We start from the raw sequence: 72,089 nt of genomic DNA on the forward strand, positions 1-72,089 counted from the left end.
GCTGTCTTCTCTTGCTCAAAGGAATAGTACACCCAAAACATGATTAGCCTTCATTTTCTACTCACCCCCATGCTGAACAACACTCTGGAGTACTTTTTTTGATATCTCAAATGCATCTGGAGATCTGGGAGGCTTCTTGCTGTCTGCTGACATTCAAATAATGGAGGTGCCCAGCGCCCGAGGCAGAAAGGTCCATAAAAGTCCACAAAAAACGTGTCAATATTCCTCCATACTGCTCATCCAATGTATTCCAAGTGTCCTGAGTGGGTAGCGTCCATAATTTACTCGAAACGAAGTCATTTAGAATGTTTTTAGAGCATAAACAGTAGTGTATAGGATTTCCTAAAAGCGCGTTCACGAGTCTACGGAAACCGCGGCAGACCAAACCAGATGAAAGTGCGCATTCAGCTTGGCAAAGAACTCATGCTCTTCCTCAACACTGAAGTCCTCAGACATTTGTCTTTCGTTGTTTCTTTCTTTGCACAGGTAAACAGCACATTTCTGCTTCTACGCTTGCATTATCGGCAGAGCAGACGCTGAGAACCCAAAATAAGATTCAATCAAGGAAAAACTCACGTGGGAAGCCATAGAAGAGAGAAGAACAAAACAACAAACCAGCACTGAGTGACTGCAGAGGTGGTGTATATATTGGGTGACTGAACCAAGACAGGCTAATCAGCGAATTGGGAGCAGGTATGGCAAGACCAACTAGGGGGAAGCCAAGGGGAAAGGAAACAAGCACAAAGGGGCAACAGAGGGTAACTAAAGAGCTCAGCTGTGGTAGAAATAAACTACAAAGACACAGAACACAAAGAAAGTAAAAATAAACCCAAGCAGAGGGCAGAACCGTAACACTTTGTTTATAGATGTTGGAGCTTGGCCTGTTTTTCAGTGTAGGCCTGTTTCTCTGACTGTCACTAAAGTCAGGCATACATTGCACTTTTTTTTCTCTTTTGTGGCCAAGGACGACTTTCTGCCTGATTGTGCGTCCTGCATCGTGTAATGTACAGGAGGTAAGTAGCCTCTCATGGCGACCTCCCAATCAGGAATCGTAAGGTCGGGAGAAAATCAAACATGTTTGAAATTCATTCAGCCATCGTAAGGTGTTCCTGGAAAAATCCTTCTGTTGAAGCAGAGCTATGAGCCAATTTACCAGAACCTAAAGCTCTGCACATGTGCAAACATCAGAGTTCTTCTTCGTTCAGATTGACGAGTCCGACCTGGCATCTCTCGGGTCTAAGTCTGACGTGTGGTTTTTGGACGTGCAGTGTGAGCAGGTAGATCACATCAGAGTGTCGGGTCGCACAGTGTGAAAAAATACATTGTGTTTTAAACCCTGCGGTTTCATCGTACAGTTTGAGCGCAGCTGTATGTGCTCATACACACATTGGGCTTAACTGTATGTGCTGTATGTACTCTCTTCATCCTCTGATGTGGGGGCTGGCTCGGAGCTTGTCTACCTGGCTGTGTGTTTCCTGGATGGGTCCGCCTGTGGAGCTGGTTGACAGCTGCTTTTTGTACTTCTGCTTTTTTTTCTAGGTGCTTCTGTCTCCTTAAACCATAATCGCTCTCAGCAGCTGGCCGATCACACTGATCCTGTTTCTGCTGCAGGTTTCTTCCTTTTTAAAGAGTATTTTTCTCTCCACTGTTGCTACAAGCATGCTTGGTGTGAGGGATTCCTGTCATGATTGGTTACTGAGTAAACCCAATATGCAGAACACAAACGGAGGCTGATGAAAAGTTTAACAAGGTTTATTGAAACACAAGCACATGAATATTGCAACTGGAACTGGCTCAGGCCTGAGGGCAGGTTCACTTGAGTCTGCAGGGATGACAGTTCAGTTAGCTGAGGGACCGATGAATTATGAGACTTAGAGTTTGCTGAAGAATACCTTGGAGGAGTCCGGGTTTCTCTTTGAGAGAGGTAACTGTTGGATCCTGAGACTGTTTGTTCAGCAGAGTCCAATAACTGCTTCAGCGTGTTACTTCTCACTTTGAGGGCAGACCTTGATTTGGGTCTCCAGCTCTTAACCAAGAGCTGCAGGGGAATCCAGAGAAGAGTCTTCAGGTTTGGCTCACGAGGGCAGGCTCGCAGGCGAGGAGAGCCCGCCTGCCCCCGCCCATCCTCACAACCTTCTACAGAAGCACCATAGAGAGCATTCTGACCAGCTGTCTCTCTCTGTGGTGTGGAGGCTGCAGAGCTTCTGACTGGAAGAATGTGAGGAGGGTGGTGAGGACAGCGGAAGGAATCATTGGGGCTCCTCTTCCCTCCATTAAGGACATTTCATCACAGCGCTGTGTGTCCCGAGCCCGTAATATCATCAAAGACCCCTCACACCCCCACCATGGACTGTTCTCCCTGCTGCCCTCTGGAAAGAGGTTCCGCAGCATCCGCTGCAGATCCACCAGGTTGTGCAACAGCTTCTTCCCCACTGCCATCAGACTGTTGAACCTTTGATCCACAATCCGAACTCTGCACCTATTGCACATTATCGGGCATCAAATGCTGCTGAACTTTTAACTTTTAGCCCTTTAAATTGTTCATCTCATTGTATTTTTCAATAACGCATTTTTTGCACAAATGCCATTTTGCACTGAACCACTGCAACTTGCACACTGTCTCTTATCCTCTGCACTGTTCACACTTTGACCACTGCTGCACTTTTTGTATTTTTCTATAACTCGTGCCATTTGAAATATCAATGCAACGTTCATAAGCTGTATGTAACGCAATTTCGTTCTGTATGCACCCTGTGCATACAAAATGACAAATAAAGAAGTCTAAGTCTAAGTCTAAGTCTAAGTCATCCAGAGCTTCACGAAGAGACAGGATTCCTGTGAGGCAAAAAACAAGGAAGAGTTAGAATCTTATCTCAACTAGAGATAGCAAAGATTCTCAGGTTTACTAGGCTCGTGTGGTGTATGCAGGAGACTCGGAGGAAGGTGCAGGCGTACGGCAGAAGGGTTAATAACCTGGGCAATCTTGTATGGGCCAATGAATCTCGGAGACAACTTACGAGACATTCCCTTGAGGGGAATGTCCCGAGTGGAAAGCCATACCTCCTGACCAATGACGTACTCTGGGGCAGGGCGCCTGTTGGAGTCCGCAAAGCGCTTGGTGGTCACAGAAGATCAGTTGAGTGAGGCGATGGTGTCCCTCCAGACTCGTTGACAGCGACGGATGTGGTGATTGACAGATTGCACCGAAATCTCTCTCTCGTCTGCTGGAAAAAGAGGAGGTTGATATCCGAGACTGACCTGGAATGGTGATTGACCGGTGGAAGCAGACTTGAGGGAGTTGTGGGCATATTCGATCCATGTGAGGTATTGACTCCAGTCAGTGGGGTTGTTGGAGGTCAGACAGCGGAGAGTTGATTCGAGCTGTTGGTTCATTCTCTCTGTCTGACCATTGGACTGTGGATGATAACCAGAAGTGAGTAATGACTTACAATTGAGAGCTGCGCAGAAAGCCTTCCAAACTTGGGAGATGAATTGTGATCCGCGGTCAGAGAGAATTTCCTGGGGTATTCCATGGAGTCGGAAAACGTGCTTCACAAGGAGCTGGGCAGTTTGAAAGGCCGTGGGAAGTTTCCTGAGGGGGATCAGATGACATGACTTCGAAAATCGGTCGACGATGGTAAAAATAGTTGACATACCTCTGGAGACAGGGAGACCAGTGACAAAATCGATGGCGATGTGAGACCAGGGACGAGTTGGAACATGAAGAGGATGCAAAAGGCCAGAGGGTGGTTGATGTGAGGTCTTGTTTCTGGCGCATATGGAGCAGGCCAAAACATACTCCTTCACATCCTTGTGCAACGTTGGCCACCAGAAACGTCTAGAAACAAGGCGATTGTACGGCTCACCCCCGGGTGAGCGGAAAACTTGGCTGTGTGCATCCATTGAATCAGGCGGGATCTGACAGACGAAGGGACATAGGTTCTGTTAGGAGGACCGTTACCTGGGTCAGGTTCAGAAGCCAGGGCAAAGTTTATGAGATCGGAGATCTCCCAGGAAACCACTCCAACAGTACAGGAAGCAGGCAGAACGGGTTCAGGCGTCTCGGATTGATCAACAGAGTAAAGACGAGAGAGAGAATCGGGTTTGATGTTCTTGGATCCGGGTCTGTAAGATATAATGAGGTTGAACCGAGAGAAAAACAGAGACCACCTTGACTGACGAGGGTTAGCTTGTTTGGCGGACGGGATGTATGCTAGGTTTTTGTGATCCGTCCAAACTAAGACTGGGTGTTTAGCTCCCTCGAGCCAGTGTCTCCACTCCTCCAACGCGAGTTTGATTGCCAGGAGTTCTCGGTCCCCAACGTCGTAGTTTTGTTCTGCCGGGGAGAGTCTACGGGAGAAAAATGCACAGAGGTGAATCTTTTGATCAGAGTCGAGTTGTTGAGATAACACAGCACCAACACCAGAGTCAGAGGCGTCCACCTCGAGGATGAATTGCTTGGCAGGATCAGGCTGGATTAACACGGGAGCTCTGGAAAATAAAGTCTTTAGTTTGTCAAAAGCACTTTGTGCCTCTGGGGTCCACTGGAAGGTCTTTTTGACTGATGTTAGAGTTGTGAGAGGTAGAGCTGTCTGACTATAATTCCTGATAAATCGACGGTAGAAGTTGGCAAAACCCAGGAATCGCTGCAGCTCTTTACGGTTCTCAGGTATCGGCCAATCCAAAACAGCTTTTATTTTTTCTTCAGATGGCTTAACCTGCCCGCCCTCGAGCACAAACCCTAAAAAGGTGACTGAAGGTTGATGAAACTCGCATTTTTCAGCCTTTACAAAAAGTTTGTTCTCCAATAATCTTTGCAGGACCAGGCGGACATGCTTTTTATGCTCGGAAAGGTTCTTAGAATAAATCAGAATGTCGTCAATGTAAACAAACACAAAGCTATTCAAAAAGTCTCTGAGGACATCGTTGACGAGGGCTTGGAAACATGCAGGAGCGTTAGTGAGACCAAAAGGCATGACCAGATATTCAAACTGGCCCAAAGGGGTTTTAAAGGCTGTCTTCCACTCGTCACCCTCTCTAATCCTGAGAAGGTGATATGCGTTTCTTAAGTCAAGCTTGGTAAAGACAGTAGCCCCTTATACTGGTTCAAAGGCTGATGCTAGTAACGGAAGTGGGTACCGTAAATTCTCTAATATTGGCCTGTATTCCATTAGCGGCCGGGACTCTAACATTGGCCGGTCTCGCTGTCAGAGGAGGTAAATAATGGCCGGTCTCTCATACAGAGACTGGACAGGAGACAGGATCCAGAGACTGTTTGTTCAGCAGAGTCCAATAACTGCTTCAGCGTCTTACTTCTGACTTTGAGGGCAGACCTTGATTTGGGTCTCCAGCTCTTAACCAAGAGCTGCAGGGGAATCCAGAGAAGAGTCTTCAGGTTTGGCTCACGAGGGCAGGCTCGGCAGGTTAAGCTCATCCAGAGCTTCACGAAGAGACAGGATTCCTGTGAGGCAAAAAACAAGGAAGAGTTAGAATCTTATCTCAACTAGAGATAGCAAAGATTCTCAGGTTTACTAGGCTCAGGTTGCTAACCAAACTAGATCAACACTGCGGCATTGAAGCAAGGTCTGAAGGCAGGTTATATAGTGGTGGATCCTCTGATGATGAGATGGGCCACAGGTGTGTTGGAGGCTCAGCTCAGGAGGACCCACGGCGCACTCTGCTGGAGGAAGGTGGTACAGCTCCAGATCCCAACAATTCCTTTCCAGTCAAGGAGTCGATGCAATCAACTGGTTTTCCCTAGACAGAGAAATTTGAACTATTCTGACTGTGATATCTGGTTGAGTTGAGTCTCTGTAAAGTGTCTTAAGGTGACATATGTTGTGAATGCATATATAAGTAAACAGAATTTAATTGAACTGAACCAAATACAGAGTTGCAGCATTCAGCCACATGTCAGAATGCAAGCCGTTACATCTGCAATCCTCCCTTCCACACAACCCTACCTTCTATGAAAGACACTAAAGTTTTTTAGCAGAAATCAGCAAAAATGAAGCCCTAATTGTTTTGGCTGTAAAACTTGTCTATGCTTTGAATAAGGTATTATTCATTCAGGGTGTGTATGGAAGACAAACCTTTTTTTCCAGTATTTTCACTAAGTCTTTCTGTCATCCACTCTCCCCACCTTTACCTTACATTTTATCTTTTGCTCAGTGACACTGAAAGATTTGACCTATTGTTTGGCAACCCTGGGAAGGCATAACATTCTTTAAATCTCCTTCCCTAGGAAAGCTAAGCTCACATCTTTGTCAAACTAAAGCCTGTGTATAAACCCTCTGGGGGACAATTCTTGTTCCAGTGTGCATATAAAGTCTATATATGAGGAGGTTAATAGTAATATAAACTATATCACAGACTACAATAATGTCTCTGTGTAACGCTACCCTACCCCTTCATAAGGGAGCAGTGTTTCATGGAAAGCCCTGGTTCAACCTCAGAGTAAAGGCCCAACCAAATAAAATAGAAGAGCCTTTGGATTTAGGAATAAGGAGAAGCTGAGGCTTTAAATAAGGAGCTATAATGAAAGATTAGGGAAAGGAGAGAGGATAGCTTTTAACCAAATGGAAACAGTGTTGTTTGGAAGAGCATGAGAACAATGCTGCCCACCAACCAAACTCCAAGGCTGTAGTAGATCAACGTTGAAAAAAATAAAATGACCTGTAACAAATTTTGAACAGATTTGATAAGACACTCACCCTTCCCATTGCCTTGTCTCCCCTCTTCTACAATCACCCTTCGAAGATTTGCCTGCCTTTTTTCCTGAACTTTTCAGCTCGCAGCAGTCAACCATCCCCACCATTTTAGAGGACTGAGGTCATGCATGCATGTTTTTTTCTGTTAATTGCGCCCATTTGTTTTCCATGTATTTTTTTTCTTTATTGCATTTCAGTTCCTGCTTCTGTCCCTTTATTATTTGTTGGAAATTATAATTTCCCTGTTTCCCGTGTTTCCTTTGTGTTCTGTAATTTGTTATTTGTTGTGTTCAATTGGTGTTTTGCCCTCAACAACAGAACATCCCAACTCAATCCAACAGCCAAGGTTAAGACAAACAAGAAGGTCAAGACCCTCTTCTCTCCTTGGTAAGGTTGTCGTGTGATGCTGCCATTTGCCAACCAGTCTGGCCTCAGGGTGGATGTTGCCATCATCTACGTCCTGTATCAAGCTGTCACACTCTTGGATAAGCCTGTGTACATTGTAAGGTCATAAACATGTTCCTTGGTTTCCCCAGTGCTTTTAATACCAATAAGAAAATCTTTTTTAATGGAAAAAAGTAGCTTTCAGCAATTGGCCACCATATGTCCCAGTTAAGACTGGGTATATAAAGACAAAGGTTGTGCCTATGTTTGGCTGATGTGTTGTACAGAGGTCCTGGAGGGAACATTGATGGCACCATTCCTGTTCAGTTCCTGTTTACTGAGTTTTACGGGAAGAAATTGCAAACCTCTCATTTAACTCATCATGTTGTTATCAACCCAAGTTTTTAGTTGACTCCTCATTACAAACAATGCACAAAGGAGTTTGTGGCACTAGCAGACTCATCTCCTGATCAAGTATCTGATGAAGGATCCCCCACATTGAATATGCAGGTAATTGGCTTTCAGATAGTGGACGCTTCTAAGTACGTACAAAAATGTACATAAGTACCTTCTAAACTGTATGAGATCTTTGACAGTGCAGGGGGTTCTCCAGTATACATTTAATAAAACTGGGATGGCAACAGCTCACAACATAACACTTGAAGCTGTTGAGGAGGTTATTTAGTACAGCCTACGGATCATGAAGTTTTTCACCATTGTTTTTTTTTTGCTGAACTTACTGTATTTGATTTTTGATTCTATTATGAATTTCATAGTTTAGATTGAATAATATAATAATAATCAAATAGTCATGTTTTTGTTTCCTAACAATGGTTTCTGAAGGGGAAATCAACCCTTCAAAACATACACTGACTCAAACATACACCAAACATGAAGAGGAGCATTTGAGGTGAATGAAATGCAAAGTTTTCAATTGTAGTAAGAAAAATGTGGAGATCCGGGGCATAAGCCCTTAAAGACTTAACTTCTCTGAACACTTTGACAGTAAAAAACCTACAACTATGATGTAGAAAATAAGCTCAGATGTTGAAAATGACAACAGGTCATGTAAGTCCTTGTTCATTTATCATGCTCATGTAGATTTAATTTCTATTGAGACAGCAACCCTTTAAAACTGGATTTAGCTTTTCTTGGTACAGTTCATTGCCATTCTTTTTTGTCTTCTTTTTACTTTGCGTTTTTATCTCTCATGGAGTAGAATTCAAACAAGCAGTGTGAACTAAAGCTATTGTCATGGGAAATGGATACCACAGCCAACAAAGCATCCCAGGATCCCATGCTCTTTTGAGCCCAGTAGCAAACAGCAGAAGAATAACCAAGGCTATTGACCATCTTGTCTTTTGAGGGTTTGAGAGGCTGGCCACTTAAACCAAATGGGATACTCTGAGATTCTGTTTATACAACCTAGTTCCTTAACCAAGGCTTCATTGTTGCTTGTCTTATTCCGCTTATGGTGTGACCTAGTCTGTCTGGTAAACTACAGGTGACTTTAGTCAAATCTGGATGGATCAATCAGCAGGGGAGGTGGGACTTCAGGGTGTGTCTCTCAGCTCCAGAATTACGCATAATGGAGCAGCACTTTTCTGTTAGCATAACAGCAAGATGGCAACCGCAACGGAGTAAGGTAACAATGAAAACTGAAAACATACTAGAGAGAACACCTTAATTCTTCTGATTCTTTTAGCCAAAACCGACAGAAATCGTTCACTGGAGAGTTTCTTTGACAGCATGACAAATGACAAAAATAGAGGGCGTCGCATGGAGTTGTTGCATTACATTGTTATTTATTTGATTGGGTCTAACCTATTCCCTAACCCTATTAGTCCCACCTGAGTCTGCCTGAAATGGTCTGACCCGTGAGTAGAATACTTTCTGAACACTTGGCACCACCTTCTGTCTGGGAACATTGTTGCTCCTATTGGCTCTTATGGCACCATAGACATGGTCTGGCTGCACAATGACATCTGCAGATAATTTTTATGTAAATCATTTTCAGATTTGAAAAAAGAGTTTAATAAGCTAAAATCATGATGGTTATAATGGTGCATCGGGCCCTCTGACTTCCATAAATTGTCAGAAAGTTGGTGGGGCCAGAGTATAGGCACCCTGCTTTTGTCAGTGTGGCTAGAAAAGCTGTGGCTACAATTTAGCTTTCCACCATAGGTGTTAGAATGTATGCGTGAATGGGTGAATGACTGACTGTAATTTACAGCGCTATATCTAATCATACAGTTAGGCTAATCAAATTATCCACTCAAGTAGCATTTGGTTTAACAAAAAATAAAAATGACAAATAAATACATAAAAACCTCTACATAAAACTAAATATATTGATAATTAAACTAAGGTAGATACAGCAAGCTGGGGTGCAAGACACTCTTGTTTCTCTATTAAAAATAATATATATGCCTGGAAGTATGTTTTCTTTTTCATACAGACATTTGCAAAACAAAGCTTCTCTTTTTAAGCTATTCTTATGCCAGATTATTAGGTTTTTTCTGTTTGATCCTGTTCCACTCAGAGAAAATGCTCATTTGCTCCATAGGATACCATGCTTGTTCACTGCTGTAGCTCTGAAGGCATGTTGCTTTTTCCTTGCTCTGTAGCACACGGTGGCTACTGCCCTGACAATTTGTGCCAAGGCAAACACAACTACCAACTGCTGATTTTGATAACAAAAGGAATATATACAGGATTTAAATGTATAGATGTATAAATGCTTTGGATGTTGAAGTCGCTGTATGTGTGCAGAAATGGCGGGGTGGGGGCGGGTGATTTCTGTTTCTCTAAATGTGTGTCACTGTTTGCTGGAAGGAAAATTTTGTGAGCTCTCTTAGTTGACCTTGGTTTGATATTTGTTTGGGCGGAGTATCCAAATCACATTTTCCAACAAACTATTTGCATAAATAGAGAAGTAGTTTTATAGAATATATATATATATATATATTTTTTTTTTTTTTCAGGGTGTGGGGGGGTGATCTTCCATGCTTCCAGAAACCATACAACGTGAGCAAATGTTTAAGTTGAATTTCTGAAGAAAGTTGAAAAAAGCACTGAGGCTTTTGTTCATGGTTTTTTTTGACAAGTCCTCCTGGTTAAAATTAGTCAGATAAATACAGTCAAATATTTGCTCTATTACTTAATGTCTCAAAGATGTAGTAAAAACATATCAATGCCTGGCCTGTTGAAAGATTAAAATCCCTTTGACAAGCTACATAACTGGACAAAAGAAACTGAAAGTCAGTGAGTTTTGTAATACGACTGAATGCCTTTGCAGCCGGTAATGTTGACTTTGGAAACTTCATGTATGTTTGGCTGCTGCAGCCCAGGAAACATCGCTAGCACTAGGGCCATGTGGGGCCTCTCCTTTAAAAGAAAAAAAGTTGAAGGTTTTTTCACAGCCCATTGTAAGCAATCAGGCAAAAAGAAGCTTGCTGTTGTGCACTGAACAGGCACTTCTTTCAAGAAGGCGGAGAGCTATGCTTATTCTACTGACAGAAGAGCTAACAGACTGGCAAGAAGTCAGGACATATTCATTTCACCAGCAGACGGTTCACCAACAGTGGGTCTTCTAAAGTCAACTTCTGCTGCCCTGCATCTGATTGCTTCTGAATGCAAATTCAAGCTTCACTGTTGCTGGCAAGAAAAGAGCAACAGATGCTCTCAACCACAGGCTTACTTTGTAACCCTGCATCTGTTTCAACACGCACACTAAAGCTGTGCCCGCGGGAAGAGGATACACATGTTTTATTGACAGAACCGCAAGTGGTTTGAATTTGCGCCGCTGGCTGACTGGATATTTTTTTATTATTCATTTTTGTCTTTTTAGGGCAGGGGGTGAATCTCTGCATTGCTTAAGCCAGTATGATGTCTGTTGCTGTGGTATGTGTGATGTTATTTCTAGCAGGCTCAGGGGAGCCTCAGGTTGCTTCACAAACTCAGGGGCAAAGCCAGAATGAGGGTCAAGAGCAAGACAGCTCTGCTGCACCTTGGAGACAAGTGATACAGTGGGAAAACAATGGACAGGTGTATAGCCTACTTAATAGTGGAGCTGAGTATGTTGCCCCTGGGGCTGGAGGCCAAGAAAGAGCACCTAGGGTTATTTTGTCGGATCCCCGTCCTTCACGCAGTCGTCACGGAGGCAATCTCCGTAGACAGGCTCCTTCAAGGGGATCATCGTCGGAAACTGTTCGTGGACAGGCAAGGCATCCTTTTGGGTTTGGACAAGTGCCTGATAACTGGAGACAAACTACAGGCAGCACAGGAAGTAGCCAGTTCCATGGTTCCTCAAGCAGTCAGCGGCGTCAATCATCCTCATCCTTCTCTTCATCATCATATAACATACCATCTTACCCTCAATACCCATTACCCCAACAGCCCCCATTCCAGTCCTTTGATGGGAGTTTTCCAGATATTCCAATCAGAAATTATGAGCCACCTTTTCAGCCTGTCCCAGGTGCTGGATACAGTGGAGGAACATATGGAACTGGACAAGGGTACACTGCAGGAGGATATGCAGGAAGTATTGGCTCGGTGTTTCCAGGTACTCCAGCTGAACTTCCTGAAAACAGTTACTACTTTTACCAGTCTTATGGATATGTGCCCAATCCAGTGGTGCCTGCAAGTGCTCCCCAACCACCATTTGCTGATGGTCTGGATCACAGATATACCCACAGCCTCTTCAATGAAGAATCTGTCCCTGTCAATCCTGTCCCTGATACCAACCAGGCATCTTCTAGTGTGGTGGATAGATCAGGAGCTGCTGGGCAACCAGAAATCAGAAGCCCACAATACGAGCAATTTCCTCCTTTTGGGAGACCTCGTCCTCCTTTCTCACAGCCTTTTCCTCAAGGCAGAACCTCTCCAAACTCTGCTCTTGAGAACCCTGGTACCAATGTTGGCACTGTATACAGAGGCAACCAAAGAGGTATGGTTTGGTTTAGTAAATGTAAACTAAAAAATGATGTTGTCCCCTTAAGTTGGTTTGTAATTACAGTAAGGAAATCACTATAAGGAAGCTGTAGTTGATGGCTCTGGTCATTTTTATTTAAGTTTTGAAGCATTTTGTTTTTATGTTAAAAAAAATCAAGATTCAAATCTGTTTTTTTCCAGATTATATGAAGATGTTTCTGTGTAAAAGGGAAAAAAATATATAACACTTTTCATCTGATATCAGTTGTTGCTTTGCATTTTAAATGAAATATGCAGATTCCACAGTGGACTAAAATACCCACCAAACCCACCCTCTCCCCAGTCAGTGCCTGGTTGTTTTCTGATATTCCTTTTTCATTTTTTTCAGAAATCTGACGTAATCAAAATGACACAACTTCTTAAAAGTGAAGTCTCTTTTTTTCAATTCCAAAGATTGCAAAGAGGATGTTGAGTTCATCCTCTCATGCCAGTAAAGTTATTGAAACCAGGTGTTGAGCAAAGCCTGTGAATGTGTAACGAGCAGACACAAAAACCACTCTGTGTTTGAAGGGGAGTGCAGAATTGCACGAAGGTTGACTGGTGCATGAGGCATTTCCATTTTAGTAATGATTGTGGTGACCTCATAAGGGCCTGGTGTCAAGGGCTGTTTGTGGCTTACTGGGCATGAGAGGGGGGATGAAGGGAGGGGGAAACAGTTCTACCCCACTTCCTGAAAGGAGGGAAAGTGGAAAGTCCCTGTAACACATGGGGTCCATTTCTTCAGCTACAGGAAATCAAATAAATATTTAGTCAAGGCACTTGGGGGAATAAAAGTGAGGAGTCTGAAAATATGCAGTATGCTATCCTAAGAATCCTAAAAAGACAGTTTCTGGGAATTTTTTGGCATCTAGTCGCTTTTTTAAATAAATGGAATGAACAAGTTTCCTTTGAGATTGCTAAAGATTAATAAATGAGAATATATTAAAGATTAGAAGAAGAACAACATGGGTTTTTGAGTTGGTGCCGGGGGCTGTGTACTGTATGCACTGAGTGGGGAGATTGGGAACTCCAATAAGATTCTCAGGCTCTTTAATGCTGGTTTATGATTTCTCTTTCTCACTGCAATCTGTTTTGCTGCACAGCAGCCTCTCTGGTGGACTGTGTGTTTCCAACCATGGTTCATTGGACACTTTAGAGCTGGGAGCCATTTCTAGCATACAGTACAAAAAGCCATCATGTGCATAAAGGCCTTAGTGCTCTCAGTAATCACTGCAATATAGATTCTCTTGTTAAGAGCTATGGAAAAGCAGACATCTTTATTGCGCTTCTTCAGAGCAAGACATCACATTTTTTTAACAGTACTGTCATAACTATGAAATCTAAACTTTTACAATGTTATTAAAAAGTGATTTTAAGAGGAAAACTTTATTTACTAAAGTGTAAAAGCCTATCATTTCTTTCATAAAGAAAAATTTCAAAAAGTTTCTAATATTTCTTAACTTTTTTATAGGTTAATGATGCAAAATACCTTTTTTTCACCACCATAATTAAATCATGAGGTAAAGCTAGCAAAGATTGAGATTAAGATTGATAATCCCTAAAACATTACAGTAAGTGTTTGTGATTTTGAAGGAAAAGCACATCTTTACAGCTTGAAAGGGTGTTTTATTTAGGAGTATTGAAGAATCAGCCAGTGTTTTTGTTGTTTTTTGTTAATGATTCTGTTTGAGCATGGAACAAAGCAGGTTGTGATTTTTGTAAAGAAAATAAAAAACTTTTCAAAGATTTGCTTTTAGGCTTGTTAGCTTGTGTGAATCACTGAATATTCAAGTATTCTGAGAGCCCTGTGTATGTTAAACATGCTAAAACTATTATAACAGAACCAATGTTGTGTCTTGGCTAACCTCAGTCGTACTAAGAATGGCATTTGGAAACAATTATTTTTTTAGATAAATCCCAAGAAACTTTGTTTCATAAAGGTTTAAAAGCACTTATTGTAGCATAGATTTTCTTTGCCATTTGTTTGGTGAAATTTAAAGAACTCAAACTACAAATCTGGTTCTTTGAATGACAACAAACCCCAACTACTCTATGTGTGGACTAATTTTGATATATATATTTTTTTAAGTTACCATGCTAATTGCTATTAGTTTCTGGCAGACTAATATACAGTTAAGTTTTCTGATTAAAAGGTGCAAAAATGTAGATGTCACAATTATGTACATGCGATTATTAAGCTTAGATTATTGAAATAAAAAATACCAATAATAAAACTTTACATCTATGCATGTTAGCAGGTTTTAACTGGTTATGAAATAAGTATAATGCAGAAAAATTATAATTTTAAAGCAATTTAAAAAAATCTATCTTATCTATCTATTATTGATCTGTGGGGTTCTTCACCATCGCCTCTGCTTTCAGTGAGTGTAAGCAATCATTGAATGCTGCGAACACCCGCCCACATTGCTGATCCTCACCCAACCGGCATCATGTATGCCTGTTTCTCAGCTGCCATGCTCTGTCTGTGCACAAAAAGAATTGAAAGAGAACAAAAGCAGTGGTCTTCGCATTGCAGAGTGTGTACCTATGAAAAAGCGCTTTGATTGATTGATTGCGTTGTTATAATATGCTGTGTTAGTTTGAAGTAACTTACCAATGTGACCAATTAGTAAAGAGAAATTAGATGGTTTATTAAAAAAAAACGAATCCAGTTACTAATGCTGTAATGATGTAGTGTGGCTATTTCAAAGACTACTGAACTGAAATTTAATAGAGCTATGTGTAAATTTGCATTTTTTTAAGCTTCAGTTAAAGCTTTCTTATCAAATTTGGAGGTTTGATTTGCTTTCTGTGCATTTTTCCAGCTTAACTGAAGGAAATTATAACTTCTGGGTGAAAAGGTAGATATTATCAAATAACAATTTGCATCCAATCTTGCCAATTACAGTGCCATTAAAGAATTCAGAAATGTCCGTTAAGCATATTCAGATTCTAAGGAACCAACACTATCTCAAAAGAGATACATTGAAATGTGGAAGTATAAACGCTGTAGTAATATTTTTTGAAAACTTTTTGTAAGCTAATTGTATTTGTTGCAAGCTTCAATCAAAGATGCAAAGGGTAAGAACCCCTGTGCATATAAGAAAAGAATCCCTGCTATAAACCTTTGCGAGACTTCTTTCTTCTGTGCCCTACATTGAGTGGAATGGATAGTTTTGTCACTTTCAGTTGAGGGCTGCTCAGCTTTGGCTTCTCAATACACTTTATGTGTCCGAAAGAGACACAATTTCCCATTTCAAAAGATTAGAGGACAGAGAACAAAGCCTTCTGAAAAAGAGGGAAAAATTGGCTGGAGAGTCAGTGTTTCACACTGGTTTACAGTGTTTACACTGTCTGTTCCAGGAAGCTTCCCCATGCCCTCGTTGTCAGCCTCAGATAGACATGTCAGATTGGCAGTTTACACAGAGTCCACAGTGGGAAAGACTGCATTTATTAATGTGGCTTTGAAATGAAACCTCACCAAGGTGTAAAATGCCAGGCCAATGTAACTGGAAGTTTGCTCTCTGGTTTTTCAGCTTGTTTCTATTAGGCAGATGAAATAGATATGGCCCAGATTTTTGTAATGGTTTAAACAAGACCACATTAAACCATGTCTGGTATTTGTAAGTTAAACACAAAAGTTTGATAAGTCTTGTCAGATATCTTGTGGCATAGCCTTTTTAGGTAATGTCAGAGGCATACAGACTTTTCTCTGACAAGTCCCGTTTTTTGAAAACCCACTACTCAGGCGTGGGAAGGTTACCAATATCAACATATACCAAATTTTTAAAAGATATACCTTCAAAACAGTCACACTTTGGAAAAATATTAAAGGAAACCCTGCATTACTATAAATGTTATAAATGTGCCAGATTTTTCGCAAAAAAAAAACAGAAATCACATATAGACTAATTGAATATATTATTTACATTATTTATTTTAAGTTAAAGCGGTTAACTTACTGAGGCACTGTATGAAAATTGATTAAACACTTAACATAACATATAAGCTTAAACTAGAATCATAGAAATAGATCAATATTCAGAAATCACCTGGTGAAAATTTTATATTTTTTAAAGGGTAGCCTAATCCCATAGCTGAGCCTCTTTGGAATGCTTATTCTATTTTTTATTTTTTTACTGGACTATATTAGTTACAGGATAACATCAGTAGGGATATGTCATGCATTTCTGTTTTAAATTAAAGCTGTTAAACAATGAAAGAATGATATATTTATATCACACAGGTCTAGATTTCTTGGAATATTCGGCAACCAAAGAGTTAATAGAGCCCCTATTTAATTATTTTTCAATCTGTAGCTCTTATCTAATAGTTTAAACTAAAAAAGTGACTTATTAGAAAGTGATGATAAAATTCTGAATAACAAAATAATCTGCCTCAGAGTCTCTTTGATGTGACCCAGACTTGAACTGTGGGTACTCTTACTGAGATTTTGCCCTTCTCACTGTCAGCACCAACATATTTCAGAGATCACAAAGGATAATTGCTTGCAAGCATGCAGACAATGCTGACCTTTTGATCACTTCAGATCCGGAATGATAATAACAGCACATTTATAAGGGAGCTTGAGGAGAAATTTTAGAAATATGTTAGAGTTGAATGTATGATGTTTTAAGATGAAGAGCTTTTTTTTTTATTTCAGGTTTGCCTGATCTGGTTCCTGATCCAAACTATGTCCAGGCTTCAACTTACATCCAGAGAGCCCACATGTACTCCCTTCGCTGTGCTGCAGAGGAAAAATGCCTCTCAAGGTAAGGCATAGTCTGGATGTGTTTCATATTATAAACTATACAAGTAACTTGTAACTTGTTTTATTTTCTAATAAATTTGGTAACATAAAGACCTTGATCATTAAAATAGTGTTAAGACAAACTTGAATCATTTGAGATTGTAATGTATTTCTGAAGCACACATATTATTAGTCTGAGTAGTACATGGATAGGATTTATACTCTTTAAGTTTCTTTGTACCACATTTAAAAGTTAATTTCTAATTCATTTTTTACGCTTCGCTTTAATTACTCTAAACTTGATTAAGTTTAGGTTGATTGATACTGAATTCATACTGAAGTAAGAATTGTGACCCCCTTCTAGGCATACCATCCCTCACAGAGTTTGGTCTACACTCACTGGCCACTTTATTAGGTACACCTGTCCAACTGCTTGTTAACACTTAATTTCTAAGCAGCCAATCACATGGCGGCAACTCAGTGCATTTAGGCATGTAGACATGGTCAAGACAATCTCCTGCAGTTCAAACCGAGGATCAGTATGGGGAAGAAAGGTGAGCGGCAGTTCTGTGGGCGGAAATGCCTTGTTGATGCCAGAGGTCAGAGGAGAATGGCCAGACTGGTTCCAGCTGATAGAAGGGCAACAGTGACTCAAATAACCACCCGTTACAACCAAGGTGGGCAGAAGAGCATCTCTGAACGCACAGTACGTCGAACTTTGAGGCAGATGGGCTACAGCAGCAAAAGCCCACACCGGGTGCCACTCCTTTCACCTAAGAACAGGAAACTGAGGCTACAATTTGCACAAGCTCATCGAAATTGGACAATAGAAGATTGGAAAAACGTTGCCTGGTCTGATGAGTCTCGATTTCTGCTGCGACATTCGGATGGTAGGGTCAGAATTTGGCGTCTACAACATGAAAGCATGGATCCATCCTGCGTTGTATAAACGGTTCAGGCTGGTGGTGGTGGTGTCATGGTGTGGGGAATATTTTCTTGGTACTCTTTGGGCTCCTTGGTACCAATTGAGCATCGTTGCAACGCCACAGCCTACCTGAGTATTGTTGCTGACCATGTCCATCCCTTTATGACCACAATGTACCCAACTTCTGATGGATACTTTCAGCAGGATAATGCGCCATGTCATAAAGCTGGAATCATCTCAGACTGGATTCTTGAACATGACAATGAGTTCACTGTACTCAAATGGCCTCCACAGTCACCAGATCTCAATCCAATAGAGCATCTTTGGGATGTGGTGGAACGGGAGATTCGCATCGTGGATGTGCAGCTGACAAATTTGTGGCAACTGTGTGATGCCATCATGTCAATATGGACCAAACTCCCTGAGGAATGCTTCCAGCACTTTGTTGAATCTATGCCACGAAGAATTGAGGCAGTTCTGAAGGCAAAAGGGGGTCCAACCCGTTACTTTATTAGGTACCCGGTACCTAATAAAGTGGCCGGTGAGTGTATATTCACATGATAGCATCATGTGGCAGATGTGGCAGATTTGTCTGCTAATCATCCATAATACAAATTTCCACGCACATTGAACTGATTGTCATGTTCAAGCAACCAGTCTGAAATCATCCATCCATCCATCTTCCTCCGCTTATCCGGGGTCGGGTCGCGGGGGCAGCAGCTTAAGAAGGGAGGCCCAGACTTCCCTCTCCCCAGCCACTTCTTCCAGCTCTTCAGGAGGAACCCCAAGGCGTTCCCAGGCCAGCCGAGAAACATAGTCTCTCCAGCGTGTCCTGGGTCTTCCCCGGGGCCTCCCCCCGGTGGGACGTGCCCGGAACACCTCACCAGGGAGGCGTCCAGGAGGCATCCTAAACAGATGCCCAAGCCACCTCAACTGGCTCCTCTCGACGTGGAGGAGCAGCGGCTCTACTCCGAGTCCCTCCCGGATGACCGAGCTTCTCACCCTATCTCTAAGGGAGAGCCCAGCCACCCTACGGAGGAAACCCATTTCGGCCGCTTGTATCCGCGATCTCGTTCTTTCTGTCATGACCCAGAGTTCATGACCATAGATGAGGGTAGGAACGTAGATCAACCGGTAAATCGAGAGCTTCGCTTTTTGACTCAGCTCTGTCTTCACCACGACGGACCGGTACAGCGCCCGCTTCACGGCAGACGCTGCACCAATCCGCCTGTCGACCTCCCGCTCCCTTCTTCCCTCATTCGTGAACAAGATCCCAAGATACTTAAACTCCTCCACTTGGGGCAGGACACCCCCCCTGACCCGGAGAAGGCACTCTACCCTTTTCCGGCTCAAGACCATGGCCTCGGATTTGGAGGCACTGATCCCCATCCCGGCCGCTTCACACTCGGCTGCGAACCGATCCAGCGAGAGCTGCAGATCACAACGTGATGAAGCCAATAGGACCACATCATCTGCAAAAAGCAGAGACGCAATCCTAAGGCCACCAAAATGGATCCCCTCAACACCTTGGCTGCGCCTAGAAATTCTGTCCATTAAGGTAATGAACAGAATCGGTGACAAAGGGCAGCCCTGGCGGAGTCCAACTCTCACTGGAAACGAGCCCGACTTACTGCCGGCAATGCGGACCAGACTCTGACACCGGTCATACAGGGACCTGACAGCCCATATCAAAGGGCCCGGCACCCCGTACTCCCGGAGAACCCCCCACAGGGCCCCCCGAGGGACACGGTCGAACGCCTTCTCCAAGTCCACAAAGCACATGTAGACTGGTTGGGCGAACTCCCATGCACCCTCCAGGACCCTGCTGAGGGTGTAGAGCTGGTCCAGCGTTCCACGACCAGGACGGAAACCACACTGCTCTTCCTGAATCCGAGGTTCGACTATCCGACGGACCCTCCTCTCCAGCACCCCCGAATAGACCTTGCCAGGGAGGCTTAAGAGTGTGACTCCCCTGTAATTGGAGCACACCCTCCGGCCCCCCTTTTTGAATAGGGGGACCACCACCCCAGTCTGCCAATCCAGGGGGACTGCCCCCGATGTCCATGCAATGTTGAAGAGTCGTGTCAGCCAACACAACCCTCCAACATCCAGGACCTTCAGGAACTCCGGGCGGATCTCATCCACCCTCGGGGCCCTGCCACCGAGGAGCTTTTTAACCACCTCGGCAACCTCGCCCACAGAGATTGGAGAGCCCAGTCCAGAGTCCCCAGGCCCAGCTTCCTCAATGGAAGAGATATTGGTGGGATTGAGGAGGTCTTCGAAGTATTCCGCCCACCGACCCACAACGTCCCGAGTCGAGGTCAGCAGCACACCATCCCCACTATAAACAGTGTTGGTGCTGCACCGCTTCCCCCTCCTGAGACGCCGGATGGCGGACCAGAATCGCTTCGGAGCCATGCGGAAGTCTTTCTCCATGGCCTCTCCAAACTCCTCCCACACCCGAGTTTTTGCCTCAACAACCATCCGAGCCGCATGCCGCTTCGCCCGCCGGTACCCATCAGCTGATTCCGGAGTCCCACAGGCCAAAAAGGCCCGATAGGCCTCCTTCTTCAACCTGACAGCATCCCTCACCGGAGGTGTCCACCAACGGGTTCGAGGGTTGCCGCCACGACAGGCACCGACAACCTTGCGGCCGCAGCTCAGATGAGCCGCCTCGACAATGGAGGAACGGAACATGGTCCACTCGGACTCAATGTCCCCCACCTCCCCCGGGATGTGTTCGAAGTTCTGCAGGAGATGGGAGTTAAAGCTCCGCCTAACAGGGGACTCCACCAGACGTTCCCAGCAGACCCTCACAACACGTTTGGGCCTGCCAGGTCTGACCGGCATCCTCCCCCACCACCGGAGCCAACTTACCACCAGGTAGTGGTCAGTGGAAAGCTCAGCACCTCTCTTCACCCGAGTGTCCAAGACATACGGCCGCAAGTCTGATGAAACGATGACAAAGTCGATCATCGAACTGCGGCCTAGGGTGTCCTGGTGCCATGTGCACATATGGACACCCTTATGCTTGAACATGGTGTTCGTTATGGACAATCCATGACGAGCACAGAAGTCCAACAACAGAACACCACTCGAGTTCAGATCAAGGCAGCCATTCCTCCCAACCACGCCCCTCCAGGTCTCACTGTCATTGCCCACGTGAGCGTTGAAGTCTCCCAGCAGAACAAGGGAGTCCCCAGGACGGGCACCCTCCAGTACCCCCTTTAAGGACTCCAAGAAGGGTGGGTAATCTGAACTGTTGTTCGGCCCATAAGCACAGACAACAGTCAGAACCCGTCCCCCCACCCGTAGGCGGAGGGAGGCTACCCTCTCGTTCACCGGGGTAAACCCCAACGTACAGGCGCCGAGATGGGGGGCAACAAGTATGCCCACTCCTGCCCGGCGCCTCTCACCGTGGGCAACTCCAGAGTGGAAGTATGTCCAGCCCCTCTCAAGGAGACTGGTTCCAGAACCAGAACCATGCGTTGAGGTGAGACCGACTATTTCTAGCCGGAACCTCTCAGCCTCACACACTAGCTCCGGTTCCTTCCCCACCAGCGAGGTGACATTCCACGTCCCAAGAGCCAGCTTCTGCAGCCGAGGATCGGACCGCCAGGGTCCCCTCCCCCGGCCGCCACCCAACACACATTGCACCCGACCCCTATGGCCCCTCTCACGGGTGGTGGGCCCATGTAAGGGGGGACCCATGTTTCCTCTTCGGGCTGAGCCCGGCCGGGCCCCATGGGTAAAAGCCCGGCCACCAGGCGCTCGCCATCGTGCCCCCCCTCCAGGCCTGGCTCCAGAGTGGGGCCCCGGTGACCCGCGTCCGGGCGAGGGAACGCTGGATCCAAATATTGTACTCATCATAAGGGTCTTTGGAAATCTGAAATCAGTTGTGCTTAATGACAGTGTGTTTTCCTGCTGTGGGTACTCATCAGAAGGAGGGTAAACTGTGCTCATAAAGGGATGCATATGGTCAGAATCAATACTTAGGTAGGCTGTGGCTTTGACGCAATGCCTTATTGGCCCAAAGAGTGCCAAAAAATATCCCCAACATCATTACACCACCATCAGCAGCCTGAACCATTGATACAATGCCGGATGAATCCATACTTTCACACCAAATTCTGACCCTACCATCCGAATATGACAGCAGAAATCAAGACTCATCATCATTGTTGCCAGATATTTTTTCAGTTGTTAGCTCACAGGAGTGGCACCTGGTGTGGTTTTCTGTTGCTGTCCATCTGCCTCATTGTTGGACATTTGATGAATTCAGAATTGCTCTCCTATATACCTATGTTGAAACAAAACGTTGTGTTACTGTTACTTTTCTATCAGCTTGAGCCAGGCCATTCTCTTCTGACCTCTGGCAAGAAGGTATTTGCAAAGAACTGCTGCTCCCTGGATATTTCTATTTTTTCGACAATTCTCTTTAAACCCCCAAGATGTTTGTGAGTGAAACTTCCAGTAGATGAGCAGCTTCTGAAATACCCAGAAGAGCCTGTCTGACACCAACAACCCTGCCACATTCAAAGTCACCTAAATCACACTTCTTCCACATTATGATGCTGGGTTTAAAGTGCAGAAGATTGTCTTGACCATGTCTACATGCCTTGTCTAAATGCATTGTGTTGCTTGCATGTGATTGGCTGAAAAGAAATTTGCCTTAACAAGCAGTTGGACAAGAATACCTAAATAAGTGGTCATTGAGTGTATAGGGCTGTTTGCATATTAATCAATAGCCTGTTTTGCAACAACTGCTAGTAGACAGCTAACCATATATATATATATAGGTAAATTATGGTCATAGTTATTACAATAACACGCTCTTTATGTCACCTTTAGATCATCCATGCTTATAGACTGAGCTTTTGAGAAAAAAAAAATTAAACCTCACTCATATCTGGCAAAAACAGGATAGTAGAGGAATAGAGTGACCCAGGCACCCAGCCTTAATTCACCTGCCATTTTCATTTGACTCTTTCTGCACTAAGGACACTGCTGAGATGATTGAAAAGTGTTGTCCTTAGGGCTATTTAGTTTGACCTCTTACTATCAGAAGCTTATTCATCCCTCAAAGCTCTTTATACCGTCCCTAGATTTGTGGCTGTTGTGATTTACCATTTACTCTAAAGTCAACAACATACATAAGATAAATAACTTACATTTTACGTGGTACTAAACCCAAGGTCGTGCTTTGTTTTTTCTCACCAAAAAAATATTTGTACGATAAAATATGGACATTATTCTTGTTCCTCCCCTCCTGTGAAGAGTGTGTTTTGAGAGATAGCCATAATCTGTCAAATAAATAATGTAGTAATAGTTCTGCTTTGTAGTTTTCCAGAGTTGCCTTTTTACTTCCTCAAATCTGCTCATGAGTACATAGACATGAAAGCATTTTTAAAGAAGGAACTTGGAAATGTTTCCTTATCGAAATTTCTTTCCCTCCATGCTTGTTTCCACCCTTAGCTCTGCCTACCGCCCTGAGACCACTGACTATGATGTAAGGGTCCTTCTTCGATTTCCACAGAGAGTAAAGAATAAAGGCACAGCAGATTTCATGCCCAACAGGCCTCGTCATACCTGGGAATGGCACAGTTGTCATCAGTAAGTAAACTTTCTCATGCTCATAACATATTTTATGAAGGTGGGTGATATTGGGACTTTGATATCAAGTAAATACAGGATCATAATAGCCAATATTGCTACCGATATCCAATATAGATACCAATAAATGAATGAGTTTTATTGAATTTTACTGAACCTTTTTTTTCACATTATGTTGATCTGCCACTGACATCTACATCTGATAATTTCTCTTCACGAAATGAATTATTTTTAATAAATACACTGTTTCTTTACACTACACGATTTTGTGCCCTTTTTGGGGACGGTTTCCAGTCGTGCGAGAATTTTTTGGGATGATTAGCCTCTCACAACCTCGTAGACGCTAATAGCTCTGCTTCAACAGCAAGATTTTTCCACAAACACCTCCCGACCTTATGATTCCTGATCGGGAGGTGTTCGTGGACAAATCCTACCGGTGAAGCAGAGCTATTAGCGTCTTTGAGCTGATTTACCACAACCTCAAGCCCTAGGCATGTGCAAACAAGGGAGTTCTTCTTCGTCTTCTAGATTGACAAGTCCGACCAGCACCTTCTTTCGTTGCTTAGTCCAACGTGTGATTTTTGGATGTACAGTGTGAGCAGGTAGGTCACATCAGAGCATCGGGGCATACAGTATAAGAACATACAACGTGAGCTGTGAACTTTTAAAACCTGCGATTTTGTCATACAGTTTGAGCTGTAGCTGCTTACAGAGCATCCCCAGCTTAAGTCTCAAATGAAACACTTATGTTAATAGTCACATTTAAATGCAAAAGGGATGGCAGGGTAAAGGTTTTATAACATTGAGTTTTTAAAGATGGCAGATTTCCCCTTCCAATTCGGTACTTAAATGACTAACGAAAGGCTTCCATTTTACAGTATTAGCATCTTTTGGCGTAATCATACTGAAATAAATTCTGTGTACAGCAGCTGTGTCCAGATTCACTCATAACAAGAACTAGTTTAGTTCACACATGTTAAAACTAAATTTAGTTATGTTTACAATACACTCCCTACAAACTGAAAACCAATTTTATACACATTATCTACACGGGATATAAGCATATTTGTAAGGAACTAAAACAATAAATAGGGCTGGGATCTGTTTTGCTTTTTGACAATACAATAAAAAAAATCAACAAGCTTTTATCAATAAAAAAATAAGTTTTACTTATATGTTTGAGTTCCCCTTGAGCTGTGACAAACATCAAAACCAAGCAGAGGAACAGACTGTACTCCAAAACAAAGCAAGCTTAGGTGTCTGGAAGAAAATAAAGTAAGACTGTTTAAGTCAATAAAACTATAATTTTTGCTCTCTATTTTGTTCCAAATTCATCAAGTTTAAACGTGATTATAGGGGAGTTACACAGAGGAGCTCCAAATTTGTAAATACAGGTTACTAATATTATTTTGTATTTTTTTCTATTCCTTTCTAACTTCCATGCAACAGATGTATGTTGTTTTTTATTTGAGACGGGAAGAATAAAATGCCTAAGAATTCAAAGCTCAGGTTAAAAGGTTTTGTAAAATGTTTTTTGGATGATTATCAATACTTTAGACTGAGGGTAAGAAAAATTACTTCTTTTATACTATATCTTTTTTTCTCTAACAGAATTGTTTTTGGCAAATTACAACAGAAAAAAAACTGGCATATCAATCTCTTAATTTTAAAAATTCGGCTATTCTGTTCTTAGTATTCATAGGCACAGAAGAAATGGCATTATTCTTTCCTGACTATATATTCAATTGTGACTCTCATTTCATATCCAAGGAAAGGGTAGGCAATTCAGTACACAATTAATTAGAAGGTGAATAAAAGCAGAATAAAAGCAAATAAAGATAAAAACATAAAAATGCAGGTAGCAAAGCAATGTTTTTATTTTTATTTTGACTTTAAAGAACTCAGGCTTTCAGCACTTTGCAAGTGTCCTAGAAGTGGAACATAGAAACTAAATGCTTCTTCTTCATGTTTGATTCTAGTCTCTGATTGGTCTTGGAGGTTGATACACCAATAAATCTCTTTTGTATTGAGGTGCTGATCCATTCCGTGATTTATAGACTAACAGAAGGGTTTTATAGTCTATTCTCTGGGCTACAGGGAGGCACTGTAAGGACTTCAGGACCGGCCTATGTGTTCTACTTTCTCAATTCTAGTGAGATCACTGGCAGCAGCATTTTGTATCAGTTGCAGCTGTCTGATGGACTTTTTAGGCAAACCTTTGAAGACTCTGTTGCACTGATCAATTCTAGTAAAGATAAATGCATGAGTGAGATTTTTTATATCATGCTTGGACATTAGTCCTTTAGTCTTGGAAATGTTCTTCAGGTAATAAAATGTTGACCTGGTAAATGCCTTTATGTGCCTCTGAAGGTTCAGGTGTGAATCCATCATCACATTTGAACATAATCTGTGGTTATCAGCTGTGATAACTAAAGCTGTGTGCTAACTCTGGATCACTCCTCATTTGGTTTGAAGATCATTACTTCAGGTTTTGTCACATCTACGTAATGATCTGTTTAAAGTCTTTAGCCAGCGCTCTGATGGGTTCACAGTCACCTGTTGACATTGTGATCTGCATAGTTATAGAGCTGAGGGGAGCAGAAACGTGGCTTGAACAGCCTCCTGTGCTTGGATAGCCAGGTATTCAAAAGATTCAACTTCACCCAGTGAATCCAAGTCAATCACTCTCTGAGGTGGGATCCTGTTAGGAATGTTGACTGGCCATTAGTAGGTTGGCTATGTTGTTGCTGTCTGACAGCAGTTTTCATGTCTTTCTGTGGATCTGTCACTCCAGATCGTAGGGCTGTTCAAGTTCTGCTGGCACTGATTTGAGTTGCAGGAACAAAGTTTTTGGTTATCAAAACAAATTCTTTTCTAGTGTTAAAGAACTCTTGCCAAGATTCTAGCAATAAAATATCCTGCCCTAGATTTTTTTTTCTTTTTTTTTTTTAGATTTTATAGTCGACAATGCTGTTTTTCCATTGCTTTCACCACTGTATTTTACTCTGGCATTGCCAAACTAGGAAATGAAGCACTCTCCTAAGCATTAACTCTTCTGAATTGCAGGAATTCTAATGTTTTTTAATGTTATCTGTTAAATTGCAAGCATGCTTCCTGAACCCTATGTTGTAACCAAATTACACTAGTGAAAGCAACATGTGAGGGTACTATAACATAAAGGACATCTTATCATTGTATCTTAAGTGTTGAGAAAAACATTTAAAAAATTGCCTTGGCCTCGTTGTGACATAAGTGGAAAAGGCCTTGCAAAAAATACAAACTGGAATGCTTTCTAAATTACGTTTACAAGCTGTTCTTTTAAATCCTGCTTGTCCTTCCAAAACGACATTCTTAGCAGGTTACATAGCTAGTGAGGGGATCCAGGATTCCAACAAAGCTGGGGATCCGTCCAGGAATCATATCATCTTGCAACCCCTGTGTTATAAGATTCTCTCTCTCTCTCTCTCCCTCTCTCTCTCTCTCTCTCTCTCTCTTTCTCTCTCTCTCTCTCCCTCTCCCTCTCTCTCTCTCTCTCTCTCTCTCTTTCTCTCTCTCTCTCTCTCTCTCTCTCTCTTCCTCACACACTTAAATATCCACATATGATAAACATTATGACTTTGAGAAGAATTCCACTTTTGAGAACACAAACAGCTATTGTAATTCTACATGCTAGTTCTTCAAATACACAAAGAAGAGTTTTGCAATGACCTTATCACAAGTGTCTCCCATCATGAACAGACCTTTGCAAAAGTAAGCATATATATTTCAAAATGTTCCCTTATTTACCATGATAGCAAGCAAACTTCAATTTAATTTACTGAGGTTTCATTTTGTTTGTTCATTACAGACTAGGGTTATGAAGTGCTGTGAAGTAGCAAGAAACAGGATACAGTTTTCCAAAGTTTTTACAAATAAAAAAGCAGAACAGTTTAATTGTATGTGTTTATCTTTCCTAGGTTAATGATCTAAAGAACTACTATTCTCTCTTGCTATTGCTGCAAGTCTTTTGATTAAGCAATCGCCGGGTTTTTGACCTCTTTGTTTCTAGACAGAGAATTTTCCTGATTCTTCTTCGAAAAAATTGCTCTTGCTCTGTTAAGAAATACAACAGTTTGATGTGTGACGTTTAAAAATTATAGAATGTTAACATTTTCTCTAGAATGGAGTTATTATACTGGTAACCCTCGCAATGGATAATGGATGCATCTAAAAATTTCAGGAGAAAAACTTATGACTGAACTTAAGCATCCTCATTCACATTGCAAATGTGAAACACTATATATTATTTCGAACTGATTTTAAACTACTACTTAAAAAATACATTCTGGACTGTTTATGTTTCATCAGAAGCCAGATATTAAGTTACATAGACACCCAGAACTGAAACACCACCAATTTTCTGCATTGAATAACATTATTCAAGTCTGATGGGGCATTTGAGTTCTTGAATTTCAGCTGGGGTTTTTTTCGCTGGATTGTACAAACTCTCTTTTAAATGTACATTTTGTGTACACATATATTTACATTTGTGGAAAAATAAGACAACCCCCCTTTTTTACTTAAGTGGAGAGACATGTATAAGAGAAAAATCCCAAATTATGACAAGTTCAAGTAATATAAAAAACAATAAACAGATGATCCTTTATGATTTGCTGTACCCCTCTTCTTATTAATTATTCTATGAATGATAATTAATAGAAAAATTGGTCCACAGGAGGAGGACTTAAAGGAATAGTACACCCAAAACATGATTAGCCTTCATTTTCTACTCACCTCCATGCTGAACAACACTCTGGAGTACTTTTTTGATATCTCAAATGCATCTGGAGATCTGGGAGGCTTCTTGCTGTCTGCTGACATTCAAATAATGGAGGTCCATGGCGCCCGAGACAGAAAGGTCCATAAAAGTCCACAAAAACGTGTCAATATTCCTCCATACTGCTCGTCCAATGTAATCCAAGTGTCCTGAGTGGGTAGCATCCAGAATTTACTCGAAACGAAGTCATTTAGAATGTTTTTAGAGCATAAACAGTAGTGTATAGGATTTCCTAATAGCGCCCCCATGCGCGCTCACGATTCTACGGAAGCCGGCAGACCAAACCGGAAGAAAGTGCGCATTCAGCGTCTGGTCTGCCGATAATGCAAGCGTAGAAGAAGAAATGTGCTGTTTACCTGTGCAAAGAAAGAAACAACGAAAGAAAAATGTCTGAGGACTTCAGTGTTGAGGAAGAGCATGAGTTCTTTGCCGAGCTGAATGCGCTGGTTTGGTCTGCCGGCTTCCATAGAATCGTGAGCGCGCATGGGGGCGCTATTAGGAAATCCTATACACTACTGTTTATGCTCTAAAAACATTCTAAATGACTTCGTTTCGAGTAAATTCTGGATGCTACCCACTCAGGACACTTGGATTACATTGGACGAGCAGTATGGAGGAATATTGACACGTTTTTGTGGACTTTTATGGACCTTTCTGTCTCGGGCGCCATGGACCTCCATTATTTGAATGTCAGCAGACAGCAAGAAGCCTCCCAGATCTCCAGATGCATTTGAGATATCAAAAAAGTACTCCAGAGTGTTGTTCAGCATGGAGGTGAGTAGAAAATGAAGGCTAATCATGTTTTGGGTGTACTATTCCTTTAAGATAAAAAAAAAGAAAAAAAACTACCAACACAATCAGTTATGGCCAACCACCCTGAGGGCAGCTGGGAAGATGTAAAAGAAGTATCCAAACTTGTTAGATGTCATCATTGGGTCTACTATACTTCTACCCTTGTAACAATAAGTATGAAAGTTCGACCCTGAATACAAAGCCCAGAGTTTTCTAAAGGAAATATAGATAAACAGAGAAGCATGTGTAATTACATTATTTGGATAGACGAGTCTACAATAGATTTTTTTCAGAGCCCAGAACACAGGGCACGTTTGACCAAAATCAAATAGACCCTACAAGGAGAAGAAAATCATAAACCTGTTAGTTTGACTGTGTGGCTGTGCTTTGCTGTAGCAGGACTTGGAAAGCTTACTATTAAAAAATTATCTGGAAATTCCCCATATTTTTGAGGGTGCCTGAGAAAAATGTGAGACCATCTGTAAATAAAAAAAAAATATGAAAAAATGCAAGCTAAAACTGTACCAAGGATCATAAAATGATCATAAAATGATCCTTGGTAAATAATTAAAGATGAGATGTTGATCGCATTGAAATGCTTTGTAGTAATTTAAGGACTGTAAATATAAACAAAACCTCCTATACCCTACAAAGTAAAAATTGTGGTAAACCTCTGTTTCACGTATCATCAACAAATAAAATGAATATAAGTGAAACTACTCTCTACTGCTGAATCATGAGAATGTGGTTTTCATCCCCTTTGCAAATATGCAGTTGCAATGAAGCGCTGTAAGTATGAGCACAGCAGGCTTGTTAAAGTGAAAAGTAACTTGAGGTCACTTTGATACTTTGGAGTGCACCAATGCATACAGCAGTTAACACTTCCAATGATTTCAAATGGACCAGCTCATTATCTCGGTCTTTTGCCACAAGTATCTCCATGATTCATACTACACTTCAGCTGATTTGTTCAGTGGCCTTATGTATCCAGGCTTGTTTAAGCTTTAACAGCTGTGCAAACAACATCCATGAACAAACATACTGCAATGTGCACACTAAGGTCCTGTCCATACAAATATTTACAAATGCAAACAAATATGTGCTTGCACATACATAAAAATAGCAAAACACATTACATAATTCTCACACAGACATCTCTGATCTTGCCAACTGGTACAACCTTATTAACAAAATTTATGCATAATTAAGATGGGACTTCCTTGCTTTATTTGTACTTTAAAGAAGCAATAATCAATATCCATTATCTAATGATAGGTCCTGATGTTTTCCTGTCAAGGTAGGTCAGAATTGTTCACACAGATTTTATCTTCTGAGCTTAAATGTTGTGTTTGAAAATTTATACATTTAATTTAAAATAATTTGCTGTTATTGCAATGGTATATTTAAAATAAAGTACCAAACTACAGACAGCTGTTATTTTACTTTAAGAAAGATAAGCTCAGGGACTGTTTCAGAAGTTATAGAGCATTATAAAACGTATACTTTCATCATATCCTTCTATTTCCGACTGTCTGTAACAGTACAGTGGATGGTGTTCACCCCAGACTGGTTGCCATAACAGGGTCTACAGAAAGGATATAAGAAAGACAACAATGTAGAATCTCCAAATAAGTTAACATAAAGGATTTTGTACAGTACGAGTTAGGTCCAAAACCCTGATATCCGACAAACTCCATATGGGCATGCATCACATTTGCACCCAGTGCAGACAAAAGAACTATGAGCCTATAGTCCTATTTAAAATAAAATAAAAATAAGTAAATAGATTGAGATTCAATATTTTATTTTCATACACACTTCAGTGCACGCAACCAGGATCCGTAACACAAAGACATCATCGGTTCTCAGGTGAATAGATGCCTTATTATTTAATCTTCACAATAACACTATAACAAGGTAGATTTGGTCAGCTGGCAAGAACCTGAGTCCCTGTCTTTAGGTCACACATGACTCTATTAGCTCCAAAATCATTTTATGCAAACCACAAGGAAATAATTATATTATTATACCATTTAAATATTATTGAACATTTCTCCACATCCATTACAAAAAGAAACCAAGATCAAAATAACACTCTAAAATACTATGGTTACGGTAAACTGCACAGATTGATATGCTCTTACTTTGAGCTACAGGCAGGGAACCCTGCCTGGTTACAGGTGTCCAAATGTTGGGGTGCGCTCTGGGGTCTTGGAGATATAGGCCATTTCTCAATTCACAAGAACGCGAGTATGGACTTGTGTCCTCACTAAGGATGTTCTTGAGAAGAACAAAGTAAAGTATGGACTTTGGGAGATGGAAGCACAGAGCCTAAACATTGGTCAATTGGAACAGAAGCGTACTCGTGACATCAACACATGCTCCGCTAGTCTGGAGCTGCATTTCATTAACACCCTCAGTATGATCAATGAGTCACTACCTAGAAAACTGCAAGAAAGCATGAAGAAAGTGGCAAACATGCACAGAAAAACTGAAGAAACTTGCTACGTGCTAATCAAGATAGGTTGGTGAAGCAATATCTGTTAAAAAATAAAAATTAAAGATGAAACGCTTATGGAGTTAAGATGGAAAGTTGAAAGTCTAACAGAACGTGAAAGTGCAATGACTGAAAACATGAGAGTAAAGGAGTTACAGATACAAAAACTAAATGAGGAGCTTGGAAAAGCTAAAACAAAGAATAAAAATGTGGCAAATGAAAGTACAACGCTGAGTAAGAACTTGTTAAATAGCGAAAAATACGATAATGACTTTAAAATTCATCTTTTGGAAAAGGAGCTAATTATTAGTCTAAAAAAAAAAAATCAGGTAGAGGGTGCCAAAACAAAGTCAAATACAATAATGATTACTTGGAAAAACTGTCAGCTGCTAATAAAGAGCCTAGAAAATCTTCATGCAGCAGGAGCAAATAAATATGTGAGCCAAGATAAAGAAATTAGAAGTAGCAAAGCAGCATGTCGTAAGTATGGGAAAATAATCTTGGCACAGAAACGTGAGCTATACAACCTGAGCCTTAATTTAAAAAAAAAAACTTGAACAGAAAATATCTGATTTGACTGAAGAATTAAGAGGGGAAAAAGCTAAATATGAGAATGTAGAAGGAATTTTTATTGAAAACAATGAAAATATAAAGGGAAAAAAAACTGTAAAATCTCGTTCTGAAAAGATTTGCACTCTCAACAACCAGATAGATCATAAAAAAAGCAACTAAAGGAACTTCAGGGAAAACTGATCCATCAGGATAAAGAGGAAGCCATAAAGGGCTAATTATTCAGTAAAAATAACCCCCTCTTCCTATGACCCAGTGTATTCTTGTGAAGCAGCAACATTAATGTTTTGCCATCTCTTACAAAATATTTTGCTTTTGAAACATTTTCTTGTATGTGTTTTGACAGGCATTACCACAGCATGGATGAGTTCAGCCATTATGATTTGCTGGAGGTGAGCACTGGCCGTAAAGTGGCTGAGGGACACAAGGCCAGCTTTTGCCTGGAGGACACAACCTGTGACTTTGGTCACCTGAAGCGCTATGCCTGCACTTCTCACACTCAGGTAATGTATATCACATCACTACAATAATCAACTGAAAATAGCTTTACATAAATAAATAAAGGTCTAAAAGATGTTTAAATATATTCTTATGATTGCTTATAGTTTGATTTAACAGTATCCATCGCCTTTTTAACTCTTGGTTATTTTGTTTTGTCATTGGCTGAGAGGCAGTGTACACCCTGTAGAGGTCCCCCATTCATTGCAGGGCAATACAAGCACACACTCAAACAGTTATGTTTAAAGGCAATTTCTAAAGACCACGTAACAAAACAATCATGCTGTAGGACTGTGATAGAAAGCTTAAGTACGCAGGGCGGCATTTACATGAATTTGTAAGTAGGCTTATGCGTTTGAATGTTAAATGATCAAGACATTTCTTATTTTTCTTGCCAGCTGTCTAAATAGAATGGTATGCCCGGTCACAATTTGTTCTATTAAGGATTCTTCAAACCTAGATTTGGATCTCTGTAGCACCAATCATGTACCACAGTATGCACTTGAAGTTTGTCGTACCCACTAGGCAATTCCCTGGCAATAGAGAAGCTTGGTGGAATGTGCAAAGATAGGACCCCACTAATTCCTCCCTGGCAGTTCATCATCTCACCTCCCATATTATGCTAAATACCAGATCCATGTCCCTGGACCTGCATATCAGTCTTGGCATATCTTATTAAACTCATTTATAATAACCCTTTTAAACCTTTTTGTCTCCTGAGTGTCTTCTGCATGTGAGCTAAATCAGTGGCCAAAACAGTGACAGAACACATGCCATTCTGACCCAGGAGACACACTTCAGAGAGCCTTTTAAGGTCAACAACATCAAATCCATCCCTTTGCAAGTTGTTAAGATGTGGAGAGGCCCATTTCACCAAGTATAATCAATTTGGATGCATATTTGAAGAATTTGCAAAGGCATTAAAGCAGACCTTATAGGGGGAGCACCTTTTTTTTTACATTGGGCCCTTGATTTTACATTATTACATCATGTTCTACTCACCCATATGAGTTTTTTGTCATTTGGAGCTGTTCTGAAGATATTCTCTTAGGTTATATCCAAGTAACGTCTTCCTATGGGCAACAACTTGAAGGCACAAACTAAACTGTTAATAATTTATCATTTATGGTACGCCAGCATTCATAACATCTAGGCGAATCACTGTCCCCCAGACATCCGCAGTTATATATTTAATATTTATATATTTTTAAAACAAAGCGGAGTGTGTATGATGTTATCCTTTAATGACAGAAATCGACCAGAGAGTTCTCTAGTTATGATATATACCATCAAATCAACTGAAAGTTCCTTCATTTCACTCTACTTGCAATATTATTATTTAACAAAAGTCTCATTATTTCCAGTATTTACCTTAAATGAGTCTGGAAGTGCATAGAACACGATAGACCAAAATTTTCCTAAGCCAACATTTCAACCGTGTCTCTTTCAGTCTCAATCATATTGCTGTTACTGTAAAAGTAACCATCCACTTCCCTTCATCTCGTCAGCTTTCAAAAAAGTTCAAGATGCAACCATTTTCACTGAACTGGATCTCAGAAATCCATCTGGTCAGTATTTGCCAGGGAGAAAAAAATTGTAAGACTGCCTTTCAGACACCATTAGTTTGTTTATTACTTGGGCCAAATATTTACTGCTGTCTTTTGGTCTTAGTAATGCTCTTGCACGCAATTCCTTAGCATTGTTATGCAGATGACTTTCTAAAGTTGTGATGGTGACTGAGGACAAGACTGTGGTCCTTATCTTTAATCATCCATCACATCAAAATAGTGTTGCCTTCTTACTGAGCTTTTTATCTCCACATTTTGATTTGTTTGTTTAAAGTCTTGGAATTACCCTTAAAGGTTTTTCAAAACGGGAAAAGCAGGTTTACTTTGTAGGTAGAAGTGTATTTTGGAACTCTAAGACAACTAACAAGGCTAAAACCATATTTGCCCAGGTCTGCACGGAGAGGGCGGTCCATCTTCTCATCATGTCATGCCTGGATTATAATGATTCTCTTTACCAAGGCCTGTTGAAGCACTCCCTACTTTGGCTTCAAATAGCTGGAAATGGTGCTGCCCATATGCCAACTGGCAGAGACAAGCATAAGCAGATAACCCTGATGTTAGCTGAGCTTCTCTGGCTCTGGGGGGTTTTAGGATTCTGTTTAAGATTCAGCAGCTGGTATATAAGGCACTTAATAGTCTTTCTCTCCTGTGCATTTCAGAGCTTCTAGTTTGTTACAACCCATCAAGGGCTTGAATGCACTTAAATAAAAGGGATGGTAGAGCTTTTTCCATTGTGTCTCCTTGCCTACGGGATTAACTCCACCGGAAAATTAGATACAATGTCTGTTGCAATCTCCAAATCGATACTGAAGATTGTTTTGTTTATTCAGAGTTTCAGAGGTTCGTCTCCTCCTGCTGTGTTGCATTTGTTGGCTATTTATTCTAGATTTTTATGTTAATTTTAACTATTAATATCTGTCACATTTTCAACACCTTGGGCATTTCTGTTTATCCTTGTTAAGTATGCTTTATAAATAAATTATAACTTGCAATATCATTACATTTTGGTTACTTAATATAACAAAATTTCTATCAAATAAAATACTGTTATTATATGAAATGTGATATAGTTTAGTAAAAGTTTTTTTTTGTAAGGCACTGTGTTTGCCCTCTACAGCTTGCTCCAATTAGTATTCCTTACTAGCTTTTCTCCTCTTCCTCATTGCTTCTTTAGGGTCTGAGCCCAGGCTGCTACGATACATACAATGCTGATATTGACTGCCAGTGGATCGATATCACTGACATCAAACCTGGAAACTACATACTAAAGGTGAGAATCTTGTGGGTTTGCACAAACATTTGAAGTTTGTAGACCTCTCCCAATCCTATTATCAATTTATAGTAGTGGAAGTAGTCAAGACGAACAAAACAAATCAATTTATTTCATAAAGTTTTCAACTTCTAGGTCACAGACAGTGTTGAGGATGCACTTTTGAGTATTGCCCATTGATATTTCATGTATTTCACAATCAATGGTATTCAATGTAGCTTCAAAGCAGTACCAGGTCATGGTAGAAAATTTGGTCGGTTGTTTGAAGACCTTATTCTGAACTGCTTCCAATTCATATTTTCTTTTATTTCCAGCTCGTGGTGAATCCAAAATTCTTGGTGCTTGAGTCAGATTTCACCAACAACGTTGTGAGGTGCAATGTTCACTACACTGGGCGATTTGTCACAACAAACAACTGCAAGTTAGCACAGTAAGTAATGCACTACAGAGTTCCTTTAGAAAAACAATAGATTTTGATCAACTTTAATTGTGAAACATTGGAACACAACTATCATAATAGGGAAAAAAAATCTGCCTTACTTTGTAAATAAAATTTCTATTTTTCCAATGAGATGACACTCATCTCTCAGAGCATTGACTATCATTATACAAGAAACTTTCAAGGGACACTGATAAAAACCTAATTTCAAGGGACACTGATAAAACCTTGTTTATAAATTAAAAAATATATATATATATATTATTTATAGCAAACCTTCCTTGTTTTGCTTGCTTTCCTTTGCAGGTCTTGATCCAGCAAATGAAGACTAGGACATTGGAGTGACCTTGATTGCAATTCTGTTGAAATGTGATTATAATTTAAATTCCATTCACAGTTCTGGTTTAAATCTTAAGTTTTGCTGCATTTTATTTTTCATTATTTCTCTATGTTTTGTTTGCTGTTTGATACTGGGCAAACAAAAAACCAGTTTCCCTTCCTCTATATGGAGATTTAAATATTGCAGCTTTAACCCATAATACATTTCACTCATTGGTATCCCAATAATGCACCAACAGTTTACACAGCCCTGCATTTTACGGTAAGAGCACTCTGCTTTTGTCATTTAAATAACAGTTTGACCAGCCTGCTTTGGATCCATAATAGTTCACATCGCTGTCTTTTAAAATATATGGTTACTGTATTTCAACATAGTTGAGTCTCATTTAAGCTACAATCTAACAAATAAAATTAGGGAGGTAGAGAGTTCTGAATTCATCCGTGCAGAATGGCAACACAAAATGCCTAGTGATTCAGAAAAGCTATAATTAGACAGTTTTTGCTCTATTTTCTCTCTTAGGCACCTTTGCAGACCAGGATGGGATCCTGTAATTTCCAGGGCCATGTCCCAGTAAATGTTTTATCAATGTTAAAAGAAGGCTGCAGGTCTTATTTGCATGTGTTTTTCTCCAATTATATGCCCTTGGAAAAGACAAGACCATTTGTAACAGGTCATATAAAGCACAGCTCCCTTCAAAAAGAATGAATTTCTTGGGAGAAAATTGTGCTTTCAGGTAAACAGGATTTGCAGTATTTCTGCTGAATTATTACACCTTTGAATGTGCCCGATACTCAAACCTTTGTCAGATGGTACATAGGTAATCTATGCCTTTTAGAGAATATTTATGCAGATATTCAACCAATGCATTATTTTAATGATGGAGATCATTGTATATAACTGATTCCATTTGCATATTCACATTCATGTGTAACTGTTATCGTCAATTTTAGTATAGATATTGTTTGTTTAAAAAAATCACTGCAGATATATATACTGTAATGCAGAGTTGCTGAAAGTAATATTCTCCTACCTCTTCTATTGACCTATTCATCTGTAGACATCTGTGTCTATTTCACCTGCCCTGTCCTAATATATCAATAATTGATTACCAACAACGAGTTCTACTTCAATTGTGTTAATTTTAACAAAAAAGAAAAATATTTAGATTTTGAAGCACTAATGGCACAGCAATCCAAATATGTTAGCGGAGTGATTACCTCTGTGATCAGATGTGGAATTAAATTTTCTGCATAGATCAACTTTTCTTTTTTTTTTTTTTAGAAGATTTTCAGCATCTTCAGGATCTGAATATTAAAATGCCATTCCTTGTGTTTTGTAAAGAAAGCATTCCCCAGTACCAACATAATCTCTATATATCCATGTACTGATCAAATAATAGCACACAGTTATATTGTTCATTTCTGTAAACATTTTTATGATATTCAATTCTGGGCAGGTATACCTTTTGTTACTGCTGGTCTTTCATTTAGTACTGTAAATGCTCAGATCTTTCGATTTGATATTTGGTAGCTTGTAAACTTTCTTTGTGCTTTAGATTTACATGTTTTAGCACAGATAATGGCTGGTAAGGAGCCTGTGTTAACAGTCCAGGTACCATTTTAAAGCATTACGCTGGATCTACTTGTTAGCATTGTTGCAACACAACTAGAAGCTCATAATTTAATATTTTTGTGTTTTATTGTCAGTTTACCAATACTCCTTCTTACCTGTGTGGTAATTTAGATTACTCTTCATAAAAGCCCATACAGGGACAAGTGCTGCAAATAAGCTCATGCTTTAAGCACACTGATGGACACATAGGACTACTGCTTTTTCAGTTTTTCTGTTACCATCCATCTGTTCCTTAATAAACTCAATTAATAATTAAATACATAAATACATTTCAAATCATGGCTTAGACCCCAATTTTACATGCAATTGTCTATCTGCTAGGCCATTTCAATTAAATTCTGTTTATTTATATAGGGCCAATTCACAAAACGTCATCTCAAGGCACTTTGCAGATACAATTCAACCAGATCATCCAGTCAAATTGATACAAAGTTTTCCATCTAAGGAAAACCAGTTGAATGCATCGACTCCTTGACTCAGATGCAATCCCTCACACCAAGCATGCTTATAGCGACAGTGAAGAGGAAAAAAAACCCTTTTAACAGGAAGAAACCTTTTAGCCTTCCTGAATGGGGTTAACCAGGTGCAAAAAGGAAGTTAGGAACAGAGGTTAGTTGAAGTGAATTTATAGGAACAGCTTACCGTAACTTAAATGTTCTGTGGTAGTGCAGAAAAAGAGAAGACATAACATAACTAAAAGAACAGAATGAAAATGACTGGAAATGTAATTCTATTTTGACAAAAGTAAAACCTAATTTGTTTTATTGTTTTACCAAATTGTATAATTATAAAACTTTAGGGAAACTTACCAACCATCAGATATTTGATTACAACATAGGATTACAAAAGGCAACGTGAAAACCTTTCATTCTAATGGTGGAACATTAACTCTGGGTAATTCCACGTCTGCAACCTTTCTGACATCTTTTGATCCAAAGTTTTGTGTTTTTACAGTGAACTGTTACCAAAATGAAATTCAATAAATATATTAATGTCACCCTTGTGTGTAGACAGTCTGAATATGTTTTATGGTGCCGTTTTACCATCCTTTAACCAGGTTTGAAAACATAAGCAAGCTGTGAAACGAAGGCTTCAAGTATGATGGTATGAATGGAAAATTCTTAAGATATGAGACAAATTTATCATCATGAAAAATATTTGCTGTGCTATCATAAAATTAGCTGACCTAATATCAGCGGCAGATACTGTTTTTTTTTTATGCTCTATATCAGCATAGTTGATTGGACCTAGATCCTTACACCTGCTATTTTCTTCCATTGAAGGATTGATACAGATTTCTTACTTAATGTTGTAGAAAATAAAGCAAGTTATCAATTTTTTTTAGGTAATGCTTGAGTAAAATATTCCACTTGCTCCACATCTAATCCAGTATTCAGAGTAAAGAATACTGGATTAGATGTCAATATTTACATCTTAGCATTGCACCACAGTTGTTATTGAATAAAAAAATACATATATAAAAATAAACTGTAGGCTGATGCCTGTGTAAATTTTCAGTTATCAGGGTCATGCCAACCACAGGCTTTAATTGGAAGACAACCAATTTTTCGCTCAGTGGAAAGTCAGATGAAAATCCACTTGCCTTCCCATTTAAGTCTGTTTTGTGATTATAGGCTTGTGTAGACATTTACACCAAATGCTCTTCAGGAATATTAATTAATAAAACTTGTAGTGAAAAGGATTAGAGGAGGAGGTGCACATAATGATCTACATCAAGGTACTTTGCTTATCGAAGTTGTATTTATGTACATCTAACTAAGCAGATATTCTTTAAAAAATCAATGAAGTTTCACATGTGAAATATGGCATTTGTAGAGCACAGACAATCTTTGCACAGGAATTTCCTTCCTCCCAGGGGAATTTGAACACTTGATCAGATTGTTTGGCTTCCCAGTTCTTTTCTTTTCAATATCTGTCTTAGCAACTGACCCTCTCACAACAACCTACTCCCTCTGTTTCAGACCTCTTCTTAGTCTGGACTGTTTGTTCTGGCTGTTCACTCTAAATCAACTGTATCTGCTCTGTCAACAATGCCCTACAGTTTGCAGGGTGTGGTACTCTTGCCTTTTCTCTCATATTTCCACTGTAACTGGAAAAGAGACTGTTGGTTGGAATAACAGACTGCAGAATGAGAAGACATATGCTAGATACAGAATAAAAACTGATTAATGTGATTCATTGTCACATGTTTTGGACAAATAGTAATAAATAGATGGGTTATCACAGTTTTTGTTTTATCCAGAGGGTTGGTTCTTTATTGGTTTCAACATATATTCCCATAGCTGTTTTCCCTCTGAAATTGGACTATAGAAAGCAACACTCACTGTGCAAAAAGTGTCTCTCTATAAGCTTAAACTTTTTGTTCTTACTACTAGAAATCATGCTACTGCACTCTCGCTACAGGTGTTTCTAAAATGTTTCTCAAAGCCGTTGAGTTGCACACTTTTTGTGTGCAACTCAAAGGCGAATATGCAATTGGAAATTTTTTAAAACATGCCAGAGGATGTTTCCCAAGTGAATCTAACCAGTGTGAGATTCTAATTGCAGCATACTGAAATACCCGGAGGAGTGTAGAGAGCAGAAACCAAAAGGCACATACTAAATCGCTGACATAGAATTTGGAGTGTTCACTTGATGCCAACATAGGCATGGCTGGAGGAAACTGGTGAAAGTGGAGAGTTAAGCGTCAACAGCAGTCACAGTACATAGGCTCAGAGGAAACACATGTTGTTTTCCATTCTAATTGCAAGAATCAGGGTGATTTAATCATCTGTAACTGTGTGTAGTGTCAGTGCTCCTCTAATTCAAGATACTGGTAAGAGAATGTTAAAGTACCATTTCTGAATTTCTGATTCATTATGCTGTTTGTCAGGGACAAAGCAGTAAGGCGAAAGGGACACTTGTGTGTTTTGTGTGTATCCTGTGATCTAAACAGACAGAAAAGAAAACATTGACTGTCTAAAAGCTGTTTTTTGGTAGCACAATTAAATAGCTATTGAATTAGGAACTAAACCCCTGATCAATTGACCTCTGCTAAACTTGACCTCTTTAAGCCTCTAGGGGCCACTGATGGGCAAAGGATGGTCAATGGGCTCTGTGATTGATTGATTGATTGATTTATTGAAATTTGTTGACTTTATTGATCTCACAGTGGAGACAATTTACTCATTACATCAGCTCAAATAGTAAAAGAAGAAGAATGTGCCAAAGGAATCAGACAGATCTTTGTTTTGACTCTTGAAGGAGGCGTCCGCCTTTTCCTGTCCCGGCTTTGGTGTATGCTCTTCATATCACCTGAACTGCAAACAATGGATCTGGTCAGCTGGTCACTCAAAGCAATTGATCAAATTTTCTCAACTGGAAGACAGGGGAAAGAGGAACCCATCCCTGCCAGGACATACTTTGTCAAAGTCTTTCACTAAAGGAGCTGCTAAGCTTCTCCATGCTCCGGTGCAGGGGGTAAAAGCTGTGTTCATGGTTATCATCAAGAATAATGGAAATTTAATTAAAATATTATGAATTATTTCTGTTGTAAACATTACTTTTGTCCACCAATTTTACCTTTAGTTGCAGTGAACATTAAAATGAAAAATTAACAAGAGCAAAAAAGGGTGATCTGTTTCTTTCTGTTTATAGTCAGCTCCAGGCAACATGGTGATTTATGCCCAGTTTTCAATAAGCAGAGGATCCGAAAGAAAAGCTGTAAACACATTTTCAAGACAAACATTTCCCCTAACAACAAGCCACATTGAGTTTATCAGAAAACCAAGGTAAAAGCAACCAGTGTTCTGCAGTTGCAAGCTTGCAACCTCCTTGAGGGAACCGATCAGGTGAAGTCAAGCAAGACTGATTACATCTTTCAGCATTCACAGGCACACAAATAAACAAAAGAATCACAGAACTGGAAGACAGTGGTGTGACACTGTCAATGCCGAAAATTGAAAAAAAGAAGATACCTACCTCTTGAGAGGCTGCTTTTCCCAAATTAGGATTTTTCATTGAGAACACCTTTCAACTCAATTAAGACACCAGAAGGAATACTGGTCACCTTTCAAAAAGATTGTTTAGACTTTTTTTTAACTGTTGTTCTGTGAAATTATCACCAGTAATAGTGCCCTTATCTGTAGTAGATATACCAATGAGCTTGTAGGAAGGTCACAAAACTTTTAGAGCAATGGAAGGCTAATAACAAGCCATACTGTGAATAGTCTTGCTTGTAGAACATAGTTATACTTGTGGATTTTAAACATTTACACTTTTTTTAAAGTGATTATAAAGTTTGTTGCTGTCTTCTCTGCTTGACCAGGTCTGTGTTACTATATGAAGTTACACTGGTTGAGGGATTGGACAGATTGGCTGTTTGATTATCATCAATGCTTATGTTTTCTGTCTAACAGCTTTATGTTTTATTCATTTGATGTGCCTAAATGTTTGTCTTCATTCAATTCAGCATTGACACTCACACGTTATATATAATGCATTTACTTTCAACCTAAAGTGAAGTGATACTATTCCCATTTGAGGTGGGTCATTAGATTTCAGTGCTGCATTTGATACAGTTAATCATAATAGTCTTTAAGAAAGACTTTAATATTTTTTAGGAATTAAAGGAACAGCACTAGACTGGTCTAAATCTTATCTATCTGATCGTTTTCAGTTTGTTCACATTAATGACAAATCTTCCTCATGCTCAAGGGTTACCTGTGGAATACCACAGGGATTAGTGCTAGGACCAATTCTCTGGGATTAATGGGATCAATTATGGGATTAATTTCCACTGTTATGCTGATAATACTCAGCTATATCTGTCTATAAATCCAGATGAAGCTAACCCATTACGTAGATTACAGGCATGTCTTGAAGACATGAAAACCTGGATGACTCTTAACTTTCAGTTCCTGAATGCAGACAAAACAGAAGTTGTAGTCTTTGAAAAATAAGCTGATTAGCCAGTCACTTTATACGGATGGGATTAAACTGATTTTAGATAATAAAGTAAAAAATCTTGGTGTTGTTTTTGATCAGGACCTGTCATGTAAAACCCATATCAAAGAGGTTTCCAGAATTTCCTTCTTTCATCTGCGCAATATTACAAAAAATAGAAATATCCTGTCCAGGGGTGATGCTGAGAAACTAGTCCATGCATTTGTTACTTCAAGGAGGGACTATTGTAATTCTTTACTATGAGGAAGTCCACAAACTGAAGTTAAAAGCCTTCTGCTGATCCAAAATGCTGCAGCCAGAGTTCTGATGAAAATTAAAAAGAGAGATCATATCTCTACTATCCTAGCTTCTCTTCAGCGACAGTGGCGACAGTGGTGTTGGATGTTTGCCCTGAAATCGAAGGATTGACAGTCCAAGCCCCGGCTCTGACTTTCAGTGTCGTTGTGTCCTTGGGCAAGACACTTCACCTGCATTGTCTACTGATGGTGGTCAGAGGGCCCGGAGGAGCCAGTGTACGGCAGCCCCGCTTCTGTCAGTGAGCCCCAGGGCAGCTGTGACTACAATGTAGCTTGCCACCATCAGTGTGTGAGTGTGTGTGTGAATGGGTGAATGAATGTAGTGTAAAGCGCTCTGGCCAAGTCTCCTGACTTGAATAAAGGCACTATATAAGTACATGCCATTTACCACTTTTACCATTTACAATCCTAGCTTCTCTTCACAGGCTTCCTGTTAAATCCAGAATAGTGTTGAAAATCCTCCTTCTCACATATAAAGCCTTAAATGGCCAAGCTCCATCTTATATCAGAGATATGATTGTTCCTTATGTTCCTAACAGAGCACTTTGCTCTCAATCTGCAGGTTTACTAGTGGTTCCTAGAATTTCTAAAAGTAGAATGGGAGGCAGATCTTTTAGTTATCAGGCTCCTCTCCTGTGGAACCAACTAGCAGTTTTAGTCCGTGAGGCAGACACCCTGTCTACTTTAAAGGCTAGGCTTAAAACTTTTCTTTTTGATAAAGCTTACAGTTAGAAGGGCTCAGGTTATCCTGAGCTATCTTTATAGTTGTGCTGCTATAGGTTTAGACTTCTGGAGAACATAGGGACCCCCATTTCATCATTCTGCTTCATTCTATCTCTATTCTCCCACTCTGCAGAATCTGGTTGTTCAATCTCTGACGTTCTGCTCTCTCTGCCTTTTCTCATAGTAGCTTCGCCTTGTCTATTCCTGTTTGGCTGTGACACCATCCTGGAGAGAAATATCAGATGTGCTGCTGTCATCAACACCTTTGTTTATAGATGTTCAAGATCTGTTTTTCAGTGTAGTCCTGTTTCTGTGACTGCAACCGGCTGGATATGCTCTGACATGGACTTGGCTCACATACTGACCCAAAATGCTCAATTCAATTCATTTCAATCTGACTGTATGATCTGGTGAACTGTAAAGAGCCTTGAGATGTCATGTGTTGTAAATTGACGCTGTAAAAATAAACTGAATTGAATTGAGTTGAATTCATTTCAATTCAGGTTGGGTCAGTATGTGAGAACTGCATCCCCATTTTTCTTTTGAGTATCTTCTGATAAACTACTCTGTTTACTCTGGTGTTTATAAAACTAAGGTGTTCCAGTAGCAGAAGACACGACTCTCAATATCATTACACACAGTAGAAATGTCATGCTTGATCTCAAGTCCTTTGGCCTCTGCATTTATGTCTCCAGGACCAGTCCAGAGTTTGTTTTCATCTAAAAACCTGACCGGTCCTTTTCTTCTAAACCTGAATAAGACTGTTTTGACAATGTCTGGTTCTGGAGTTGCTTTATGCAGGGAATGTCAGCATTTATACCTTATTTCCTGAGCAAATATGTGCTGGATCTGGAAGCACTAAGTCAAGCTGCAGTCCAAATCTTGTCACCCTCCCCAAATATGTGGGCTGCTCTAAACAGTCCTCTCAGGAACACAGTAACTCTTGATTCAGTGCCTTTTACTAAATGCATTTTTCCCTTTTGACCCAATTTCACATTAATGGGTTTTTCTAAAGCACTCATGATACATCCAGCTTCTTTAGTAATGAGTTTTTATGGGTTGCTCTCCATGTGGAGGCTGTCAATAACTTTGCTAATTTCAACTGTCTTCCCATGAATCATGTAGCCTGACGTAGTCCGACTCAATTCTAGTCAGAATATGAGTCTGATACTGCTCCATAGAGCTGTGATTATGGGGCGTGTTTCGGACGAACCAGGAAAAAAAATGCCTCTGCACTCAATTGGATAGATCTACAACCTATAAGAGCAACGGAGTGCGTGACGTATGTTAAGCGAGGCATAGTTGTTGTCCACAAAAATCGAAGCGTGCAGTTGCATGCCTATAATAAGAAGATGAGACTTGATCGCGTTTCTCTGTTCCTCTTTTAAAATTAATTTGCTGTCGATATCTTCTAGAACAGACCTAATAGCAGAATCTACTCGAAGGAGTAGAAGTTCCCAGCTGGCATCGATGAGGTGTACAGTAACACAGTGCTGGTTATGATTATTGACAGATGTCCAGTGGTCCCTCGTCACAGCTACACACGTCGCCCCTAACAACTTCTCACCTTTCTTGGCTTTCTCCACGCGTGCTGGTCATGTATTCTCCACTTAATAGTTCAACTCGCAGGTAGTTTGTAAGATGGGTCACCTGTGGCCATTTGGAGAACACGCTCGAGCCCATCATCTACCATGCTGTGGGCAGCAGCTGGTGGCAATCGGAGAAAAGGAGATTAGCTAGCTTTCCCTGCGCAACATCAGAGCTTGGCCTGGCCAGCCTCCTCCGCATCCGTGATACTTGAGACTGGAAGAACTCCTGCAATAAACTAATTACACATTGCACAAGGTGCAAACAGCTTTAGTCTTGTCAAGGTTTACATTGAGAAGTTTCTTAAAAATGAATTTTCCCTGAAACAAACCCGGTGTTTTATAGATGCATCAGCTATAAAATCACATATAAGAGGCCACTGCTAGCATTGATAAACATGAGGTTATAGACGTGTTTATTTGGCTTCAACCTGTTCCTAAAAGTTCATCCAACTTTACCCTTCCACTGCTTTCTGAAACAGTGAAAAATGCTTAGAATGCATCACTTAAGAAGACCAATCTTTACCACAGGAACTTCATTCAAAAGCAGTTAGATTTGGTGGAAAAATAAACTGTGGACCAATCTGTGCTTTGATATTTTACCAAAAAATAATAGAAAATAAAAAAACACAAGATGTAAGTAATATTTTTTTCAGTATGGAGTAACACATTGCTGCATGGGATAGGTAAGATGAAGTGTGAGGCTTTACTGTAAACATTACAAATAGATGTGGGGAAAAAAATTTGAAGTCATAGAACATCCAAAGATGTGTTTGTATTGTGCAAGAAATGTTTGCAGCGACAGGCCCATTTGTTTAAAAATGTGAAATACTGAAAACAGGGTTGATTCCACCCCATTTAGCAGAGTTTAAAATATTTCACTACTTATCTTAAATGACCACAATGAATCAAATTTGCAACATACAGCACTTTGGAATATTTATAATATTAGATGTTGTTCACATCTTCTGACATTATAACTACAGAGTTCAATTTTACGCATCTGGAATTTACACAAAATTGTAATGGATTGTAAAGCACAAGGAAAATGATAAATGTATTTCAAAGCCTTTTTTTGCAAATATAGGTTGTGGTGTGGGCATTTGTATTCAGTCTGCTGAATATAAAATTGTTGTCAGTATTTTGTAGAGACCCTTTTAACTGTAGTAACAGCCGCTGATGTTTTGGGGCATGTCCCTACTATCTCTGCACAAGGTTGATGTTGAGATTTTCTCAAGAAACTTGCTTAACCCCTTGAGCCTGGCCCAATACCAGGCCCGTCTGACACCCTCTCTTGTTAATCTAGTTTTAGAAATGGCCAAAACACAGTCACATGCCTTTCAAAATGGGGGCTTTAAAATTTCTAAAACGTGTCAAAATATTTTTTTCACAAATACGTTGTGTTTTATAGCTGTGTAAACAAATAAATTGAGATCTCAAAATTCCACCTGACTTGTCTGACTCTGCCAGTATAATGCAACAGCACGTATTATTTTTTAGCCATGCCCCCCATCATTGGAAACTTGAGGCGCAGACCTTTCCAAGGAGGGCTCTGAAGTAATTATGTGACCATTTCAGGTGATGTAATGGGCATGCGTTACATAAGCTTGCTCTGTTATTCTTATTTTCTATTCAGTTTGGTGATATTATTGGTAAATTTCAATGAAACAACGGCAAAATCTTAGGAGCAAAAACTTTGTCTTATACAGAAGTTCCCCAAGACTATAAATCAGCTTATTGTCTGGCCAGATTCCCTTTTATGAGTGGAAAAAATGCATTTTTACAAAATTTGGCCATTTTCAGCACCACTGTGCCAAAATCACATTTAGCACACTGCCCATCAAACCTTTGTGGAACATGCATGCTTCTACTTATTCAGTCCAAATTTGCTTGATTTATATTCAAGATGTGGATCTATGAAATCGGAAGGTTGATCCAGAGTTTCAATTGGGTTTTCATGGTGTTTTGCAGTGTTTATCTTGGAAGAAAATTTTGTGAGGATAAATGATTTTCATTTTCCTTGTTTAATCACCAATGAACCAGACATGGTGACATTTAAATGGTATTTCGACCTGAAAAATATTCCTCAGTGCCTTTCTGTCATACAAATACAAACAATTGTATTTCCACTTTATAGTTTGGGAGCAGTACTTGCTTTAATTCACACATGTGAGTTTAGGTGGAATTTGCTCCTAAGACCCTCTGAGCTTAAGGGTTTAAACTCAGATTGGACAGTCTGTAAACACTAACTGATACTGCAGACTTGCACCAGATTTTTGATTTGGGTTTGCACCTAGGTGTAAAGTGGGTCATTTAAATACAAATATGTACTTTGATCTAAAACTGTACTTTTGCTGTGGTATTATCCTTTATGTTGTCCTACTGAGATGTGAAAAAAGATGTCCCATGAGCCTTATTTAGACTTTATCTGGATTTCAGAAGAAAGTATACGCTAAGTTTTATGCTTCCACCGCACTATGTTTCCCTGTGGAGTTTGGTTGCTATTAACGGTGAAAGCCATCATCAGCACAAATATTCTGATCTTGCTAAAGTTCAGTTCCTCTTGCTGTATTATTATTTTTTTTGTTAGATTTTTTTATTTTTTAGCACACAATTCGCTTTTTAGATGTTCTCCTTTAAAAGGGTTATTTATAAATTCTGGTAAGCTTTAATATTTTACTTGACTTGTTTTTTGATTTGTCTAAAGAATTGACAGGTAAAAATGAATATCTTGGTTCTACCTTTGCTATGTTCTACCCAATCTATTTTGACATGCTTAGTGTTCATTGGTATCCAAGAGGCTCTTTGTTCACTAATGTTCTCCAGCAAACTTCTGGGCCCTGTGCAAAATACTTTTATTTACATAAGACAGATTTATGTATAGACTTTATTTACTTACCAGGTAACTTCTAAAGGCACTGTTTAAATGGATATACTGTAAGACTAATTAAAAAATGTGATATATGTCCCTTCAAAAACTTTAAGAATAAATTGTCAGAAAGTAATAACTCTTTGTGGATAAAATGTGAAAAAAATGTGAAAAGGATATGGAATTCTGAATGCATGAAGTAAAGTTAGAAGGTTTTTGACAAAGGCTGAAGGTTTATGTGAATGTTACAGTTCCCATAGGCAGTTTAACGAAGGCTTTCCTCATATTCATGGGCCTGCCTTTGTTGTCTGCTACAAAAGAGAGAAGCATCCTTCTTATGTCTTAGTTCTCTTACTTATGTAGGTCATTATTTAAAGACAAAAAAACATTGTGCAAATGTACAACTCTTCCAAAATCCCTGGAAGTCTTCAAGGTTCTAACAACACTGCAAAAAATTTTAATCTAGCTAAGTCATTTTTTATTAAAATAAGTGCATTTGTTCTTGAATTGAGGAGGTAAAAGAGACATTTTGCCAATGGAACAAGAGAATTTACACTTAAAATAAGAAAACACAATTGCATTGTCTTATTTCAAGTGCATTTTATCTAATTATCTTATTTCAAGAGTAAAATTACTCATTCCATTGGCAAACTATCTCATTTACCTGCTCAAATTAAGGGTGAATACACTTAATTTAAGAAATTTTTTACTTATTTCTAGATCGTTTTTGCAGTGAACAGCAATAAATTCTCATTAAGGCTTCCTACCCTGAAAGGAAGAAATTGAAGTTTGTGTATTTGTGTTTCTAGTCTGAGGCAATTGGATCAAATGAGGACAACTCATATAGGTAAGATAGGCTTCAAGCCTTAATCGGGTCGCCTCCAATCCTCTCCCATTTACCACCGCCTTTTTCCACCCTCTCACCACTTCTGCTCCACAGGGAGTGTCAATGATGCAGCCAGCCAAGGGGAGCAACGGCCCCTGTGCTGCTTGCTGAGCCTCTCCTCCCCTGATGACAGGCCCATATTTCAACACCAGACTCATTCGCCTGCCTCAACAACACTGTTTCCTGTGAGGGGGTGGGGGCAACTCATGTCATCATAATAGTGATTTCACATTGAGGTGACATCAGCTTTCCTTTCCTACCTTTGACGAACATCCCTCCATTCCAAACAGCTTGTTGACTTGTTTGTTGTGACTAGATGAAAAAACATTTCAATATATCAAAATATTTTTCATTTATCTATTTCATAGAGATTGTTAAAGGCAGCAGGTAAATAATCATTTATCATAATAGTCACAAAAATTCGGGGAGCTGTGGTCTAATGGTTAGGGCATAAAGTTTGGAATCCTGACGGTCTGAGTTCGAGCCCCACTCCCACATACTGCCACTCTGGGTCCCTGAGCAAAGACCCTTAATGCCACACTGCTACCTGGGCCATCACATTGGCAGCTCACTGCTCCCCAATGGGATGGTTTAACTGCAGAGAGTTCATTTTGTTGCTCTGTACATGTGACAGTGTAATGACAGCTGTAAGAAGCAGAAACAAATAATAATAATAAAATAAAATCATTGCAGGATTGTGGCTTTTGAGAATTGGACTTTGGGACCTCTAACTAATTTAACCAATCTAACCTGGTATGCAGTTCACTCTGTACCCTGTGTTTTATCCAGCCCTAACCAAACGGCCTGTTTTACAACCATTTCGTTCATTTGTTTTTATTTAAGTCAGCAAACTTTCATCCCTCATCCTAGCAATGGTAATTACATGAGCTAAAGCTAATTTAGTGGTCTTTGGTTATTATCTAAAGCTCATTTTTCACTAGCAAGCCTGGGATTTAAAGCCCAAGGGCTTGTTTTACCTGCATAGAATGAATCTGGGGGGATTTGTTTATGTAAATAAAAAATGTGGCCAAAAAACTGTTCCTGAAAACTCCAAAAGCATGTTTCATATTATGCTAATTCTTGACAAACTGATTGCATAACGAGGATTTAAAACCCTTCTCAAACCCCCAGACAGTCGTGCCAAAAGGCCATTCTAATTATGTCTAAAGTTTTCATTCTGTTAAAAAGGAGTTTTCCTCTCGAATCCCTCTGGAAGCATGCACAATATGAGGGATTGATGCAAAGTCAGCTAAACATATCAAACCACCATTCACTACGGAGAACTCTGCAAGTTATTGACTATGCTGGGTTTCCTTAGATCTGGCATGTCCAAAGTAGGTTTTTGAGGGCTGCTGTCCTGCAGGTTTTAGAGGTTTCCAATGATGACTGATTAACAGGCCTTTGCTGAAGTACCATCAGCTATGCTGATAAACATCAAAAAACTGTAGGACAGTCACCCTCTTTGTACCAACTTTGTACATGTCTGCCTTGGATGGAAGCTAGCTAACTTTTACTGTCTTTGTCTGTCTGTAAAATTACATTACCTATGTTAAGTGCTGGGATGCTCAGTGGCGCAGTGGATAGCAATGTTACCTTGTACAAGAAGGTTCTGGATTTGATTCCAGGTTCTTTCTGCTTGGAGTTTGCATGTTCTCCCTGTGCATGCATGGGTTCTCTCTGGGTACCCCGGCTTCTTCCCACAGTCCAAAAACATGACGGTTAGGTTAATTGGCTTCTCTAAATTCTCCCTAGGTGTGAGTGTGTGCATGATGTTCTCTTTGTCTCTGTGTTGCCCTGCAATGGACTGGCGACCTATCCAGGGTGTACCCCACCTCTCGCCCGTAAACATGGAGGTACTCACAACCCCGCTTGGGATAAGCGTAATAGAAAATGGATGGATGTTAAGTGCCTGAGATCATTCAATTTAATTTTGCTTATTTATATAGTACAATTCACAACACGTCGGCTTATGGCACTTAACATAGACAATACGGACAGATTGGTTAAAGGTTTCTGTCAAGGAAAACTGGTTGATTGCAGGAGCATGACTTGCAAGTCATGCTCCTCCTGGATGAGCTTGCGGCAATAATTTTCTCTTGCATTTGGTTGTTGACACTTCCGCAATCTCTCACACCAAGCATACATGCACCTAAAATGGAGAGGAAAAACAAACTCCTTTTTACTTGAAGACACCTCCAGTAGAACCAGGCTAAGGGTGAGCGGCCGTCTGCCGAGACCAGACGGGGTTCAAGGAGAAGAAAACAAACAGAAAAAGACTCAACAGATGGCCCCGTCCTGTAAAGACACAGCTAGACAGATGAGCTCTGAGCCAGATCTCATGTCAAACGATGAAAGGGAGCACCTAGAGTTAGTCACTGTAAAAGAATTAGTACTACAACAAAAATTTGTCCCAATTTGAATTTTTTTTTAAAAGGTGTTGAATGCTGCAACCTAACTGATAATTCTCCCCAGGATGGTGTCACAGTCAAACACGAACAGACTAGATAAAGCTAATAAGACAAGAAAAAGCACCCCTTTAACAATCCTTTGGGAACACTTAAAAGAGCTGACTTCAAGACCACGTTTAAATAAAATTGAATTTAAAAAGATGTAAATTTCCCAAAGCTCTGGCTCTTTTGAAGTTTTCGTTTTTGAAGCATTGCAAAATGGCCTTATACTCTATACTATTTATATTACACTACAGCTTAGTATAAAATGCTTAGATGGAAAAAAGGGGCTTTTTAAAATTTAATTCAGTCTCTAATATTCCTCCGAGATTAAAGGAACTACACAAAACGGTTTTGTAGTAAACTGATGACCTACCATATTGACACAAAAACAGCCCATGAATCATGATAATTAATGCCACTAGTTTTCCTTTGTGAAAAGTCCTCCTGGGTATATCTTTTCCAAACAGCATGTCACTCACTCCCATTGGATTATAGGCATTCCATTCAGTCAAGTCATTCATCCAAACAATGATCCTTGATGGCTAATTTACAACTAATTACACAATAATTGGAAATGTTGGAAATGGGAATCGGTCAGAGCCAGAGGGGCTTTCTAAAACAGACTTGTTGCCTTATATTCCTCTTTTCCACAGAATCGGTTCCAGTTTTTAAGTAGTATTGGTGCTAGCATCAGCTCTTAAGTGGTTCTATAAAATAACCAGTTATTTTCCACAATATCAAAGTGCAGGAAACAAGACTAACTACACAAACCAGCTCCTGCAATGCTTGGAAAAGTCATAGAAATAGTTAGTTTAAAGAGCAATTCTACTTTTAGAAATTCTAGGGACCATGTTTTAATTCCTTATGTTTGAAACATAAAGAATGATCAGATCTCAAGTAAACAGACTAACATTGGGACCAGTCAAAGCAGGTAGTTAGACTGAGACTTAGAGAACTTTTGTTGTCATTTTGTATACACAATGGGCCGGATCTATCAAAGGTTTGCGTGTATAAAAACGTGAGCTATTTCACTGCGCACGCTAAAAAATGTACAAACTGATCTATCAACAGCGTGCTAAGAGGATTTGGTCTTTATAATGTGCTAAATAGCGCCTCTTATCCATTTAGTACTTTTTCTGCAATGAATATGCAATATGGGGCGTTTACACGCAAAAGTGCGTCTTGTGGGAGGAGAACATGTAAATATATTAATTTAGCACTCGGAAAGTGATTTACTAAACCTGAAAGCAATTTTGCTAACGGTATCTGACTCTATATTTAACACGTTTCAAAAGAAGGTGCAAATGGTCTGTATGCGTAATTGCGCACACATGGCAGCGGTTATTGTCGCAAGAAGGAGACATGAAATTGAAGCAAGGAGACACAGAGAACGCATTTTTTCACTCCGTGTGAATATTTTTGGAATGAAGGAGGAAACGATCATCAAAACATATCGTTTATCCAGCATTGACATTTTGGAGCTGAAATTCCAGTGATTTGCTCCTCACAGAGCGTCAGCTGTACTTGTTCCTCAATGCTGGTCAGAGGCATCTTATCTACTGTGCCCCCTCCTGTTTTGTTCGCAGATGTTTTGTTATATGCCTGTTTTTCTTTGGTTCGCCTTCTAATATCCTGGTATCTTCTTTTTACTTCATCCACTGTTCGCAAGGTTTCACCGACAGCGTTTACTTTATTACAGATTTGTTCACATATAGCGTTCCTCTGTGTGACAGTCACACTTCTTTGCTGTAGCTCACTTAAATGTTTGTTGGCTTCATCCACCAACACCTCCATTTCCATGGGGTCGAATTTCCTTTTGCGCTTTCTGCTGTCCAAACTCGCCATGCCGCAAACCACAAAACGTGCAAAACCATCATTTAAATAGGGCGTCTACAACCGTTTTGCACCTGCCACCAGTTACGCAATCGCTCTTGTTAAATCACCCGCAAACCATGGTTCAGCCCCTCGCGCAAAATTCCAGTTTGCGAGCGCAAATTACTGCACGCAAAATTGGATCTTGATAAATCCTGCCCAATGTGTACAAAACAAAATTGTGTTCTCTACAGCTCTCATGACATTTGCAGCAGTGATCGAATGTAAACAGTGTGGGAGAAAAAATGATGAAAAAAAGAAATGCATCGATGTGAAAGTTCAAAGCATTATATATATATATGGTGCAATTTTTCAGTATTTTGGTTTGGTGTTGTCAGTTTGATGCAGTCTGTGACATGATTTAGAGGTTTTCCAACAGTTTGGCTGTCTGATAGCGGTGGGGAAAAAGCTGTTTTGGAATCAGCTGGACCTACATCGGATAATTCGAAGCGTCTTCTTTGAGGGCAGCAGGGAGAACAGTAAATGGTGGGGGTGTGAGGGGTCCAGGGCTGTGTTTACTCCCGCAGCAGTGTGTCGTAGTTAGCTTGTCGCAGGCATGACGCGGATATTTTTGATTTATGCCCAGTTTTGAAGCGTGGTCTGCACGTTATTCTACAACGCAAGAGGGACAATCACAAAGTAGCTAGGCTAGCTATATCTGCATTAACTGCAACACACACACATAGACAACCTGGTTTCTGAGCATAAACCAGGTTTAATTCCTGCATAAAGTTACGCAACGTTCAGTATGTCATGATCCAAGGTGCTTTTTTAAATGCCATAAACAGTAAGGATTAAAGTAAGCTGTGCTGACTGAGCAAGTAAACATTATGAATGCAGCATGAAATAAAGTTGCTGAGTAGTAACACATTCAAGTTTTCCAATGACTCTCATTTATGCATTACATGTTACCAACTGTGGATTTTTAGAACCACTTTAAAGCCATGTAACATCTAGGTGAAATCAGTGGGCTAAAATATTTTTGACTAAACTCACTGCGACTAGAAGAGTCCCTTTCTGTTTTTGTTTAGGTACTTACGAAAATCAGGATCTAAACAAAAATCGAAACTCAAGGCAACATTAATAGTAAATGTTTACAAGTATTCACAATGTCTATTATTGGTCTCTTATTAGTCTCTGTAATATGTAATTTGAATGTTTAATATTCTGTAATAATGGTGTTCCTTTTAGCACAATATGTTTTGGTTAAAGCTTCACGGTTCAGTTAAGAAACTATTGAGAAGCAGTGTTTGCATAAAATAGCTGATTTGCGACAGCTTGATTCCTTTCCGCTTTGTCTGACGTAAGCAGATTTTGAAGTAATCCGAGGCTTCAAAAATATTACACTTCCATATTCTTACTTATCGTTATTGTTGTTATTTACCCTGAGCCCGTTGATAGTTCCTTATAAAAGGAATTCTGTACTCTGGCCCAGAGTAAAAACAAAGAATTGCTGCAAAGCAAGACATAGCACTAATTTAGCAGGATAACTAGTTTGGGGGAAACACACATACAGTGGATTCTAATTTTACATTGCTTTAAATATACATTTTCAGTGAGTCCAGCATTTGTTCAGTAATTGCGCTTTCTAAAATAGCTCTAAAATCTGGGAATGCCAGAAGAGATTTTTTTTTTTTTTTTTATAGAATTTGTATGTTTTTGTTGGTAAGACAACAATGTTTGCACTGATTTCCCTGACTTTTTAATTGACACGTTATTAAAAAATCCTGAACCTTTTACTTACTTACTTACTTCCCTGAGTCATTTTATTAATTTATTTAAGAGTTTCTTTAGATATCTAGCCCAGAACTGCTTTTCCTTTTTTGCAAATTGAACCCTGAGTATCTAAGAGAACCTTATCCTAACCCTAGCCTGTTTCAGTTTTGTTTTTTTCTCTGTAGTTGAGAGAGAAATAGTTAGGGAGGTATGTTGGTGTTATGACCTCGTAAGAGATTTGCTCAGAAACAAAGTCACGCCTGTGAGGTTACAGGGCTGCATGTGTGTGAACCTTTGTTTAAACCTTTTGGTGTGTCAGTGCAACTGGGTGTGTTTGTATTGAACAGTATGAAAGAGCACCTTATTTCTATCTCTCTTGAGAATTCAAACACAAAAAGCCACTGTTTTCTGTCAGCTTTGGGTCAAACATGGTCTTTGGGAGCAAATACTTTATTCTTTCCCACAACCCCTTTTTGTTTCACCTCTGATGTGACTGGTCACATGGAAGTCCTGAAGGCAGAGGTGGGTAGAGTAGCCAAAGATTGTTCTCAAGTAAGAGTAGCACTATTTTATCAATTATTTTCTCAAGTAAAAGTAAAAAAATAGTCATCCAAGAAATTACCCAAGTAAAAGTAAAAAAAAAAAAAATTCAGAATACAAATAAATGTCATCAATATACTTTTACCAATGTTTTTTTCAACATAAAAGTTAGAAAACCAATCCTCACAAGAGACTGTTGATTTTAGGACAGGGTAACAAACTTCCAATATAAATATCTACTATTTACTGTATGTTTGCCTGATTCTGGAATGGTTCAAATTCCTCACAGAGGACAGAGTAGTCAGCGATTTTATTCAAGCAGGGGTACCTTTACAAGAATATCAATCAGGTGAAATTTAGAAATACAGCACCTTATTGTGCCGGGCAACCCCTTTGGTACTCCCAGTTTAAATTACACCTGAGAACAACACAAAACAAGATAACATTTTAGCGGGCGCAGGGAGGATTGGGATTGTTGTCACACCCCTGTTCTCCAGTTGCCACCTGGAGTCAGGGGCCTGGAGGAAGAGCGGGCCACCTGGTCCGGGGTCTTGGCGGGGGGCTGTTGCGGGTCCTGGATGGCCTGCAGGGGCTGACATTTCTGCTCTCCCCAAAAAGGGGTGGGGGGAGGGATTGCTAGGGTATTGAGGGGGACAAAGTAGTCCTGTGAGTTATTTGGGTTTCTGGTTGGGTGATCGTCTGGTCCAGGTGCAGGGTGGGGGGTCGGGTCCAATGCAGGAACTAGATGGGTTAGTGTGGCGGGCCACCACTCTCCTCCCCCCCCATCAGGATTTCAGGGTTCACCTCCTGAGTCATCTGGTAATCCCAGAAATGGGCACGGGCTCTGCCGGGTCCTCAGTCCTAGGATTATCGGATGTGAATGTTATATGTGAATGTGCATACGCCTTTTTTTTTTGAGAGTCTGACGGCGTGATTGAGACTGGAATTTTTTTTTTTTCTTACTTGTCAGGTTCGGGTCTGTACTGCTCCCTCTCCCAAGAACATCTCAAGTTCTGCTAAGTGCGGAGCCCGTTCCCCCCGTCCTGCCCCCCTCCGCTGGTCGAAGCCATGGCCTGCCAGTGCATTGGTGGTGCTCAGTGTTTTTGGGGCGGTTACCCTGGCTGGTGCTGGCTTATTCCTTGTGGCTGCTTCGCAGGGCCTGGCTCCATTATGCCTGGTCAGGGCTCCCGCTGGGGAGCCAGGCACCACTGGGGCCTCAGGTCCCTGCGGCCCATGGCCGATTCCACTTCAGGCTGGCTGGATGCCTGGGGAGCCCACAGGCTCATGGATGAGCCCTCCTCGGGGCCGTCTCTCCTCTTCTCTTGGTGGGGGAGCTGATTTCCTGGGTTGGCCCCTCCTGGGATCCCTTTGGGCATCTGGGGTTTTTTTGGGTCCCCCAGCGCTAGCCTCTGTGCTCTGGGGGGGGGGCATGTTCACAACCACTATTGAGCATTTTCCCTTTGGAAAAACTTTACATGCACAAGTACGCTCTCACAAACAACTACAGGTGATTGGTTCCAGGTACTCAGAGGTTCCCTTCCATACAGAAAGCCCATATTCTTATCTTCAGCTACCACATTATACATGTCAGATTAAACAATACTACTTATACATCAACGATAGTATCAAGGTGCTGATTTTTTGTATCTCTTACACTATATCTGTTGGTTGCGCTGTTCTTTTTACATCTCTCTTTGCAGGTGATGAGGCAGATTGAAGACGTTTCATCATCGTCTCCCTTTTATCTCCTCTTTCTTTCATCTTTTCTCCTTTTTCCTGTTTTTCCTTTCCTGTTCTACTTACATTGCAGTGTCCATATAATCTGTAATTCTCCCTGCATGAATTTTAATGAAGCTATTTATATGCATGAATCAAGCGGAACACTATGGCGAAAGCCGTACTGCTCCACTTGTGTAAGCAAAATCTGTTGGGCTCTTTTTGGCATCAAGACAATTATTCCTATTGCCACATTGCCAGACAGGACACTGAAAAAAAATATATATATTATTACTAAATATAAATGAGCAAATGTAAATAATTACTCCTAACCTCTACCTGCAGATTATTTGAACATAAAAAGCAGAGATAAATTCTTAGCTTTTCTTAAGTGGGCAGTTTTCAATTTAAACGTTAATTTTTTTTTTTCAAATCTGTCACAGTCACTAAAATAGGATCTAAAAGCTGGTATAATATTACCAAGAAGGAAAGTGGTACTAATTTTGCTTATTTTACTAATGAACATAATAGCATAAAATACAAACTGTACCTTTGGGATTTTCTTACCGCAACAGAAAATACGACTTATGCATGGATGCCCTAAAATTTAGAGTTATGGTGGACAGATAAATGCCAAGAAATTGTTTGCCGAGAACTTCCTCCTCTGTCACGGGAGCGTGCATCGCCCCAAACTCTCGCACCCTGATGAGAAATGGATTGAAATATGAATAAAAAGGGAACTTTAAACATATTCTTAATTTTTTGTCAGAAATTATATAGAATGGTGTTGATAGCAAAAGCAGAAAATGCCATTCACTGAGCAGAGAATATATTAATCGGACTCTGACTGTAGCACATCAACTAAAACATGTCTCCATACAAGTAAAAATCTTATTCTTTTGATTTTTTTGTGGTTAGAGCAGTGCACTTGTACTCCAAGAAGGTTGCAAGTACCCAGTTCAATCCCCACAGCCTCCACTCTCGGTTCCCAAGGAAGACCCTTAACCTGGGCGCCACACAATGGCAGCCCACTGCTCCCCAAGGGAATAGGTTAAATGCAGAGAGTGAATTTCTCCATTGTGGGACAATAAGGGGATTTACATTTACATATTTGCTTATTTTCCAAAAGTTTAAAGTTGCTTATGTTTAAATCCAGTTGTGTGGATTTAGCTCTGGACTGATTGGGTCACTTTAAAACATGGATACCTTTCAATGAAAAAAGGGAAGGAAAAAAAAACACAAAATAGAAACATTGTGGGTTTGGCTATAAGTCTTGGAAATTTGCTTCACTCTTTGATGAAGTTAGACCTAATTTTTAAGTCATTAGTAGACTTTAACTATTTGTTTTCTTGTTTTCTTGTAATAGCTCCAACCATCTTCACTTCATCTAACTCCACAGCTTTCCTCTCACTGCTGTGTTAGACAATATACAATCTCTGCAGCATAATGCATCTATAAGCATGTTTCTGTCTGGAGATAGTTTGATCATATAAATGCTACGTGTTTTAAGACATTTTACATATAGGCTTAAAAGCTCAGGTTGTTTTATCAGAGTAGAGCTCCTTTAATGTTTGCTGTGTTATGTAGATGCCATGTTGTAAGCTGCAGAGCTTGCAACAGGCAAAACACAGCGGATCTCTTACCTTTGCATCTCTAACATCCATAGTTACCTGATTGCAGAATAGTTTCACAATGTTTAAGGATGAGTTAAGAACATTTCTTGGGGATAGTAAGGTTTTACCAGGTGACTGGAAAAAGACACCTTAGGTGAGATAAAATTGTATAAATGTTTGTGGCATAACTTTAGGCCAGATAAGGAATGACAACAAAAGAAACAAAAATGAAAATAACAAAAGTAGTAAAACAACAGGAATGCCAAGTTATTGCACTCTTCCAATTTCCACCTGTACAGATTAATTTCAAAATTTGATTTAAAATTTTGGTAGAGGTGGTATAAATAGCAGTTTTGGGATTCTGGGCCTCCTGCCAGAAGGCAAGAGCTGGTATTCCTTATAAAGAATTTGGGACAGGTCAGCAGTACTTTTTCATGCCTGCATGAGTACAGGATGCTCATAGATGGACTGCAGTGAAGAGCTATCCTCCCCATCCTGGTGATGGAGGTGGGATAAGTAAGTGGGGAAGTCTTCAAAGAAAGATGGTAGAAAGGAGAAGCTAGAGTCAGAGAGATGAAGTAAGGCTTATGGTGAGAAGTGATTAGAAAGACAGCTGGGTGAAAATGATCTGTACCAATTAGGCGCAGAGTGCGATAGAGCTGTAAGGGGTTTACAGCAGGTTAGATTGATAAAAGAGGGCTATAGCTGATAAGCCACACAATGAAGCAATGGAAAAGAACCAAAGACATGCAAAAAGAGAGTTTCAAATCAGTAAGTGGCGGTTTGGTTTGTTGCATTAATTGTGTACCATTAATGCAATATTTGTTCCTTAAGTTTTTGTGAAGAGGAATACAGAAATTTAGAAATCTCTGTTTTTTGTAAACTTGGAAAGCATATTATAAATATAGATGCCATGCAGGTGACATCAAAGACTTGTCAAACTTCGATTCCAACCACAGCCATATTCAGTACCTTCTCTGGTCCCCTGTGTGTCAAAACTGTAATCCATATGTTGTAGCATCGGGTGTGACAATAAAAAGGGGGACCCCAAAAAGAAAAAGGTGCATTTAATATTAAGATCGGAATATTATACTAAAGACATTATAGTTGTGTTTCATTGTTAACCTAAAAGCAAGCATAAAGACCTGCAGAACGCAACTTACCTTTGCTTTACATATGACTATCTTCTTGTTTTTCAGATGCCATTTTCGGGTCAATAACCCTGCCAGATGTGAAATGCCCATAGGCATCTGTGTGACAATTTATGTATAATATATATGTATATGTCATGAAAGGAAAACTCAGGAAGCTTGTCTGTTGAAGAAAGGTGATTAAAAAGTCTGCAGGGATTTCATATGGATAGCATTCAATATCCACGATTTCTCTGTGTGTCGGTTAAGCTGATGGGGATTTAAATGAAAATGATCCATTCTGGTCAAGAGGAAGTACCACAGAGTTAAGCTAAGCATTTGGTACTCAATATGGGGGTGATAAGATAGAATGCTTCATGATGTCACACTTCTGAAAATCATCTATATATTACCTCTACCTGCTGTGAACTTGCAAGCTAGTGAGAAAGGCAATGATGGCAGATAAACAGCTATAGATGCACTGGTAGGGAACGATCATCAACAGAATGCTTACATTGATTTACAGATGCAGCACACCTGCGATCTTGAGCGATTGTGCTGGCTGCGAGAGGCAGGAAGGTGAACAGCACATACACTAGCAGCCATTCAAAGTGGCCTTTTCCAGTCAAATTTCAGCCGAAGGGCAGCCAACTTCCAGCCACTGGAATGACCCTCTCTTTTTCCTGGGTGTGCATATTTCTTTACTCTTACTCCACCCTTTCACTGAATTACAGAGTTTGACCAGATGAAGCTGCTACTCTTTAGATCTCTATGTCACCAAATCATGACAGAAAGAACATTTAAGCACAAAGAATCTCAGGGGACCAACCAAGGACCAGCCAAAGACCAGCCAAGTGCCCATCATAGAAAGTGGGGAAATTTTGAATGGCTACTACTGAAATGAACGTGATTGGTACTGCTTAAACTTTCCTTCTGGTGCTTGATTGGTTGTTTCTGACTGGTAGTAGTGTATTTCTGCAAAAGACAGTAATACCACTGGGAGGAGGCAGAATAGCACGATTTTTCCCCCAGATAATCTGTCTGACATGTTACTATCAGGTTACTTACTATTGTTGTTGGCTTTATTTTAGTTTCTTACTACACCTTTAAAGTTGAGATCTGGATGCTCATTCAACAGCTGCACAGGAGGTCCCACAATTTCTTCAGGTTTGCTAATGTGGAGCCTAAGTGGAGTGATACAGCAATGCCATGAAAAGGGAAGCTCCCAGACAGGGAAAGGAGGCATCACAATGAAGGGAAATATTTTTTTTTGGTTGGGAGAAATCTGTCAACATTTCATAACAAATAAATACTCTGTAGAACCAAAGGTAATATTACATCATATATATCTGCCTACGGTGGCATTTGAAAGGCTTAAGAGTGTATTACATAGGACCTTTAAATCAATGAATTTGTGAAATACAGGTCTGTACATCAGAGGACACAGTGAAAAGTAAGCAGTATTCTTCCAAATGTACCTTATAAGCTCAATCCAATGCTCAGCATTATATTTTTTTTCCTAGTGTTTTGTTGTCATTACTCTGTCATAAGTACAGTGCAACGAAAATTCACTCTCTGCATTTAAACTAACCCCTTGTTGAGCAGTATGCTGCCATTTGCGGCACCTGGGGAGCAGTGTGGGATTAAGGGTTTCTGCTCAAGGACCCAGAGTGACAGTCCGTGGGAGTGGGTTTCAAAATCACAATATCAGGATTCCAAGCTCCATGTTCTAACCACTAGGCCACAACTCCTGTTAGAACTGGCTTGGCGTAAGTGACTTTGATGACCGCTATGTGGGATGGTGCACGTGATGTAGCTGTAGTTATTCTATCCAAATTTTGACTTAATAGCATATGCAAATAATACATGTGAAGAGTTTGCACAATCTTCTTACTTGTATTCAGTCGATCCCTCCTGAATAATTGCATTTTGTCGAACATTACTGTTTCCTCAATGTCACAAGCCTTTGCTGTCACTACTTGTCTCAAGAAGTCTGAGTGCAGCAATTACAGAGTTTGTGTCTGGCTGCTAGTTGGTCCTCTGGGCATCTATATTGTGGTCTAATTCCATCCACACTCTGTGGGGTAATTCGATCATCTCTCACAGCTTGGGGAGAGGCAGCTCTGTACATGGGAGAAAAACTCAGATTAATCTATTTAGAGTGGATTTCTAACACATTATTTGATGGACTCCTGTGTATAAGGTGTCAAAAGATAAACTCTTTGAAACATGTGAATATAACTTTTACAGTTGGCAAGAGGCAACAGTCACACTAAGTACCTCAAATTCCATGTGTTCTTAAACAGTTTTAATTTTCAAAAAACAAGAGGCATCTAGTGCCTCTATTGGTTAGTCTGTCGGGAATACTGGACAAGGATTATGGGAATATAGTGCCATCTACAGGTAAATGCTTTGTCTCCTCTCAGTTTGGATAATGACACTGTTTAAATGTGACTCAAGTATCATTTTCTTTATGTAATGTTTTGGAAACCTAATAAATCACATTTTAAGGACCAAAAGAACATCTTGTTCAAATTGGACAAAACACTAAAACAACAATGAATAGCAAAGCTACAAATACTGTATAAATGGTGGTTACCACAGCTCGCTAGTAGTAAATGTGCTATTTTCTGTGCTGAAGTAAGACTTTTAACCTCCTGTTTTGAACCCCACTATGACTGACTGGACAGAATTACACAGATAAATGCACTCTAGACCTGTATTTGAGAAGGGTTAATCAGGGTAAGGGTGGCTGAGGGTATTTAATTCATACCAGATCCAATAGCGCCCCTGTGTGGTCATACAACATAACAGTAAAAATGTATGTTAAGGTTGTTGTTTTTTTTTTGTTGTTGTTGTTGTTGTTAGCCACAATATATTTCCTCAAAAACAGCATTCTTAAAATATTGTAAGGTGTTAAGAACAAAACTGTAACATAAGCTGTAGAAGAAAAGTCATATATGTAAATGTACCTCTTCAATGCTATGATTAAACCTTTTTTTTACTAGATGAAAAAATCAAATAGTAGCCTCTATCATTTTATCAAAGAATTAGGCTCCACATTTTTGCAATGTAATGAATTTTCCCTTATCCATGCTGGTCTAAATACATATTTACACTAATACTTTATTAAATGTTGCTTGCTATAATTTCTTCTGGATATTTCATTTTTTTGTCGGGGTGGGGGGGGGCATCATTAATTTATATCAATGCTTTACTCCCATGGACTTGACTTCAAGGGGGATTTATAGAGCACCAATTCACAACATTATGTTGTCTCAAGGCACTTCACAGAGAAAAAGCTGTCAGATTGGTCATGATAACCAGTTAACTGAATCCAATCATTAACTTGCAACACAAACTCATCCTGGATGAGCTTGTGGAGACGATTTTTGCTTGCATGTTGCCATTGACTCTTCAGCAATCCCTCACACCAAGTATGCATGTAGCAACAGTGGAGAGGAAAAACTCATTTTGAGCGGCCATCTGCTGAAGCCGACTGGGGTACAAGGAGACAGAAGCAGACATAGAAAAGACTTCTAGCAACACTTGAAAATCGATGGTCATGTATTCTGTCCCTCCAGTCTGACTTTGTATTTTAATGTCTTTGCGAAAATGAAACAACAAAAATTCACTAAAGTGAAGCAATAAGGAAGCTAAGGGCTCAGATTGTCAGAAGATGTATTTATGTTATACAGTCATTTTTATTTAATTTTATTACAGACATTTACATTTCATATTAAAATTATTGATAAAGATAATTTACATTTTTTTCAAGTCTGAGGTTGCATCATCTTTCAAACAACATTTAAAACATCCATTTCATATTTAAGTTTGAATAAAACATAAACTTTATCACTTCTATGAGTACTATATCATCCAAAAACTATTCATCGAGCCAGTTGTTGTAGACCCTTTTTTTTAGATTTGTTCATATAAATCTCCATAAATAAAGGTTTATAAATAAGAACACAATTCTTAAGCTATTACAGTTACTCTTATATTCACCTATTTAAAAGAGAAAAATGTACATATTTTTGCTCAATTTCAATTAAAAAATACTTGCATTGAAGGTAGTTCAAGAAATCGGAATGACTTTCAATGCAGTTTGTAAAAAATAAAATAAAAAAAAAAACAGATACCCAAAATTGTTTTGAGGTCTGATGTTAAATTTTAGCATTGAATCTCTGACGTCTCCTATCTTGATGATGTTACATCTGGTTTTGGTTGTACTGTGGGCTGGAGAACTGATCTTGCATGGCTCCAGTAGCAGCCCCCATGGCGGCCTGCTGGGCTGCTTCCTGGACATGAGGGTTCTTCCACGCTCCTGTAGCCCACTCTTCCTGAGCTTTGGACATGCTGGCCCCAGTACCACGATAGAAATTATGGATCTGTGGGCAAGGTAGGATAACAACTTAATAATGAAAGAGTTTCTCATGAAAGATACACGTCCTTTTCAAAAGTACTTAAACCTCTTGAGCATTTTTCTCAATTTTTCATATTTCAGATATTTGCACAGAGTACGACATATTTCACCAGATTTTTAGCGGATAAATTATCCAAGTTTATGGGTACTTAGTTGTCAAAGAAAAGTGATTCATACTTTTGAAATGCTCTTACGAGCAAAAATCTGAAAATGCTCTGACATCCATTTGTATTAAGCCTTCTATATTGTTAGAATATCTGTGAACAAACAGCATCAGTATAACCAAGCAACACAGCACAAAGTTCAGGGATAATAATGTATAAAGTAGAGATATTTTATAAAACAATATCAGTTTTTCACACAGCTAAGAGAGAAAACTGAAAATGAAAAGCTATGGTAAAGAAGGACAGGAAAGGGGAGCACTGATTAGAGACCAGAAAGGCCTGCGGTAAAGCAATGGGCGAGAATTGCTCCAATATGATTGTTAACAGGAAAAGTATTGGTCATGACTTCCTCAAATCTCCATCTTTAGAAAACTGTGAAAAGATGAAAGCTATTGTAAAAAATTCAGCAGAGGTGTTGTTTTTGGATGGCTATAGGACCAGAAAAGCAGTGGAGACATAGAGCAAGTTAAGGGAAGTGCTCTCAGCACGAAAAAAATATATGTTTTCTGGGTAAAATATCGTTTTCTGCATGTATTAGCTATAAAATATGCAGAGGACACACCCAATATGTAAAGGGAAGGTGCTCTGCACATAGGTCACTAAAATGTAGCATTTGAAGTGGATCCAATCAGATGGAGTTCAGCAAAGAAGAATGGGGAAAGAATAGTCATTACATATGAAAGGCTGCAATTTCAGTAAAATTTTCCCAAAAATCTTATTAGAGGGCTTGGTGTTGGTGGGCTGGAGAGTGGGAACATTTAGAAACTGTGGCAAAGAAATTGAACATTGATCGTCATGTACCGTAGTAGCCATTTAAAATGTCTTCACTTTCCTTGATGCGCCCTTGGTTGGTCATTGGCAGGTTCCCCTTTAATTCCTTTTTAAACATCAATCTTTGTACTAAAATATTCTTTCGGTCATGATTTGTGGACATTAACATCTAAAGAAAAGCATAATCTCCTTGATAGACCCTGCACTTCAGTGAAAGGGTGGAATAAAAAAAATAAATATGCAAGAGGGGGTCACTCCAGCGGCTGGAATTTAGAGAGTATTTTGCTGGGAGTTGCATGGAAGTGGGCTGCCATTCGGCTGGCGTTTGACAGGGAAGGGCCATTTTGAATGGCTGCTATTGTATTGTTTCCCTCCAGTCTGATTTTATCTGCTAATATGTTTCCAAAAATAAAACAAAGCAATCAAATCCAACTGGAGGCTGTCAAAGCTGATAAAGACATACTACCAAACATTTGCTGCTAAGGCAGCTGCTAGATAGCACTGACTGAAGGATGTATTGATGGTAGTTTAACTGGTTGTCTGGACAAGTTATGTAAATACATTATTGGTTTTCCTTATTATTATTAGACATATATACCTAAACTCTATACATTTTCACCTTATGTGGCTCTACAAAGTGATGAACTTGTGAAACCTTTACCTTGGTGAGCGCAATGAAGGACAGCGAGGCCACAGCAGTGAACATGATTGTAGGGATCAGCATGATTAATGCAATGAAAATGTTATAGCTGAAGAAGGAGATTGTCGCCAACCAGCCGCTGTAAAACAAATATATGACTGTTAAAAAAATTTCAAATATCAGCTCTAAATACAGAGGATTTAAAAAAACAAAAGGAACTATTGTTATTGGAAGGAGTAGCGCTCTTTCAACTAAAAAACGAAAAAAAAAAACTGAACATCTGGCTACTAAATGCAGTAATATTGATGGATTTAAGTATATTGATATAAAAATTTAACATTTGATGGATGAGAGTGTTCCGATGCACATGGTGACATTTACAGATTTTATGGTGGGTGTCATAACATTCATTTCTTATCATCAGCTGGAGTCCTGTGACATTTGCTAGATTATTTTATTGGCCTCTTAAAATGTAATATAATGACTAACATAAATGTTATATAGAACCAATATCTGAGAGTTTGACGTCGTCATTTTTATTAGAAGCAGCAGGAAAAACACTGTATTGAATTTAGGTGGCATTTTAAGGTTTCTTAAGCACTGAATATTACAAAAACTCAATAAATGACCTTTTTTCTTTTTGGATTGGATGTATTTTATTGTACTTTATTAAGAGATATCATGATTTGTTTTAGTTCTTTGTCATTCTAATCATGAAAATTAGTTTAATGTTTTATCCATGTAGAACCTATGTAATACTTTAGTTATTTACACTATACATTGTTTACTTAAAGTTGTTTTATGTTTTAACCTTGTCTACTGGAACATTCCCTTTTTAAGGGAATCCATTTTTTTTTCTTTTTTTCTTTTTGCTGTTACAACTAAATTTTTTAATCTTTAGTTGTATCTTAAAATTCATTTCTGGGAATATTTTTTGTTATACCAACATAATGCATGATAGCAAAGTCAATAGAAATTAATACATAGTTTTCAAAATATTTTGCCAATTGAAATAGGAAATCTGTTACATTATTTTCTGATTGAATTACATACTCTGCTACCTCTAAGTAAGATTAAGTAGAACAAACTGCCTTCAGAAATAATCCAGCTAGAGAACAGAAACCACCTGTGTGCATTTAGTCTCTATATAAATCCATCTCTTTTGTAAAAGGCCTCTGAGATTTGTTTGGGGAAAAAAATAGTGAACAAACGACATCATCAGGACTAAGGAACACAGCTGATGGATCAGGAATAGTGTTTTAGAAAAGTTAAAAATAGAGTAAGAGCCCATGTCTAAACTTTGAACAGCTTACAAAGCACAATTTAATCCGCCGTCTAAAACTGAAGGGTATGGAAGACCAGTTACCTTCTAAAGGATTGGCTGTGCACCTAAACTGTTAGAAAATAAGTTTTAAAGTATTAAAACATTAATCAGAGAAGCAGTCAAGAGTCCCATAGTAACTCTGTTGAAAGGCTAAAAGTCTAAAGCAGGAGAATCCATTAACAGAACAACTACTAATTCATCCTTAATGCAGAGTGACTAGAACAAAGACTTAGTTGAAAGACGGTCAAGAGATCTTGTCCCAGTTTAGTACAAACATTGTAGGGGAAAAGGAAAGCTTTTGGCTCATGTTGGTCTGAGATTAAAATAAAATAAACAATCCCCTGATACAGACTAGTGACCCGTCAAGACTGCCAGAGAGGCACCGGCCCCACAGAATCCCTGACGAATTAAGCAGGAGTAGATGAATGGATAAACTATCCTCACAGGGACATATGGTAATGGCAGCATCATACTGAATGTGCTTGTGCTTTTCATCAATTTGGTTGTAGAAAGTGGATGGAGCTAAATAGAGGATAATCCTGACAGAAAACGTATTAAAGGAAAAGTCCGGTCAAATTCAGAATACAAACTTCTGAAAGTACTTTATATATGAAATTATTACATACTGTCCAATAAATGACAAGTGTTTTTAATTAAGAGTCATTTTCATTTGAATGTGCTATACCGGAGGCATCCATGTTTGTCACAACGCGCTGTTATCCAAGTCATCTTGAAAACATTCTTCTTCCAAATGTTGGCTACATGTGACGTGTTTTATCTCTGGCCAGAAGTTCGATGGCAAATCCTCCCTCTTCAATTTAGCAATCCAACAGCGAACCCGTCCGTGGAGGATCATGGAAACTTTTTTTTTTTTTTTCACTTTTACCCAATGTATTACAACATCCAACTGCCATACAAGCAGGCATTGTGAGTTTAACTATAGCTCTGGGGAATTTGGTGAAGTCCCCTGGAAATCTTCAATTATTGTTGTTGATTGCAGATGTGTCTAGTAGCTCCCATTGATTTTGCTTGTAAAGCGCGGAGAATGGCGCTAGGCTTACCGACCGTGGCGTCACTGCTGGAAGATGTCTGGAGTGAGGTGTTACTATATATGGACAAAAATGCCGCTCCCAGACTCAGTGATAGCAACGAAAAATTTTGTTTTTACTTTTTTACTTATTAACACTAAATTCATTAAATCACAGCGAACATATTAGTTTTAGGTATAAATGATGATCCATTAATCATTCCTTGTTGACCGGATTTCTGTTTTCAAATTCAAGGTCCAGATCTATGCCCAATAATGCAGCCATTTAAAGACTCTAATACAGGTTTTTGTAGATTATTCTTCATCAATTCTAATAACTATGAATTAATTTTCAACATACAATGAGAAAAATAATCAGCTCCTATATGAGCAAATTTTCATTAGAACAGAGCCTAAAAATTTTAGTAGCTTTAATCTCAACAAAACATGTGTTACAGAGCAAACACCTAAGAAGGCTAAATAAAACAATACTACGCACAAAGCTTTTTTTCACAAAACATATTTCCATGTTAATGTATAAAAAAAAAAAAAATGTGTATAATTTTTCCTGACACTTTAAATAATCCTCCAGGTTTTGTTGGTTTATCGCAGAAAATCTAAATTGATCAAAGTTTTTGGTTGTAATTTTAAACATAAAATTTATCTTAAATATAAAATACAAGGAGTATAAATGCTTCCCTGCTTTTGGACTCTAATTTCCCATGTCCTTCTTGTCCTTTTTTTTCTTTTTTTCCCCTTTCACCAGCTTGATTTGGTGTTTCATTTCCTGTGTTGTGTTTATTGCTCTCTCTTATTTATTGGTATTTCAAATTTTTGTTGTTCTTTTACTCCTTGGATAAGGTATTTAATTGAACTTTATCTGTATTAACTTCCTACTATATCCTGTTGGTACAGTTGTATTACGGCAGAAGGTATTTCTTATACTGAATTATTTGTTTTCAGCTAAGCTTAAGCGTTTCCTTAAAGGTAAAAGTTTCCTAAGAAATGGCACAAGCAAGCTTGTGTATAAGAAAACACAGAAAATAAAGTTTAATAAACACAGTTAAAGTGTAAACTAAAATAAATTTCTGTAACTCTTACCATACTCCCCATCCTGGGATGCCGATACTCTGGATGATGCTGATTCCAACTTGGGCCATGAAGACAAAAAAAAACAGCATGAAGTTGAAGGAGCTGTCAGACCTATCAGAGATACAAAAAAAAGATATTAATAATTAAATCATACTTTTTTTCAATTAGTTTTTTTTTTTTTTTACCAATCTATATGGATTTTGTACATTGACATTTAAAGTAAACAACTTCTGTAGTTGCGTAAAAATTCTTAAAAATAAAATCATAATTTACTACAGTAGCATAATCTATCATAAGATCCTTTTCTTTACCTACAACAGCTTAATCTTTAGTGTTTATGCTAGCTCAACAAACCTGTGTGCTTTTAGCGCCTAGTCTTACTGTATGTCTACTTCTGTCTCCCTGAACCCCAGTTGGCTTCAGCAAATGGCCGCTCACACTAAGTCTTGTTCTGCTGGAGGTTTCTTCTTGTTAAAGGGGAGTTTTTCCTCTCCACTGTTGCTACAAGCATGCTTAGTGTGAGGGATTGCTTTCGAGTCAATGAGTCGATGCAGTTAACTGGTTTTCCTTAGATAAAAACTTTGAATCAATCTGACTGACTGATCTGGTGAACTGTAAAGTGCCTTGTGTTGTGAAATGGCACTATAGAAATAAACTGAATTGAATTGAACTGAATTGAATAGATGCAATCGATCGGCTGGTAATGGCAAGTTTTGAGCCCATATCTAAAGTATTTGTCTAAGGAAGGTCAATAAATATTAACCTCAGTAAGACGGAATGTTGTTTATCTATAAGTACATTATAACTGTCTAAGATCACTGGTCTTCTGTGTCACAACATTTTCATATTCAGGAAATCTTTGTCTACCTATTGAAAAATCCATGCAAACCCATGTAAAGAAAAATAGATATGAAAAAAAAATCCTCAGTTACATCTCTTTAATAAAAATTTAAAAATAATATGCTGGTTTTATTATAAACACACAAAATCTTTGCATGGGTTGAACTCAAAATGTATTTTTTATTTTTTTTTAAGTTCTAATCTTAAAAAAAATCTTAATAAAAGACCAATTTGACGGGTGCCAATAACTCTGGATTGGGCAATCTGTAATTTGTTTGAAAGGCCTTTAAGGCACCTTTTTCGGTTGATTTAAACTTCATCTTGTGTTAACATGCACATTTATTTAATATACATTCTGACAAGCGGATGTTTCAAATGAGATCAAAACTGGTTTTCCATTAAAGTTGTTGATGCATGGAGTACATTATTGGCAAACTGTAAACAAAAATACACTTTTTCATAATCAGGTAATGTGTTTTTAGAAGAAAAGGTCCTTCGTCATATAAAGCTGTTTGGTTTGAAATCAAATTACACGCATGCTTGTTAAACCAAGATTCCTCTTTATCTTGAAAAATGTACACATATCCACTAATTTACAACTGAAAATTAAACATTTTCAGAATAATATTGCAAACCATGACAAGTTTATAAAATCCAACAAGAATAATGTTAGAGATTCAGTATTTAACTTACTTGAATGCCTTGTAGATGGGCCTGAACCAACACACGTAGGAGCAAGGAGTGAACATTAGGAGCCAAATAATGGACAATCCAAAGTTGGTGACTCCACCGCCACCAAACATCCAAGCAAAGCAAGCAATAAAATTTACTGCAAGGGTTGCGCTGTTCACTGTAAAACATTGCAGACATGTTTTAGTCTTTGGGACAAAACACACACAAAGGCTTATATCTTCTTTATTCACATGCACATGCAGAAAAGAACTTAAAAACAATAATAAGAGTGATGAGAGGATAGTCTTCACCAACTGAAAAGGAGTTAAAAGCAGATTTAGTGTTAAGCTTTATAATCTATACTTTTTTGTTACGCTGCCTTTATTTCAAGTAAAGGCAAACAGTTTTAAAACTGTCTGATTGGAAAATAAAGATTATAGGAAAAACCAATAAAATAATGTACTGTTCAAAGAAGAAAGAAAAAAAATACATAATTAAAATGAAATAAAAAAGCAAGTGTAAAAAAATTTGAAGAAAACAGAAAAATAAAAGTGTGGGAAAGAAAAGGTATATTACTAAGGTAATGTGCTTTTGCATACAACTGATTAAAAGACTCACAGAAAAAAGTGAATAGCTTCAATCACAAATCAAATACCTTCTGTTTAGCATTTATTTTAAAAAGACACCTGCAGGAAGAAAGAAAAAAATATGACTTGAAAAGTTATTTTACAGCGGAAGACAAATGAAGTGTCTTGCCAAAGTATTTTTATCATTATATTTTCATCCAACCACGTACCTTAATGTATTTAAATTTATGTGGCAACACAAAGCAGTGCATACATGTAATATGAACCTGAATGGATAGTTATTTGTTAAATGATAAAGAATTAAAGAAGAAGAAGTATGTATTTTCAGCATTTCAAATTCTATTATGAGTAATATTTTGTTTTATCTAAGTTACATCGAAGCCAGTTTAGATGGAGAGAAGTTGTGATA

General features: G+C 39.3%; 2 protein-coding genes across 2 annotated transcripts in view; one reads left to right on the forward strand and one right to left on the reverse strand.

Moving 5' to 3' along the window:
- Nucleotides 1-10,515: 10,515 nt before the first annotated feature.
- Nucleotides 10,516-38,772, forward strand: loxl1 (lysyl oxidase-like 1). Its single transcript, XM_038289810.1, has 7 exons — nucleotides 10,516-12,042; nucleotides 16,729-16,837; nucleotides 23,216-23,353; nucleotides 32,375-32,531; nucleotides 35,269-35,364; nucleotides 35,679-35,794; nucleotides 36,110-38,772. The coding sequence occupies exons 1-7, from the start codon at nucleotides 10,980-10,982 to the stop codon at nucleotides 36,114-36,116; spliced, it is 1,686 nt and encodes a 561-aa protein (XP_038145738.1). The 5' UTR covers nucleotides 10,516-10,979; the 3' UTR covers nucleotides 36,117-38,772.
- A 25,279-nt stretch (nucleotides 38,773-64,051) lies between these two features.
- LOC119786447 (secretory carrier-associated membrane protein 5-like) overlaps nucleotides 64,052-72,089 on the reverse strand; it is a 10,189-nt gene continuing 2,151 nt past the window's right edge. Inside the window, exons 4-7 of the mRNA XM_038289792.1 lie at nucleotides 71,115-71,271; nucleotides 69,591-69,692; nucleotides 66,160-66,277; nucleotides 64,052-64,528 (exon numbers count right to left, since the gene is read on the reverse strand). Of these exons, the coding sequence (XP_038145720.1) occupies nucleotides 64,349-64,528; nucleotides 66,160-66,277; nucleotides 69,591-69,692; nucleotides 71,115-71,271 (557 nt within the window). The 3' untranslated portion in view covers nucleotides 64,052-64,348. The remainder of the gene's footprint in view (nucleotides 64,529-66,159; nucleotides 66,278-69,590; nucleotides 69,693-71,114; nucleotides 71,272-72,089) is intronic.

Source organism: Cyprinodon tularosa, unplaced genomic scaffold (assembly GCF_016077235.1).
Source record: "Cyprinodon tularosa strain WSP-4 unplaced genomic scaffold, ASM1607723v1 ctg272, whole genome shotgun sequence".
Classification (NCBI taxonomy): domain Eukaryota; kingdom Metazoa; phylum Chordata; class Actinopteri; order Cyprinodontiformes; family Cyprinodontidae; genus Cyprinodon; species Cyprinodon tularosa.

Bases quoted from the DNA above. Each gene is read 5' to 3' on its own strand.
- loxl1 (XM_038289810.1), top strand. From the start codon at position 10,980: ATGATGTCTGTTGCTGTGGTATGTGTGATGTTATTTCTAGCAGGCTCA. The intron at 12,043-16,728 runs GTATGGTTTGGT...TTTTTATTTCAG, and splicing joins ATACAGAGGCAACCAAAGAG to GTTTGCCTGATCTGGTTCCT. The intron at 35,365-35,678 runs GTGAGAATCTTG...TTTTATTTCCAG, and splicing joins CTGGAAACTACATACTAAAG to CTCGTGGTGAATCCAAAATT.